Source organism: Triticum urartu, chromosome 7A (assembly GCF_056163025.1).
Source record: "Triticum urartu cultivar PI428250 chromosome 7A, HENAU_Tu73, whole genome shotgun sequence".
NCBI classification, from domain to species: domain Eukaryota; kingdom Viridiplantae; phylum Streptophyta; class Magnoliopsida; order Poales; family Poaceae; genus Triticum; species Triticum urartu.
In genome coordinates, this window is record NC_141879.1 from 113,023,794 (window position 1) to 113,095,882 (window position 72,089).

General features: G+C 44.8%; 2 protein-coding genes and 1 pseudogene across 9 annotated transcripts; all 3 read left to right on the top strand.

Annotated features, from left to right (window-relative positions):
• The first annotated feature begins 27,161 nt into the window (after positions 1 to 27,161).
• On the top strand, positions 27,162 to 28,480 carry LOC147958394 (uncharacterized). The gene has a single exon (XM_087536997.1). The coding sequence runs from the start codon at positions 27,162 to 27,164 to the stop codon at positions 28,374 to 28,376; it is 1,215 nt and encodes a 404-aa protein (XP_087393123.1). The 3' UTR covers positions 28,377 to 28,480.
• A 2,545-nt stretch (positions 28,481 to 31,025) lies between these two features.
• On the top strand, positions 31,026 to 31,903 carry LOC147958395 (uncharacterized; annotated as a pseudogene).
• Positions 31,904 to 33,340: 1,437 nt separating this feature from the next.
• On the top strand, positions 33,341 to 50,139 carry LOC147958396 (small ribosomal subunit protein mS47-like). Of its 8 annotated transcripts, XM_087535755.1 has the most exons (11): positions 33,341 to 34,106; positions 34,249 to 34,371; positions 34,485 to 34,557; positions 38,021 to 38,120; positions 38,538 to 38,569; positions 38,651 to 38,734; positions 39,424 to 39,492; positions 48,725 to 48,931; positions 49,035 to 49,154; positions 49,814 to 49,871; positions 49,958 to 50,139. In XM_087535755.1, exons 2-8 carry the CDS (start codon positions 34,364 to 34,366, stop codon positions 48,770 to 48,772), a joined length of 414 nt encoding a protein of 137 aa, XP_087391881.1. In that variant the 5' UTR covers positions 33,341 to 34,106; positions 34,249 to 34,363; the 3' UTR covers positions 48,773 to 48,931; positions 49,035 to 49,154; positions 49,814 to 49,871; positions 49,958 to 50,139. The 8 variants fall into 8 exon arrangements, 6 of the variants coding, with proteins under 6 accessions (XP_087391881.1, XP_087391882.1, XP_087391880.1 ...); XM_087535756.1 differs by lacking the exons at positions 48,725 to 48,931; positions 49,035 to 49,154; positions 49,814 to 49,871; positions 49,958 to 50,139 and adding exons at positions 44,046 to 44,312; positions 44,396 to 45,316; XM_087535754.1 differs by lacking the exons at positions 48,725 to 48,931; positions 49,035 to 49,154; positions 49,814 to 49,871; positions 49,958 to 50,139 and adding exons at positions 44,046 to 44,312; positions 44,396 to 45,316 and having other exon boundaries at positions 34,249 to 34,347; positions 39,424 to 39,515.
• The last annotated feature ends 21,950 nt before the right edge of the window (positions 50,140 to 72,089 follow it).

The following is a 72,089-nucleotide window of genomic DNA, read 5'->3' on the forward strand; positions in this document are numbered from 1 at the left end:
GTTGCGACCGCAATGCTGTTCTTGAAGGACCTTACCTTAGAGCAAAAAAAAGGGAATAGAAGTTAGGAAGACTACTGACGTAGGGCGGCGGGTGAGCTCAACCTCGAACCAAACAAGCAACGGATTGAGCAACTAGCGCGAAAGCCGTTGCGCGTTAGCGCATCCGTTTTCTTGCTCCATCGTTATTAGTTTCTATTCTCTCCCTGCACGAACCTCGGTCCAATCAATTTGTTTGGAATTGGGGTTAGGACCGGTTAGAACTCCCATTTCCCGATCGGAGGTTTGAGCTGCTATGGCAAGCTTTTTTTCCGAATAGTGGGTATGGGGAACCCACCGTACCAACACGATTGGCTGGTGTTGCTGATACCGGACCCGTTATAACCCCGATTGGAAGGGCAGGCCAGTCTGAGGCTCTGGGGATGCGAGGCCATTGAAAGTGAGTATCCCATATTCTATGATGGAGATAGAGCATTAATTGCAGTTTTCACCCCACCTTAACGACCGAGCGAGGGATGAAATCTTTCGACGACTAGGGAGGCGTCACCCGAGGCCGATTCCAGTGGATCACTATAGAATCTTCTAGAAGCAGGTTCTCCGGGCACTATGGTAGGACGTGGATCGATCATGACGAGAATGGACTTCTCCGTCATGTAATGGTTTAGAAGAGTCACGGTCCTGTTCCCCGCCGGGCTTTTTCCCTTCTTGACTAGACGAAGGAGATATTCATTCCATTCAGGCAGGTGAGGAAGGGCGGCGTCGGCTTGACCCTGTCTTCTCTCTTGGTCGGGTCGGAGGCTAAGTTTCTCATTCAGTGGTGAGGTGTTCATAGAAAGCAAGGCCTCGCCCAACGAGTGGCGGATTTGGTTTGGATGGGGTCTCGCTTGGACGCTGGAGTGACTCTTTGTTGCATGTTGAGGAAAGTTCTAGCTCAAATTTCTAATGCTATGTTATTATTGTTGAGAGAACTTGCACTAATGAAAGTATGAACCCTAGGCCTTGTTTCAACGCATTGCAATACCGTTTGTGCTCATTTTTATCATTAGTTACCTTGCTGTTTTATATTTTCAAATTACAAAAACCTTTATCTACCATCCATATACCACTTGTATCACCATCTCTTCGCTGAACTAGTGCACCTATACAATTTACCATTGTATTGGGTGTGTTAGGGACACAAGAGACTCTTTGTTATTTGGTTTCAGGGTTGCTTGAGAGAGACCATCTTCACCCTATGCCTCCTATGGATTGATAAACCTTAGGTCATTCAATTGAGGGAAATTTGCTACTGTCCTACAAACCTCTACACTTGGAGGCCCAACAACGTGTACAAGAAGAAGGTTGTGTAGTAGACATCAAGATCTTTTTTGGCGCCGTTGCCGGGGAGGTTAGCGCTTGAAGGTATATCTTTAGATCTTGCAATCGAATCTTTTTTTTCTTGTTTTAGCACTAGTTTAGTTTATAAAAGAAAACTACAAAAAATGGAATTGAGTTTCCCTCATATGCTTCATCTTTTTAATATCTTTCATGAGTATGACGGAAAGGAAAATTGTGCCAAATTGTTAGAGCAAGAGTGCATTAAAATGTTTGGCACTAAATCTTTGAATGATGAGCATGATTGCAATGTTGTTAGTATGAATTCCTTGAATATCCATGATGCTAATGATATGCAAAGCCACAAGCTTGGGGAAGCTATGTTTGATGAAGATGATATTTTTAGTCCCCCAAGTTTTGATGAGCAAATTTATTGTGATGAAAGCATGCCTCCTATTTATGATGATTATATTGATGAAAGTGGATTTGGAGAAGTCATGACTTTATTTTGTGATGAATCCACTATTTCGGAAGAGGTTCCAATTGATTATGAGAACAAAGTTGCTATCTATGATGATTATTGTGATGACGTGTATGCTATAAATAACAATTATATCCATGAAACTTGTCATCATGATTTTAGTTTTCAATTGGATTATGCCTCAAATGATAATTATTTTGTTGAGTTTGCTCCCACTATTATTCATGAGAAGAATTTTGCTTGTGTGGAGAGTAATAAATTTTCTATGCTTGTAGATCATGAAAAGAATGCTTTATGTGATGGTTATATTCTTGAATTCATTCATGATACTACTGAAAATTATTATGAGGGAGGAATATATGCTTGTAGGGATTGCAATGATATCAAGTTCCCTCTCTATGTGCATAAAATTTTCAAGTTATGCTTGTTTTACCTTCCTATGCAAGTTGATTGTTGTTCCCACAAGTTGTTTGCTCACAAAATCCCTATGCATAGGAAGTGGGTTAGGCTTAAATGTGCTAAGTCATATTCTTCATGATTCTCTCTTCATGTTTCAATTCTTATCTTTTATGTTAGCATCATTAAAATCATCATGCCTAGCTAGGGGCATTAAACGATAGCGCTTGTTGGGAGGCAACCCAACTTTATTATTGTTCCTTGCTTTTTGTTCCTGTTTAGTAATAAATAATTTATATAGCCTCTGTTATGATTGAATTTTTATGTTTCAATTAGTGTTTGTGCCAAGTAGAACCGTTGGGAGGACTTGGGGAAAGTCTTGTTGATCTTGCTGTAAAAAACAGAAACTTTAGCGCTCATGAGAATTGCTGCCATTTTTTATTGGAGAGTACTATTTAGTTAATTCTTTTTTCAGATGATTAATAGATAAATTACTCACGTCCCGAAATTTATTTTAGAATTTTTGGGGTTCCAGAAGTTTGCATTAGTTACAGATTACTACAGGCTGTTCTGTTTTTGACAGATTCTGTTTTTCGTGTGTTGTTTACTTATTTTAATGAATCTATGGCTAGTAAAAGATTTTATAAACCATATAGAAGTTGGAATACAGTAGGTTTAACACCAATATAAATAAATAATTAGTTCATTACAGTACCTTGAAGTGGTGTTTTGTTTTCTTTCGCTAACGGAGCTTACGAGTTTTCTGTTAAGTTTTGTGTTGTGAAGTTTTAAAGTTTTGGGTAAAGATTCGATGGATTATGGAATAAGGAGTGGCAAGAGCCTAATCTTGGGGATGCCCAAGGCACCCGAAGGAAATATTCAAGGACAACCAAGAGCCTAAGCTTGGGGATGCCCCGGAAGGCATCCCCTCTTCCGTCTTCGTTCATCGGTAAGTTTACTTGGAGCTATATTTTTATTTACCACATGATATATGTGTTTTTCTTGGAGCTTCATTTTATTTTATTTAGTTTTGCTTGCTGCTTGAATAAAATAACAATATCTGAAACTCTTAAATGTTAGAGATTCTTCATATAGTTGCATAATTATTCGACTACTCATTGATCTTCACTTACATCTTTCGGAGTAGTTTGTTGTTGCTCTAGTGCTTCACTCATATCTTTTTAAAGCACGGTGGTGGTTTTATTTTATAGAAATAGATGAACTCTCATGCCTCACTTATATTATTTTTAGAGTCCTAAACAGCATGGTAATTTGCTTTGGTTATGAAGTTAGTCCTAATATGATGGGCATCCAAGAGGGATATAATAAAAACTTTCATATAAAGTGCATTGAATACTATGAGAAGTTTGATACTTGATGATTGTTTTGAGATATGAAGATGGTGATATTAGAGTCATGCTAGTTGAGTAGTTGTGAATTTGAGAAATACTTGTGTTAGAGTTTATGATTCCCGTAGCATGCACGTATGGTGAACCGTTATGTGACGAAATCGGAGCATGATTTATTTATTGATTGTCTTCCTTATGAGTGGCGGTCGGGGACGAGCGATGGTCTTTTCCTACCAATCTATCCCCCTAGGAGCATGCACGTAGTACTTTGTTTCAATAACCAATAGATTTTTGCAACAAGTATGTGAGTTTTTTATGACTAATGTTGAGTCCATGGATTATACGCATCTCACCCTTTCACCATTTCTAGCCTCTCTTGTACCGCGCAACTTTCGCCGGTACCATAAACCCACCATTTACCATCCTCAAAACAGGCACCATACCTACCTATTATGGCATTTCCATAGCTATTCCGAGATATATTGCCATGCAACTTTCCACTGTTCCGTTATTATGACATGCTTCATCATTGTCATATTGCTTTGCATGATCTTGTAGTTGACATCGTAATTGTGGCAAAGCCACCGTTCATAATTCTTCCATACATGTCACTCTTGATACATTGCACATCCTGGTAGACCGCCGGAGGCATTCATATAGAGTCATATCTTGTTCTAAGTATCGAGTTGTAATTCTTGAGTTGTAAGTAAATAAAAGTGTGATGATCATCATTATTAGAGCATTGTCCCCGTGAGGAAAGGATGATGGAGACTATGATTCCCCCACAAGTCGGGATGAGACTCCGGACGAAAAAAAAAGAAAGGCCAAAAAAAGGAGAAGGCCCAAAAAAACAAAAAAATGAGAGAAAAAGAGAGAAGGGACAATGCTACTATCCTTTTACCACACTTGTGCTTCAAAGTAGCACCATGATCTTCATGATGGAGAGTCTCCTATGATATCACTTTCATATACTAAGTGGGAATTTTTCATTATAGAATTTGGCTTGTATATTCCAATGATGGGATTCCTCAAAATGCCCTAGGTCTTCGTGAGCAAGCGAGTTGGATGCACACCCACTTAGTTCCTTTTGTTGAGCTTTCATATACTTATAGCTCTAGTGCATCCATTGCATGGCAATCTCTACTCACTCACATTAATATCTATTAATGGGCATCTCCATAGCCCGTTGATACGCCTATTTGATGTGAGACCATCTTCTCCCCTTTTGTCTTCTCCACAACCACCCTTCTATTCCACATATAGTGATATATCCATGGCTCATGCTCATATATTACGTAAAGGTTGAAAAATTTGAGAACATCAAAAGTATGAAACAATTGCTTGGCTTGTCATCGGGGTTGTGCATGATTTAAATACGTTTTGTGGTGAAGATGGAGCATAGCCAGAATGTATGATTCTGTAGGGATAGCTTTCTTTGGCCATGTTATTTTGAGAAGACAAGATTACTTTGTTAGTATGCTTGAAGTATTATTATTTTTAGGTCAATATTAAACTTTTGTCTTGAATCTTATGCATCTAAATATTCTGGTCACAATAAAGAAAATTACATGGATAAATATGTTAGGTAGCATTCCACATCAAAAATTCTGTTTTTATCATTTACCTACTCGAGGACGAGCAGGAATTAAGCTTGGCGATGCTGATACGTCTCCAACGTATATATAATTTTTGATTGTTCCATGCTATTATATTATCTGTTTTGGATGTTTATGGGCTTTATTATACATTTTTATATTATTTTTGGGACTAACCTATTAACCTAGAGCCCGGTGCCAGTTTCTGTTTTTTCCTTGTTTTAGAGTATCGCAGAAAAAAAAAATTTGAGAGAGTCTAATTGACCTGAAACTTCACGGAACATATTTTTGGACCAGAAGAAGTCCCGGGAGTATCGGAGATGGACCAGGAGAGTCCCGGGCTGCCCATGAGGGTGGGGGCGCGCCCACCCTAAAAACTTTGGGGAGCACAATAGATCGGGAGTTCCGCCGCCAAAAGCCTCCGTGGCCACTGAAAAACCAATCTAGACCCGTTTCGGCACCCTGCCGGAGGGGGAATCCCTCTCCGGTGGCCACTTCATCATCCCGGCGCTCTTCATGACAATGAGGGAGTAGTTCTCCCTCGGGGCTGAGGGTATGTACCAGTAGCTATATGTTTGATCTCTCTCTCTCCCTTGTTCTTGAGGTGATATGATCTTGATGTATCGCGAGCTTTGCTATTATAGTTGGATCTTATGATGTTTCTCCCCCTCTACTCTCTTGTAATGGATTGAGTTTTCCCTTTGAAGTTATCTTATCGGATTGAGTCTTTAAGGATTTGAGAACACTTGATGTATGTCTTGCGTGGGATACCCGTGGTGGCAATGGGGTATTCTATTGATCCACTTGATGTATGTTTTGGTGATCAACTTGCAGGTTCCGCCCATGAACCTATGCATATGGGTTGGCACAAATTTTTGTCTTGACTCTCCGGTAGAATCTTTGGGGCACTCTTTGAAGTTCTTTGTGTTTGTTGAATAGATGAATCTGAGATTGTGTGATGCATATCGTATAATCATACCCACGGATATTTGAGGTGACATTGGAGTATCTAGGCGACATTAGGGTTTTGATTGAGTTGTGTCTTAAGGTATTATTCTAGTAGGAACTCTATGATATATTGAACGGAAAGAATACCTTCGTGTTATTTTACTACAGACTCTTGAATAGATCGATCAGAAAGGATAACTTTGAGGTGGTTTCGTACCCTACCATAATCTCTTCGTTTGTTCTCCTCTATTAGTGACTTTCGAGTGACTCTTTGTTCCATGTGGAGGAAAGTTATATGACCCAATTATGTTATTATTGTTGAGAGAACTTGCACTAGTGAAAGTATGAACCCTAGGCCTTGTTTGAACGCATTGCAATACCGTTTGTGCTCACTTTTATCATAGTTACCTTGCTGTTTTTATATTTTCATATTACAAAAACCTTTATCTACCATCCATATACCACTTGTATCACCATCTCTTCGCCGAACTAGTGCACCTATACAATTTACCATTGTATTGGGTGTGTTGGGGACACAAGAGACTCTTTGTTATTTGGTTGCAGGGTTGCTTGAGAGAGACCATCTTCATCCTATGCCTCCTATGGATTGATAAACCTTAGGTCATCACTTGAGCGAAATTTTCTACTGTCCTACAAACCTCTGCACTTGGAGGCCCAACAACGTCTACAAGAAGAAGGTTGTGTAGTAGACATCAGTTGTGCATGATTTACATATTTTGTGTCATGAAGATAGAGCATAGCCAGACTATATGATTTTGTAGGGATAACTTTCTTTGGCCATGTTATTTTGAGAAGACATAATTCCTTTGTTAGTATGCTTGAAGTATTATTGTTTTTATGTCAATATTAAACTTTTTTTTGAATCTTATGGATCTGAATATTCTTGCCACAATAAAGAAAATTACATTGAAAAATATGTTAGGTAGCATTCCACATCAAAAATTCTATTTTTATCATTTACCTACTCGAGGACTGGCAGGAATTAAGCTTGGGGATGCTTGATACGTCTCCAACGTATCTATAATTTTTGCTTGTTCCATGCTATCATATTATCCATCTAGGATGTTTTATATGCTATGTTATATGATTTTTGGGACTAACCTATTAACATAGAAAAGGAATACCAAACGGAGTCCAATTGACGTGCCAATTTTTGGTGATTTTTTATGGACCAAAAGAAGCCCCCGAGGTAAAAGAGTTGGGCCAGAAGAGTCCCGGGCCGTCCACGAGGGTGGGGGCGCACCCTACCCCCCGGTCGTACCGCCCTATCTCGTGGACGACTCGGGCACCTCCCTGACTTGTTCCCGACGCCAAAAATTCCTATAAATACTGAAACCTCCAGAAAATAACCTAGATCGAGAGTTCCGCCACCGTAAGCCTCCGTAGCCACCTAAAACCAATCTAGACCTGTTCCGGCACCCTGCCGGAGGGGGGATCCTTCTCTGGTGGCCGTCTTCATCATCCCAACGCTCTCCATGATGAGGAGGGAGTAGTTCACCCTCGGGGCTGAGGGTATGTACCAGTAGTTATGTGTTTGCTCTCTCTCTCTCTCTCTCTCCCTCTCGTGTTCTTGATTCGGCATGATCTTGATGTATCGCCAGCTTTGCTATTATAGTTGGATCTTATGATGTTTCTCCCCCTCTACTCTCTTGTAATGGATTGAGTTTTCCGTTTTGAAGTTATTTTTTCGGATTGAGTCTTTAAGGATTTGAGAACACTTGATGTATGTCTTGCATGTGCTTATCTATGCTGACAATGGGATATTCACGTGATCCACTTGATGTATGCTTTGATGATCAACTTGCGAGTTCCGTGACCTCGTGAAGTTATGCATAGGGGTTGGCACACGTTATCATCTTGACTCTCCGGTGGAAACTTTGGGGCACTCTTTGAAGTTCTTTGTGTTGGTTGAATAGATGAATATGAGATTGTGTGATGCATATCGTATAATCATACCCACGGATACTTGAGGTGACATTGGAGTATCTAGGTGACATTAGAGTTTTGGTTGATTTGTGTCTTAAGGTGTTATTCTAGTACGAACTCTAGGATAGATTGAACGTAAAGAATAGCTTCATGTTATTTTACTACAGACTCTTGAATAGATCACTACTAGGAAAAGGGCTATTGATGGCGCACTAGTTTTGCCTACTAATGGCGCATCACTGGTGCGCCATTAGTATCACGCCACTAGTATTTTTTACTAATGGCGCACCACTTGTGTGCCATTAGTATAGGCCACGGTGCGCCATTAGTATAGGCCACTGGTGCGCCATTAGTATAGGCCACTGGTGTGCCATTAGTATTTTTGAATTTTGAAGGCGGGAAAATAGTAGTGGTGCACCGTCTAACCCCCAGCGTGCACCATTGCTATTTTTGAATTTTGAATTTGGATCTGGATCGTGATTTTTTTGCCCATTTTTGGTCGTTTTTTGGCACGATATTATTTCAAATTTTGTTCATGTTTTTGGATCTTGTACGTTCTTTTGCCATGTTCTTTTACCAGAGAGGAGTTCACTGGAGAGGAGGAGGAGGAGGTCACCGGAGAGGCGCTCACCCAGATCGCCGGAGAGGAGGAGGAGGAGTTCGTCGGAGAGGAGGAGGAGGTCGCCGGAGAGGAGGAGGAGGAGGTCGCCAGAGAGGAGTTCACCGGAGCATGGAAGAGGAGGAAGGAGAAACCATGAGGGGATGGGAGGAGAGGATGGAGTAGGAGCTCACCGGAGAGGAGGGAGGAGAAACCGTGAGGGGAGGGAAGGGGAGGAGAGGAGGGAGGAGGAGGTTGCCGGAGAGGAGGAGGAGGAGGTCACCGGAGAGGAGGAGGAGGAGGTCGCCGGAGAGGAAGAGGAGGAGGTCGCTGGAGAGGAGGAGGGTAGTATGGTGGAGGAGAGAAGGGAAGATGGAGTGGAGGAGAGGATGAGATGGAGTGGAGGAGAGGTGGAGTGGAGGAGAAAAATGAAGGAGGAGAGGACCACGCCCAGCCATATATATGGCATAGTAATGGAGCACCGTGGGCAGGTGCGCCATTACTAACTTTTTTTTATTTTTTTGATTTATTTTGAATTTTGAAGGCGGGAAGATACTAATGGCGCACCACGGGCAGGTGCGCCATTAGTAACTTTTTTTTTATTTTTTTGACTTATTTTGAATTTTCAAGGCGGGAAGATAGTAATGGCGCACCATGGGTAGGTGCGCCATTAGTAAGTTTGATTTTTTTGAATTTTTTTGCCTCTCCAGATCTTAAAAGCCCCGTATCTTTTTTTCTGTTAGGTTTTTGAGGATTTTGAAAAAAATTTGAATATTTTCGGATGTAACTTTTCGAGTAGATGATTTTTCATATAAACAACTTTTTCATCCGAGTTCGTACGCAAAAGTTATGCCCATTTTACAAATTCTCGAGAGATTTCGCAAATAAAGTCGAAATTCATATTTGTAAATTTTCACAACAACTAGACTACATATCACATGGGAAACTTATTTTCTTTTATTTTTTTGACATTTCCATCATTTTTGTTTATTTTTTTAAAAACTGAAAAGGCGGTCCACAGGGGGGGTGCATTCGGTGCAAGTGGTGGCCAAGTTACTAATTGCGCACCGTGGGGGTGGTGCGCCATTACTAGTTCAACTAGTAATGGCACACCACTCCCACGGTGCGCCATTAGTAGTTTTGAAAAAAAATTAAAAAAAACTTTTTTACTAATGGCGCACCGTGGGAGTGGTGCGCCATTACTAATTCAACTAGTAATGGCGCACCACTCCCACGGTGCGCCATTAGTAGTTTTGATGAAATTTTTAAAAAAAATTACTAATGGCGCACCGTGGATGTGGTGCGCCATTAGTATTTGCACACTAATGGCGCACCAACACATGGTGCGCCATTAGTATATAGTAATGACGCACCACATGTCTGGTGCGCCATTAGTGTCAATTCCATCTATAGCCCTTTTCCTAGTAGTGGATCGATCAGTAAGGATAACTTTGAGGTGGTTTCGTACCCTACAATAATCTCTTCGTTTGTTCTCCGCTATTAGTGACTTTGGAGTGACTCTTTGTTGCATGTTGAGGGATAGTTATATGATCGAATTATGTTATTATTATTGAGAGAACTGGCACTAGTGAAACTATGAACCCGAGGCCTTGTTTCAACGCATTGCAATACCGTTTTCGCTCACTTTTATCATTAGTTACCTTGCTGTTTTTATATTTTCAGATTACAAAAACATATATCTACCATCCATATTGCACTTGTATCACCATCTCCTCGCCGAACTAGTGCACCTATACAACTTACCATTGTATTGGGTGTGTTGGGGACACAAGAGACTCTTTGGTATTTGGTTGCAGGGTTGTTTGAGAGAGACCATCTTCATCCTACGCCTCCCACGGATTGATAAAGCTTAGGTCATCCACTTGAGGGAAATTTTCTATTGTCCTACAAACCTCTGCACTTGGAGGCCCAACAACGTCTACAAGAAGAAGGTTGTGTAGTAGACATCAATGAGAAGGAGGATAGGCAAGATCTCAAGCTTGGGGATGTCCAAGGCACCCCAAGTAAATATTCAAGAAGACTCAAGCCTCTAAGCTTGGCGATGCCCCGGAAGGCATCCCATCTTTCTTCAACAAGTATCGGTATGTTTTCGTCTTCGTTTCGTTCACGTGATATCTGTAAATCTTGGAGCGTCTTTTGTGTTTAGTTTTCATTTTTATTTTATGCACCATGCTGGTATAAGATAGTCCATGGTTGATTTATAGAATGCTCATTGCACATCACTTATATCTTTTGAGTGTGGCTTTTATAGAATGCTTCATGTGCTTCACTTATATCATTTGAAGTTTGGATTGCCTGTTTCTCTTCACATAGAAAACCATGTTTGTGGAATGCTCTTTTGCTTCACTTATATTTGTTAGGCATGGTCTTTTGTAGAAAGAATTAAACTCTCATGCTTCGCTTATATCTATTTAGAGAGTGAACAGGAATTAGTCAGTTGCATGGTTATTCATAAAATCCTACATAAAACTTATGGATCACTGTATATGATATGTTTGATTCCTAGCAATAGTTTGGCAATATAGAGATGGTAATATGTGGGAGGTACTGGTAAATGGTTGTGTTTAGTAAGAATATTGGTTTTAAGGTTTGTGATTCCCGAAGCATGCACGTATAGTCTCGTTATGCTATGAAGTTGGAGCATGATTTATTATTGATTGTCTTCCTTATGGGTGGCAGTCGGGGACGATTGATGGTATTTTCTTACCAATCTATCCGCCTAGGGGCATGCGTAGCAGAACTTTGCTTCGAGGGCTAATAAACTTTTGCAATAAGTATATGAGTTCTTTTGTGGGTCCATGGATTAGACGCACTCTTATCTTTTCGCAATTTGCTAGCCTCTACGGTACCGTGCATTGCCCTTTATCACCTCGAGACATGGTGCAAACTTCGCCGGTGCATCCAAACCCCGTGATATGACACTCTCTATCGCACATAAGCCTTATTATATCTTCCTCAAAACAGCCACCATACCTACCTATTATGGCCTTTCCATAGCCATTCTGAGATATATTGCCATGCAACTTCCACCGCTTCCATTTTGATGACTTGAGCATTCATTGTCATATTGCTTTGCATGATCATATAGCTGACATAGTAGTTGTGGCTCAGCCACCGTTCAACATTTTTTATACATGTTATGCTAGATCATTGCACATCCTGGTACACTGCTAGAGGCATTCATATAGAGTCATATTTTGTTATAGGTATCGAGTCGTAATATTGAGTTGTAAGTAAATAGAAGTGTGATGATAATCAATTTTCATTACTAGAGCATTGCCCTAGTGAGGAAAGGATGATGGAAACTATGATTCCCCCAGCAGTCGGGATGAGACTCCGGACAATGAGAGAAAAAAAGAAAAGAAAAAAAGAAAGCAAAAAAAAGCAAAAAAGAAAAAGAAAAAAGAAAAGGAAAAAGAGAGAAGGGGCATGCTAGTTCTACACTTGTGCTTTGTGCTTCAAAGTAGCACCATGTTTTCCATATAGAGAGTCTCATATGTTGTCACTTTGATAAACTAGTGGGAATTTTTCATAATAGAGTTAGATGCACACCCACTTAGTTTTCATGATGAGCTTTCATACACTTATAGCTCTCAGTGCATTTGTTGCATGGAAATTCCAACTCCTCGCATTGATATGATTTGATGGGCATCTCCATAGCCCGTTGGTTAGCCGCGTTGATGTGGGACTTTCTTACTTTTTTGTCTTCTCTATATTTACCCCTATCATTATACTCTATTCCACCCATAGTGCTATATCCATGGCTTGTGCTCATGTATTGTGTGCGAGTTGAAAAAGATGAAGCGCGTTAAAAAGTATGAACCAATTGCTCGGCTTGTCATCGGGGTTGTGCATGATAAATACTTTGTGTTAAGAAGACAGAGCATACCAAGACTATATGATTTTGTAGGGATAGCTTTCTTTAGCGTTGATATTTTGAAAGACATGCATGATTGTTTGTTGGGATGCCTCAGTATTAATGTCTTTATGTCAAATTATTGTCTGTTGCTTTGAATCACTTATGTCTTAATATTCATGCCATGATTAGACATATGATCAAGTTTATGCTAGGTAGCATTCCACATCAAAAATCATCTTTTTTATCATTTACCTACTCAAGGACGAGGAGGAATTAAGCTTGGGGATGCTGATACGTCTCCGTTGTATCAATAATTTTTTATTGTTTCATGCCAATATTATACAACTTTCACATATTTCTGGCAACATTTAATATGATTTATTGGACTAACCTATTGATCCAGTGCCCAATGTCAGTTCTTGTTTGTTACACATTTTTTGTTTTCCAAAAATCCATATCAAACGACGTCCAAACGCGATAAAAATTTATGGAGAATTATTTTGGAATATATGTGATTTTTGGGACTTGGAATCAACGCAACCAGGGCATGCCGGGCACCCCCTGGTGCGCCCAGGTGTCTTATGCCCTCCTCATAAGTCAGTTGTGGCCCTTCTTCGTGCGAAAAAAAATAATTTATGGAAAAAAATCATGTAAAAATTTCAGCACAATCGGAGTTACGGATCTCCGGGAATTTAAGAAACGGTGAAGGGTCAGATCTGGGGAACGCGAAACAGAAAAGAACAGAGAGGGAGATCCAATCTCGAAGGGGCTCCCGCCCCTCCGCTACCATGGTGTCTATGGACCAGAGGGGAACTCTCCTCCCATCTAGGAGGAGGCCAAGGAAGAAGAATAAGGAGGGGGGCTCTCCCCCCCTCTCTCCTGGTGGCGCCGGAGTGCCGCCGGGGCAAGGACCGTGACGATGATCTACATCAACAATCTTGCTACCGTCAACACCAATTCCTCCACCTCTATGCAGCGGTGTAACACCTCTTCTCCCCACTGTAATCTCTACTTAAACATGGTTCTCAACTCCATATATTATTTCCCAATGATATGTGGTTATGCTATGATGTTTGAGTAGATCCGTTTTGTCCTGTGGGTTAATCATGATCTTGGTTGGTATGATTGTATATTTTATCTATGTGTTGTCCTAGTGTCCTCTGTGTCGCGCAAACGGAGGGCCCCCCGTTGTAGGGTGTTGCAATATGTTCATGGTTTGCTTATTGTCGGTGTTGTGGGAGTGACAGCAGCTTAAACACGGATAAGTTGGTTATGGCATATGGGAGTAAAGAGGACTTGATACTTAATGCTATGGTTGGGTTTGGCGATCTTAATGATCTTTAGTAGTTGCATATGCTTGGTCCAATCATAAGTGCATATGATCCAAGTGGAGAAAGTATGTTAATTAGCTCATGCGTCTCCCTCATATAAAATTACAAGAATGATTTCCGGTACTTGTTATCGATTGCCTAGGGACAAATGAATTTCTTATTGACAAATGCTATCCACTTTTATTACCTTGCAATTTATTCATAGTTTTATTCTCACAAAGTATCGTAGTTTTATTCTTGCAAAATTGTTTCATACTTGTTTTAGGTAAAGTAAACGTCAAGTGTGTGTAGGGTTGTATTGGTGGTCGATAGAACTTCAGGGAATATTTGTTCTGCCTTTCGCACCTCTTTGGGTTTGACACGTTTATTTATAGAAAAAGGCTACAAGCGATCCCCTATACTTGTGGGTTATCAATGCCTCTGAGTGAATCAAGTTCACCGCTTCTCACTCATGTTATTCGTCACCTCTTTTACACTAGTTGACAAAAAGGGGGAGAATTACATCGAGTTTTGATAGATTTGCTCTTTTGCGTTCCATTGGTTTTGTTTCGCGTGTATTTTGAAAACTTATGCCTTAAAGACTATCTGTTCTATGTTGTAAAACTTTTGTACTGTAATGTTAATAACCCCGCCTACTGCACTATCTCTCTTGAAGCATTTGTTTTGCTGGTGGAATTATTATTAGAAGTTATGAATGATTGCACTACAATCCAGATGGATTATATATTATCAATGCGAATCATTATCTTGAATGATTGAAATTTCCTCCATATACTTCAGTAAATTGCAGGAGAATTTTATTTTAGATCTATATCCCTACATACATCTAGGGGGGTATACTGCATCATCGAGCCAAGTAACGCTAATTCACTCTTGTTCAAATTACTTTTCACTTATCTATCTTCACTTCGATTATCTGTTTGTCAACAACCGTCCAAAAAGGGGGAGATTGTTGGTGCAATGATAGGCTCATTATGTTTTGGAGTTTGTTGACATAAACAATATGGGATTTATGTGTTTGCTAATGCACATAGAGTAATAGGTCCCTAAGATATCAAGGAGTTTGATGCAAACGATGAAGATAATCTCCCCGCGCTGGAGCGAAGGTTATCACCGAAGATTATGATAACAAGAGTGACCCCTCAAAAATTTCTGAAGTGAAGCAATTAGTTCAGTGTATGTCCAAGGAATGCATTCGAGGAGATTGAAGACGAAGTGAAGACATAGCATTTGTTTCATTGTTCTTCTTTTGTTTATTGAGTCATAGGACCACCGTATTATTAAGAGGGGTGTAGCATTCGAAACTTGGATTCTCTGATGCTATGAAAGTTGCGAGAGAAATCTCTTTTTGTTCCGAGCAAATGCTTGCCGGCAAGAGACTGTGATCTTCTTCGCTATGACAGTTTTGTCTCAGACTGAGGAGTTAACATTACTTGTTCCTCAAGTTATGTTACCGTTGTGAAACGTGTCAGTTGGCCATTGGCTGGGCAACATGTCCAAAATGGTCATTTCCCATCCAAGTGTTGGGTTTCGTAGTAATTTCAAAATTTTCCTACGCACACGCAAGATCATGTGATGCATAGCAACGAGAGGGGAGAGTGTTGTCTACGTACCCAACGCAGACCGACTGCGGAAACGCTGACACAACGTAGAGGAAGTAGTCGTACGTCTTCACGATCCAACGGATCAAGCACCGAAACTACGGCACCTCCGAGTTCGAGCACACGTTCAGCTCGATGACGATCCCCGGACTCCGATCCAGCAAAGTGTCGGGGAAGAGTTCCTTCAGCACGATGGCGTGGTGACGATCTTGATGTACTACAGCAGCAGGGCTTCGCCTAAACTCCGCTACAGTATTATCGAGGACTATGGTGGCTGGGGGCACCGCACACGGCTAAGGAATAGATCACGTGGATCAACTTGTGTGTTTCTGGGGTGCCTCTGCCTCAGTATATAAAGTAGCCAAGGGGGAGGGGGGCGCCGGCCAGGAGGAGGGCGCAGGAGGAGTCCTACTCCTCCCGGGAGTAGGACTCCCCCCCCCCCCAAATCCTAGTTGGACTAGGATTCCCCAAGGGGGAAAGAGGAAGAGGGGGGCCGGCCACCTTCTCCTAGTCCTAATAGGACTAGGGGAGGGGGGAGGTGCGCAGCCACCTTGGGCTGCCCCTTTCTCCTTTCCACTAAAGCCCATTAAGGCCCATATGGCTCCCGGGGGGTTCCGGTAACCTCCCGGTACTCCGGTAAAATCCCGATTTCACCCGGAACACTTCCGATATCCAAACATAGGCTTCCAATATAGCAATCTTTACGTCTCGACCATTTCGAGACTCCTCGTCATGTCCAAGATCACATCCGGGACTCCGAACAACCTTCGGTACATCAAAATGCATAAACTCATAATATAACTGTCATCGTAACCTTAAGCGTGCGGACCCTACGGGTTCGAGAACAATGTAGACATGACCGAGACACGTCTCCGGTCAATAACCAATAGTGGGACCTGGATGCCCATATTGGCTCCTACATATTCTACGAAGATCTTTATCGGTCAGACCCCATAACAACATACGTTGTTCCCTTTGTCATCGGTATGTTACTTGCCCGAGATTCGATCGTCGGTATCCAATACCTAGTTCAATCTCGTTACCGGCAAGTCTCTTTACTCATTTCGTAATACATCATCTCACAACTAACATCTTAGTTACAATGCTTGCAAGGCTTATGTGATGTGTATTACCGAGAGGGCCCAGAGATACCTCTCCGACAATCGGAGTGACAAAACCTAATCTCGAAATACGCCAACCCAACATGTACCTTTGGAGACACCTGTAGTATTCCTTTATAATCACCCAGTTACATTGTGACGTTTGGTAGTACCCAAAGTGTTCCTCCGGTAAACGGGAGTTGCATAATCTCATAGTTATAGGAACATGTATAAGTCATGAAGAAAGCAATAGCAACATACTAAACGATTGGGTGCTAAGCTAATGGAATGGGTCATGTCAATCAGATCATTCAACTAATGATGTGACCTCGTTAATCAAATAACAACTCTTTGTTCATGGTTAGGAAACATAACCATCTTTGATTAACGAGCTAGTCAAGTAGAGGCATACTAGTGACACTCTGTTTGTCTATGTATTCACACATGTATTATGTTTCCAGTTAATACAATTCTAGCATGAATACTAAACATTTATCATGATATAAGGAAATAAATAATAACTTTATTATTGCCTCTAGGGCATATTTCCTTCAGTCTCCCACTTGCACTAGAGTCAATAATCTAGATTATACTGTAATGATTCTAACACCCATGGAGCTTTGGTGCTGATCATGTTTTGCTCGTGGAAGAGGCTTAGTCAACGGGTCTGCAACATTCAGATCCGTATGTATCTTGCAAATCTCTATGTCTCCTACCTGGACTAGATCCCGGATGGAATTGAAGCATCTCTTGATGTGCTTGGTCCTTTTGTGAAATCTGGATTCCTTTGCCAAGGCAATTGCACCAGTATTGTCACAAAAGATTTTCATTGGTCCCGATGCACTAGGTATGACACCTAGATCGGATATGAACTCCTTCATCCAGACTCTTTCGTTTGCTGCTTCCGAAGCAGCTATGTACTCCGCTTCACATGTAGATCCCGCTACGACGCTTTGTTTAGAACTGCACCAACTGACAGCTCCACCGTTTAATGTAAACACGTATCCGGTTTGCGATTTAGAATCGTCCGGATCAGTGTCAAAGCTTGCATCAACGTAACCTTTTACGGTGAGCTCTTTGTCACTTCCATATACGAGAAACATATCCTTAGTCCTTTTCAGGTATTTCAGGATGTTCTTGACCGCTGTCCAGTGATCCACTCCTAGATTACTGTGGTACCTCCCTGCTAAACTTATAGCAAGGCACACATCAGGTCTGGTACACAGCATTGCATACATGATAGAGCCTATGGCTGAAGCATAGGGAACATCTTTCAATTTCTCTCTATCTTCTGCAGTGGTCGGGCATTGAGTCTGACTCAACTTCACACCTTGTAACACAGGCAAGAACCCTTTCTTTGCTTGATCCATTTTGAACTTCTTCAAAATCTTGTCAAGGTATGTGTTTTGTGAAAGTCCAATTAAGCGTCTTGATCTATCTCTATAGATCTTAATGCCTAATATGTAAGCAGCTTCACCGAGGTCTTTCATTGAAAAACTCTTATTCAAGTATCCCTTTACGCTATCCAGAAATTCTATATCATTTCCAATCAGCAATATGTCATCCACATATAAATATCAGAAATGCTACAGAGCTCCCACTCACTTTCTTGTAAATACAGGCTTCTCTGAAAGTCTGTATAAAACCAAATGCTTTGATCACACTATCAAAACATTTATTCCAACTCCGAGAGGCTTGCACCAGTCCATAAATGGATCGCTGGAGCTTGCACACTTTGTTAGCTCCCTTTGGATCGACAAAACCTTCCGGCTGTATCATATACAACTCTTCTTCCAGAAATCCATTCAGGAATGTAGTTTTGACATCCATCTACCAAATTTCATAATCATAAAATGCGGCAATTGCTAACATGATTCGGACAGACTTAAGCATCGCTACGGGTGAGAAGGTCTCATCGTAGTCAACCTCTTGAACTTGTCGAAAACCTTTTGCGACAAGTCGAGCTTTGTAGACAGTAACATTACCATCAGCGTCAGTCTTCTTCTTGAAGATCCATTTATTCTCAATCGCTTGCCGATCATCGGGCAAGTCAACCAAAGTCCATACTTTGTTCTCATACATGGATCCCATCTCAGATTTCATGGCTTCAAGCCACTTTGCGGAATCTGGGATCACCATCGCTTCTTCATAGTTCGTAGGTTCATCATGATCTAGTAGCATGACTTCCAGAATAGGATTACCGTACCACTCTGGTGCGGATCTCGCTCTGGTCGATCTACGAGGTTCAGTAGTATCTTGACCTGAAGTTTCATGATCAACATCATTAGCTTCCTCACTAATTGGTATAGATGTCGCAGAAACAGTTTTCTGTGATGTACTATTTTCCAATAAGGGAGCAGGTACAGTTACCTCGTCAAGTTCTACTTTCCTCCCACACACTTCTTTCGAGAGAAACTCCTTCTCTAGAAAGGATCCATTCTTAGCAACGAATGTCTTGCCTTCGGATCTGTGATAGAAGGTGTACCCAACAGTCTCCTTTGGGTATCCTATGAAGACACATTTCTCCGATTTGGGTTCGAGCTTATCAGGTTGAAGCTTTTTCACATAAGCATCGCAGCCCCAAACTTTAAGAAACAACAACTTTGGTTTCTTGCCAAACCATAGTTCATAAGGCGTCGTCTCAACGGATTTTGATGGTGCCCTATTTAATGTGAATGCGGCCGTCTCTAAAGCATAACCCCAAAACGATAGCAAATCAGTAAGAGACATCATAGATCACACCATATCTAGTAAAGTACGATTACGACGTTCAGACACACCATTACGCTGTGGTGTTCCGGGTGGCGTGAGTTGCGAAACTATTCCACAATTTTTCAAATGTACACCAAACTCGTAACTCAAATATTCTCCTCCACGATCAGATCGTAGAAACTTTATTTTCTTGTTACGATGATTTTCTACTTCACTCTAAAATTCTTTGAACTTTTCAAATGTTTCAGACTTATGTTTCATTAAGTAGATATATCCATATCTGCTTAAGTCATCTGTGAAGGTGAGAAAATAACGATATCCTCCACGAGCCTGAATATTCATCGGACCACATACATCGGTATGTATGATTTCCAACAAATCTGTTGCTCTCTCCATAGTACCGGAGAACGGTGTTTTGGTCATCTTGCCCTCCTTCTTATCTGCCAAATACTTGGGGCAGTTCCGCTTACAGTGACCAGTCTGCTTGCAGTAGAAGCACTCAGTTTCAGGCTTAGGTCCAGACTTGGGTTTCTTCTCCTGAGCAGTAACTTGTTTGCCGTTCTTCTTGAAGTTCCCCTTCTTCTTCCCTTTGCCCTTTTTCTTGAAACTAGTGGCCTTGTTAACCATCAACACTTGATGCTCCTTCTTAATTTCTACCTCCGCAGCTTTTAGCATCGCGAAGAGCTTGGGAATAGTCTTGTTCATCACTTGCATATTATAGTTCATCACAAAGCTCTTGTAGCTTGGTGGTAGTGATTGGAGAATTCTGTCAATGACGCAATCATCTGGAAGATTAACTCCCATCTGAATCAAGTGATTATTATACCCAGACATTTTGAGTATATGCTCACTGACAGAACTGTTCTCCTCCATCTTGCAGCTATAGAACTTATTGGAGACTTCATATCTCTCAATCCGGGCATTTGCTTGAAATATCAACTTCAACTCCTGGAACATCTCATATGCTCCATGACGTTCAAAACGTCGTTGAAGTCCCGATTCTAAGCCGTAAAGCATGGCACACTGAACTATCAAGTAGTCATCAGCTTTGCTCTACCAGACGTTCATAACATCTGGTGTTGCTCCAGCAGCAGGCCTGGCACCCAGCGGTGCTTCCAGGACGTAATTCTTCTGAGCAGCAATGAGGATAATCCTCAAGTTACGGACCCAGTCCGTGTAATTGCTACCATCATCTTTCAACTTTGCTTTCTCAAGGAACGCATTAAAATTCAACGGAACAACAGCACGAGCCATCTATCTACAATCAACATAAATAAGCAAGATACTATCAGGTACTAAGTTCATGATAAGTTTAAGTTCAATTAATCAAATTACTTAAGAACTCCCACTTAGATAGACATCCCTCTAATCTTCTAAGTGATTACGTGATCCAAATCAACTAAACCATAACCGATCATCACGTGAGATGGAGTAGTTTTCAATGGTAAACATCCTTATGTTGATCATATCTACTATATGATTCACGCTCGACCTTTCGGTCTCCGTGTTCCGAGGCCATATCTGCATATGCTAGGCTCGTCAAGTTTAACCTGAGTATTCTGCGTGTGCAAAACTGGCTTGCACCCGTTGTAGATGGACGTAGAGCTTATCACACCCGATCATCACGTGGTGTCTGGGCACGACGAACTTTGGCAACGGTGCATACTCAGGGAGAACACATCTTGATAATTTAGTGAGAGATCATCTTATAATGCTACCGTCAATCAAAGCAAGATAAGATGCATAAAAGGATAAACATCACATGCAATCAATATAAGTGATATGATATGGCCATCATCTTGTGCTTGTGATCTCCATCTTCGAAGCACTGTCATGATCACCATCGTCACCGGCACGACACCTTGGTCTCCATCGCAGCATCGTTGTCGTCTCGCCAATCTTATGCTTCCACGACTATCACTACCGCTTAGTAATAAAGTAAAGCATTACATGGCGATTTCATTGCATACAATAAAGCGACAACCATATGGCTCCTGCCAGTTGCCGATAACTCGGTTACAAAACATGATCATCTCATACAATAAAATTCAGCATCATGCCTTGACCATATCACATCACAACATGCCCTGCAAAAACAAGTTAGACGTCCTCTACTTTGTTGTTGCAAGTTTTACGTGGCTGCTACGGGATAAAGTAAGAACCAATCTCACCTACGCATCAAAACCACAATGATAGTTTGTCAAATAGACTCCGTTTTAACCTTCGCAAGGACCGGGCGTAGCCATACTTGGTTCAACTAAAGTTGGAGAGACAGTCGCCCGCAAGCCACCTGTATGCAAAGCACGTCGGGGGAACCGGTCTCGCGTAAGCGTACGCGTAAGGTTGGTCCGGGTTGTCTCGTCCAACAATACCGCCGAACCAAAGTATGACATGCTGGTAGGCAGTATGACTTATATCGCCCACAACTCACTTGTGTTCTACTCGTGCATATAACATCAACATAAATAACCTAGGCTCTGATACCACTGTTGGGTTTCGTAGTAATTTCAAAATTTTCCTACGCACACGCAAGATCATGTGATGCATAGCAATGAGAGGGGAGAGTGTTGTCTACGTACCCAACGCAGACCGACTGCGGAAGCGCTGACACAACGTAGAGGAAGTAGTCGTACGTCTTCACGATCTAACCGATCAAGGACCGAAACTACGGCACCTCCGAGTTCGAGCACACGTTCAGCTCGATGACGATCCCCGGACTCCGATCCAGCAAAGTGTCGGGGAAGAGTTCCGTCAGCATGACGGCGTGGTGACGATCTTGATGTACTACCACAGCAGGGCTTCGCCTAAACTCCGCTACAGTATTATCGAGGACTATGGTGGCTGGGGGCACCGCACACGGCTAAGGAATAGATCACGTGGATCAACTTGTGTGTTTCTGGGGTGCCTCTGCCTCAGTATATAAAGGAGCCAAGGGGGAGGGGGGCGCCGGCCAGGAGGAGGGCGCAGGAGGAGTCCTACTCCTCCCGGGAGTAGGACTCCCCCCCCCAATCCTAGTTGGACTAGGATTCCCCGAGGGGGAAAGAGGAAGAGGGGGGCCGGCCACCTTCTCCTAGTCCTAATAGGACTAGGGGAGGGGGGAGGTGCGCAGCCACCTTGGGCTGCCCCTTTCTCATTTCCACTAAAGCCCATTAAGGCCCATATGGCTCCCGGGGGGTTCCGGTAACCTCCCAGTACTCCGGTAAAATCCCGATTTCACCCGGAACACTTCCGATGTCCAAACATAGGCTTCCAATATATCAATATTTATGTCTCGACCATTTCGAGACTCCTCGTCATGTCCATGATCACATCCGGGACTCCGAATAACCTTCGGTACATCAAAATGCATAAACTCATAATATAACTATCATCGTAACCTTAAGCGTGCGGACCCTACGGGTTCGAGAACAATGTAGACATGACCGAGACACGTCTCCGGTCAATAACCAATAGCGGGACCTAGATGCCCATATTGGCTCCTACATATTCTATGAATATCTTTATCGGTCAGACCCCATAACAACATACGTTGTTCCCTTTGTCATCGGTATGTTAATTGCCCGAGATTCGATCGTCGGTATCCAATACCTAGTTCAATCTCGTTACCGGCAAGTCTCTTTACTCGTTCCGTAATACATCATCTCACAACTAACATCTTAGTTACAATGCTTGCAAGGCTTATGTGATGTGTATTACCGAGAGGGCCCAGAGATACCTCTCCGACAATCGGAGTGACAAAACCTAATCTCGAAATACGCCAACCCAACATGTACCTTTGGAGACACCTGTAGTATTCCTTTATAATCACCCAGTTACGTTGTGACGTTTGGTAGTACCCAAAGTGTTCCTCCGGTAAACGGGAGTTGCATAATCTCATAGTTATAGGAACAGTATAAGTCATGAAGAAAGCAATAGCAACATACTAAACAATCGGGTGCTAAGCTAATGGAATGGGTCATGTCAATCAGATCATTCAACTAATGATGTGACCTCGTTAATCAAATAACAACTCTTTGTTCATGGTTAGGAAACATAACCATCTTTGATTAACGAGCTAGTCAAGTAGAGGCATACTAGTGACACTCTGTTTGTCTATGTATTCACACATGTATTATGTTTCCGGTTAATACAATTCTAGCATGAATACTAAACATTTATCATGATATAAGGAAATAAATAATAACTTTATTATTGCCTCTAGGGCATATTTCCTTCACCAAGAAGGATGCAGCTATTAATAGCCTCCCCACACCGGCTTTGTCTGGTGGCTCTCCATTTGATTCTGAGAATATTGTTGAGCAACCCCCTCTCTGAGCAATTTGAGTTTAAAATCCACTGAGAGAAAAAACCCTAGAGCCGAAGAATTAGATAGTGGTTCAGCATCACTCGAATCTAAGTCTAGTATGCTCCTCCTATTACTCTTGAGAGCTGCAAACTCTCTAGACGGTTAGGTGTCATATTCTTCAGAGACCAAGAGTGATTGTGGTTTTTGAAGAAGAAGTCTGTAAAGGTTCAGAGATCACCTCAAGTATCTACCATGAGTAATCGACATTGGTTGACGAACCAATTGTCGAGGATAATAGGGTGAAGAGAGTTTATCTTCTGTGTTAAGTCACAGCCCCCAACCAGGCGTAGTCCTTGTGCAGAAGGATGAACTTGTCGAACAAATACACTGTCGCCATCGAGCACCGCTGGTTATCTCTGTTACCCATGTTTTCATTTGATATGTTCTCCTTCATATGATATGTCTCGATGCATGTTTAGTTTCCATTCAGTTACTAGTTTTAGCTCTTTGTTGTTTGTTTTTCATTCGCTCCGCTACTGGGTTATGAGAGTTTTGAATTCTCCGAAGAATATTTAAGAACTCCATTTCACACCCCCTCTGGTAGACATACTTCATTCCTACAGAACCTTGTACCTCCATAGATTGATACCTTGGTTTTTCAATGAGGGAAAAGTCTTGCCACTAGCTACAGACTCCTGCCCTTGGGAGCCTAACTAGTTGTTAGGCTATACACCTAGCAGCAAGCAACGCACACCGCTCAGTATATTGATCTTCCATCTAAACTAGCAATTGTATGGAGTAATGAATCATGGAGCAATATATATCTATAAAAAGTCCATGCAACATGTATAATCTGATTAAAAAGTAAGTATTTATCACATAGCAAGAAGATTCTATATAATATTACATTATATGGATCACAAGCATGTTAGGAAATTCATGTGATCTTTGTGAGACATTGGAGATAAGATGCTACATAGTTACGGCTACTAACTAGTTTTCTAGGAGATGAACTACTCACACCTCATCAAGGGAGCATGAGAGACCATTGGTTCATGAAGATGGTGAGAAGTTTCCCCTCCACCAGAGTACCAAAATAGAGTTGCAGATGAATTTCGCCTCGAATCAAAGTGGTGGTGGAAAAAAATTGTAGATAATTTGAGCGAGGGTTTTTACACAATATATAGATAGGGGCATGAGACTCAAGAGGAAGGACTCCTATGGAGCCCATGCATCGCTAGGCATGCCCTAGCCCTATGTCACATGAACCCCATAGACCCCTACCTACATATTTTGGAACATGCCCTCTCCACCAAATAAATTACCTCTAAATTTGTTTGAGTTCTAGAAGGTTCTAGTACCTAGAGACAGAAAGACATGTAACTCGTCTCTTTGATAAATTATTAATAGATTAGTGAACAAAAAATAAAAAATTCTTACTCCCATAAGAAAATGACATGGAAACTTCAAAATTACATATATATATATATATATATATATATATATATATATGTTTAGGATGTAGCAGAGACCCTCCCGAGGCACACCCGTCCCCCCCCTTTGCATGGATTTATCATGGGAGTTATTATTTACATGATGTTTACTTAATTTTATGAATTTTGAAAGATGCCTGAAATCATAGTCACACAAAAGGGAAACCTACCTTCTGGCTTTAGTAGTAACTTAGTACAAAATATAAATATGAAGCAAAAATGGAATTTGATTTTAAAATGAATCAATGTGTCTAGGGTGTATTGGTTTAGAAATGAAGGTGGATGGAATTTAAGGGGTGAATCCAATTCTAGGAGCAAGATAGATGATCTGGAGCGATGGGAGGCAAGGTCGTTAGAAGATGGAAAAGTGGATAGTTGATACTTTTTACAGGGCGCCTCACGTGTGCATGGGTGTTCCACACGAGAACGCCATAACTTACCAATGTGTGGGGTCAATGATGCCAATTGGCAGGAGCAACCATAGTTCTCTATTCGAAGGGAGCATAGGGATTGAAGGGAAAGGCATAGTAACATGACTTTCTTATGTACTTGTATAGGAAAAAAATTATATGAGACCAGGTCTCACAGGCTAGCAGGTGAGACCCACCTTGATGGATGACACGTGGCATTCACAAATCCTAAAGTATCTAATCTCCCCCCCCCCCCCGATTTCAAGTGGGGGTGGGGTAGATGCTTTGTGATTTGTAAATGTCACATGTCATCCATCCATGAGGGTGGGTCTCACATGCTAGTCCGTGAAACCTGGTCTCATATAATTCTTTTCCACTTGTATATATTAGTTTCTCCCAATATCTCATAATCCTTCCATCCAGGGATTTGGTGCAGAATTCCAAATGTCCATTTTCTGAATATTTAGGGCGGGTTTTTAAAGCATACACATAACTCATGTCTCGCATGCCCCTTCACCCTGATCAACTTTCGAAAATTTAGCACTTTGTGTTGCACGTGTGTTTAGTCTCAAGCATGAATGAAGGATATTACTCATATGGATGTCTGGAAATGCAAGACATCATGGATTATTAGCAATTATTGTGCATGTAGTGCAAAATATGGACGAGAGAAATTGATTCCAGACAAGGCATGACAAGGTGGGCCATGTTATTAAGAATTAATAGAGAGGGAGGAGAGTAGCATATATAGGCGCTACATCTTCTAAAAAAATAATAGTTGCTACATGCAAGATTTTCAAGGGTCCAAAATAAATTTGAGCTATGAAATTGAGCAAGTTAGTAGGCTAATTTTGTAACCCCAATATGAGCCAGCTTTCGCGCTAGAACCTTGGCACGGGGTACTTTAAAATTCGAACCTATAAACTCAGCTGGAGGGAGTAGCTTATTTTCTAGTGAAGGCGCAAAAGTCCATTCTTTCACAACATATTATGGATTAAATGACTACTACTAGAGAAAACAACTACTAGTAGAGATTTTGGATGTAACAAGTTTGCTCGTTGAATTATTTAAATGTAATGTAATTGTTGGAATGCATTTAATAATCAAAAGCATTTTACCACAATGGTGGTATCCATAGAAATAAAACTTAGTAGGATTTAACTCGTCATTAATTTACAATGCTAATGGGTGAGGATGTGTATGTAATCAGACATCAATGATTTATTGGTTCTAATCTTCTAATTTGTTTGGAAGTTTTTGAATGGTTCTAAATAAGGATATAGATACACACATATAGTAACATACCCGTCGATTCAAAAGAATGATATTAATGTACTCATATATGGATATTTGACTATAAATCAATTCTATACAAAACTAGCATTTTTATAAATTTGTAATATGTTAATGCCTACTATAGATTTACATGATCTAGTCTACTCAAACATTAATGGATATATATCAATTGCTACTAAATTTGGATGTATGGATTAGGATGAAATTTTATTATCATTCATATTATGCAAAAGTATCATGATCACAAATATTTCTCATACACCATTCTATTAATGCCTCTGACAAGTAGACCGAACATGGGCATAGGAAGATGGAACTTTTGTATTATTAGTAAAACTCTCTTTTGGAGAATGGAAGGGTCCTTGGGGCGTTCACAACCATTCCCTTCTATATAAGAGGGGGCACATCTCCACATATCTCCCACCAATATGTCGTTAGTCAACAGCTTTAGCAAATCTCATGCATTTTGTAGATCCTTGTGGTTCCTATTTCTAGTAGTAAGTTTCTTTGTCGCTATAGGAGTTACTATGCCAAAGAAGGATAGGCGCTCAGCTATCACATACATCAATGATGACAAAGAGCGTGATTTCACGTTCTCCAAGCGACGTGGCGGTTTGTTTAAGGTCGCTGCTGACCTCTCTGCCGTGACCAGCGCTAGGGTTGCTATCGTCGTAGAGAAGGAAAATGAGAAGATGCATTCCTTTGGGACGCCATCTGCTGACCCCATTGTTGATGCTTTCCTAGCAGGTGCACCACTGGCAATTCCACTTGCCGATGAGGCAACGACTACTAGGATTGCACAACTACAAAGTGAGGTGGCTCGGCTAGATATGCATTGCATGACAGAGTTTAAGGAAAACCAACTCTCCATCAAGCATATGAAACAAATCCTGGAGCAACACCCAGGTACGGTGGCAAACCTTATCTTCTCGAAGGAAGAAGAACTCGGTCTTGAAGATCTAAAAAATCTATCCAATGAAATCTATCGTGTCCATGAGGAAATTGGACACCGGTTGCCACCATTGCATTATGGCCACAAGGCCATGACTAGTGGTGCAAGCATGATACAAAATATGCTACCATCAAGTGGTCCACCATCGAATCACATGAAGATTGTCCCTTCATCAGTGCACTCACCGTGGGCTCACCATCTGCCACAACACCAGATGCCTTCGTCTCCACTACCACCACCACCACCAGGGCAGATTGTGGCACCACAGTTTCCTCGGGTACCATCAATGTTCCACCCTGCACCATCTTCTTCAGTGCCACAGATTGCTTCCCAGCTACAAACCACATCTAATCAGGCACTTGAGCTACCTCCCCCACTAGATATAAGCGTCAACGACTATGTATGTTCTTCCGACCCAGTGAGCCCACAACAGAACAATGCAAACCCTAACTCAACAACTGGGTATAATTTGGTGGCCTCTCCACGTTTGGTCAACTCTGGCGGCAATGATTTAACCATCAATGACCCATTTGGGTATGAATCATGGGGTTATGGCCTATCGGATCAACCATTCTACAATGGATTTCTAGAGATGGGTGCTTACATGGGCTATAATGGTGTCGATGTAGGACAATCTTCTGTGGGAAATGGTGGATGGGTTGATGCGCCACCGGAATCTTCTTCTAGCTAGACGCTAGTTATCATTGCCATTTTAGTTCTATATTGAAATCAAAGTTAGTTACATTTCCATTTGGAAATTTGTAATCATATGGACAATTTACTGAGTCCGCTCGAGGCAATAATTTACATGTTCAATGTTCGAGATGTTGGACCATGAAGATTTTTTTTATCTATGCGTCACATTGTGTTTTCATTATAGTCAAAAATTTGATTTTTCTTGTTGACATGTTCTGCATCTTACAGACAAAGGAATATAAACACGGGTTTAGAATTTCTAGGTATTATGTGTTGCATAGTGTTTTCATTATTGTGAAATATTTTTATTTTCTCGGTCAATGTTATGCATGTTAAAGATGAATGATGTGAACATGGATTTAGAATAATGGCCATGTTAGTATATTGTGATTTAACCATTAGTAACTCAATAGAAAATAGGAGTTATGCTTATTAAATAAACCAAAAAATGGTCCAAATTCCTGCTACGATCAATTCCTCGATGGTATAAGACCATCGACAACAATAACAATTCGATATGAGATCTATAATACCTAAATAGTTCATCCCACTACCATATTTCTCTTGACATGCAACCTATCCACATAATAAACATCCCACAAAAAAAAATCCCACAAAAGCCATGTCTAAAAAAACAAAGAAATCATGCGATAAAAATTGTATTTAGTATGCAGCCATCCCTGGTTCGTTTGATTTTCTGATTATATAACCTCCTATTCTGATTCGAGCCATCACTTCCAAAATCAAGCTTCGATGTGGGGCACTCATTACTAGGACCATGCAAGATGGAGCTCGATGTTGCATGCCAGCACCACCACACATCGCCTAGACGGCCTGGCGGCCCGCCGGCAACGCTTCCCTGGTGCCCGCTTCATCTTCTCCTGGCCATGGCGCCGTGCCTCGATGGCGTCGCCGCACACCCGGAATGTTTCACCGACATAATGTAAGCATTTGCTTATTGTTAAGTAGCTGACAAAATTATAAATCTCTGTTGGAATTTAGACCACGAAGTTTCTTGGTGCTCCGTGCTCTAGCTAGTTGCCTAATGATGTCGCATCGGTAGGGACACTTAGGATATCAGACTTATACCGTGGCGATTATAAGATAGGGTTGGGGCATTGACACGAGGGGAAACCCCCATGAACACTCACTGGTAGGAGATTGTTGAGCGGAGCTGGAGAGCGGTGTATATTGTGACGAGGTCGGTGGGAACGAGGATAATTGGAATTATTAAGGAGAAAGCAGAATTAGGGAGAATTAGGGTCAGGGTAGTCAAAAAGAAGAAAATATAGTGGGACTTCCGATAGAGATTCAATGCCTAGAGGGGAGGTGTGGTTGCGAGATCTCAGCCGCAAGGTAATTCCAGTATGTATCTATAGTTCTGTACCGTTTTGCAACAAAGTATTTCTTCCAATGAAATGATGGATTCAACAGAAAAAATCAATGTAGTGATAGACAAATCTTCTGTATATTCTTCAAAAGTAAGGTATAAAAGAAGCCAGCAAAAGAACATGAAAAATGGGCCATGCTCCCAATCTCATACGAGGCGCTCTAACCGGACAGTGAACATTAACATGGGAACCAAGTATCCTTTATGTAGAAAAGGGAATGAAACCAATAATGTTCACTGTCTATAGCTAGGAATTCAGAACCCGCAAGAAAACATTATTTAGCTAGGAATTCAGCACGACATTGACAATTTGACATAAATGTAAAAAATGTTTTTGTACCCACAAATTAGCACTTCGAAATTGACACGGTTCTTGCGTGATTCACATTTCATAATCTAGAGACGACATGATGCTCACCATCACCAGCACCATCATCATCATCGTCATCATCCAAATCACTCATTCTAAGCACTCTGTAAAGCTGCAAGGGCGAACACACAGACAAATGTTTGTCCAAGCTATTTCAAATATTCTCAGAAAAGAACACCGTTTTGGATAATTTATCGTTGCATTGTAATTGCAAGGGCCCATGAAATATCGTTACTGTAGCAATGAACAAATAATACATCGGATAAATGATAGGTTTGTTTGGAAAATAAGCCACGGTCATAGTCTAGGCATGGCCTGAGTTGTGTCTGGGCTTAGTCCGACCTGTGTCTAGGCGTAGTTCGTGGCGTCGGGTGCGTGCGTGTGTGGTGTTTGGGTGCACGGGTGTGTCCCGGTGCATGTACCCCGTATGTATAGCTATAGGGCTAGGTCCGTTGGTGTTTCCGCAGGGCGCGCGTGAAGATCATACGGGCTTGGTGCGACTCGTTCGCATACGTGCGGGGCGAGGACACGGCCAGAGTGGGCCGATCGGGGCGCGCGGTGGGCAGGGGGCGTGGGGATCATGCTCCTGCGTTGGCCCAGATATTTAAGCCCTGCGGGGATCGTTGTAACGAGCAGGCTGTGTGGCTCAAGTACGTGCTTGAGGAGAAACAACCATTGCGGCGGCGGCAGCGTTCGTGCGCCGGGAACCATCACCGCGTCCACTCTGTGATCGTGTCCTCCTCTACCTTCTTCTTCTTCTTCTTCTTCTTCTTCGTTGGTTCGTGCCACAACAAGTGAGGGAGAGCAGAGAGAGAAGGCTACGGCGAGCCAGAGAGATAGCTGCGGCAACAACAATTGGTATCAGAGCTTCGGTTGCGAGGTGATCGCCGGCGGCCGTGACGCTCGTTCCACATGGCGGCGGTGCGGGCAGGATGTCGTTGCAGCTGCCGGCGCTGACAATGACGAACTACACCTCCTGGGCGATCAAGGCGGAGGCTATCCTTGACGTCCAGGGCTGTGGTGTGCTGTGGCTCCGGCGGAGGGCGTGGCGGTCGACGCCGGGAAGAGCAAGATAGCGCGAGCGGCGATGCTGGGTGTGCTGTCAGAGGACCTAATGATGCAGGTGGCGACGAAGCCAACCACGAAGGAGGTATGGAACTCCCTCAAGGTTCACTTCGTCGGCGCCGATCGAGTGCGGGCGGCGCGGCTCGCGACTCTCTGCGGTGAGTTCGCTCGCCTGCGAATGGAGGACGACGACGACCTCGGCGTGTACACGGGCAAGGTGAACGACATGCCGGCGAGGTATGCGCAGCTCGGGTTCACACTGGACGAGGCCGCCGTGGTGAAGAAGCTGCTTGACACCATGCTAGACCGGCTATACGCCGCGGTCGCCGGCATCGAATAGTTCTGCAACATGGAGGAGATGGCATTCGAGGAGTCCGTCGGTCGTCTGAAGGCTTTTGAGGAGAAGTCCAGGCGTCGCGTGCAGGCCGGCGGCGAGCACGCGGGCAAGCAGCTCATGATGACGGCTACTCAGTGGGCGGCGCGGTGGCGACAACAGGGAGGGCGCGGCTTCTGCGACCATGACGACGACGGAGTAGCGAGCACGGCAACGGGCAGCGGAGGGAAGCGGCGAGGGCGGTGCTACAACTGCAGAGAGTGCGGGCATTTCCGGCGAAAGTGCCCAAAACTGCGGAAGGCGCATGCGGCGGAGCAAGCCCTTCTGGCTGACGCCAACATCGAGTACGACAGGATCCTCTGAGCCGTGGCTTAGGGAGTGTGTGTTGGGCCAATAAGCCACGGTCATAGTCTAGGCATGGTCTGAGTTGTGTCTGGGCTTAGTCCAACCTGTGTCTAGGCTTAGTCCGTGGCGTCGGGTGTGTGTGTGTGTGTAGTGTTTAGGTGCACGGGCGTGTCCCGCTCCGTGTACACCGTACGTATAGCCGTAGGGCTAGGTCGTTGGTGTTTCCGTAGGGCGCGCGTGGAGATCGTGCGGTCTTGGTGCGACTCGTTCGCGTACGTGCGCGGCGAGGACGTGGCCAGAGCGGGCCGATCGGGGCGTGCGGGTGGGCAGGGGTGTGGGGGTCATGCTCCTGCGTTGGCCCAGATATTTAAGCCCTGCGGGGATCGTTGTAACGAGCAGGCTGTGTGGCTCGAGCACGTGCTTGAGGAGAAACAGCCGTTGCGGTGACGGCGCAGTTCGTGCGCCGGGAACTATCACTGTGTCCACTCTGTGATCGTGTCTTCCTCTACCTTCTTCTTCTTTGTTGGTTTGTGCACATCAATTGAGGAAGAGCAGAGAGAGAGGGCTACGGCGAGCCAGAGAGCGAGCTGCGGCAACAACAAGGCTATACCTCGATACGTGAACTTACATATCCGCTGATACCAAAGCTCAAGTTACACTAGAACACCCCTTTAGCATAATTTCAAGATAAGATTTGATCTGTACTTTGAGAAATAAAAAGGTACCAAGACCAGGTAAAAAACAATAGGTTATAGGATTCCAAATAAAGGAGGATCGGTACTGTGAGTAAATACAAAATTGAACCAAAGATAACTCTCAAATAAAACGGAAAAGAAGAGAAGTCTCGGGGATCCAACCCTAGGTTTGACACATTTTTTTATGTCTAATAAAAACAGATTATTCTTTTAGTGGGATACGGTGTTTAAGTTAAGAGCTAATAAAAACAGATTATTCTCTGTGATCTGGCAGTCAAGGGACTGCTTTGTATCAAAATGTTAACACACCAGATGTTAAGTGACTATTTATCTGTTTTTTCCAAGTTTATGTATGTATCTGTTAACGACGCGCAAATTTCTGTACTTATGGTGATATTAACTCTTACGTCAATAGCAGACGCTTATGATGACTTCGTCAATTAATTTTTAAACTCGCCAACTTGATATGTCAAAGGTGTTCATAAAGATAGAATATGTGTTCGTTCGTCGAAATGAGTGTATGTGTATGTATGTGTCTGCGTACTGCGTTTAAAACCAAAACCGACCATGACAAGCAAGTGTTCTGGTTCAATAATTCGACCAATCCACTGCAGATCGATGCTGAAGAATCGTTGCTACTCGATCGACCGACTAATTTTCTAATCCATCAAATGGCTGCCGTCTGCTGGTGTGTTTCCTTCGCTACGAAGCCGGCTGCCGGCTGCCGACTAATTTGCTTCTAATCCATCAAATTATGTCTTTGGGCGTGTTTCCTTCGCTACGAAGCCAGCATGCCAAGGTCCTCGTTACGACGCCTCCTTTCTCTTCAAACACGCCATGTCCTCCTCTCCTCTTCTCTCACAGCCAGATCCTCTCTCCCTCGCGTTGTCTCCTACGATTTTGCCTCTCAACAACGAATCCAGATTCATACAGATTGATCCTTAGAGGCCACGCTGGGAGGCACCAGCTGGAGGAGGAGAGGTCGTGACCGACGGAGGAGGAGAGGCCGCGGCGGTGGATGAAAGTTTGTGATGCGTAGCGGCGAAGTGGACGCCGGCGCCGACTCCTGCACCTTCGGCTCGCCTTCCACGCCTTGCCACCGCACCATCGGCTCCTCCCTCTCGGCCTCCTCTTTCCCCACGTCCCTCTTTGTTGTACACGGCGGCAGGAGGGTCGCATCTATGAGTAGCTTCTTTGATTGATTCATGTGATTGTGTTTTCTTAGTTCATTTTGCGTTAATCCATTGCTCGTCCCCTGTTCGTTGTTATGCTGCATCGTTGTATGGCTGTGTATCCATCTTGTATTGCTGGTCTGATTTTCCCCTTTTACCAACTCTCATTAAATCCTCCAACTATTGTACTTGATACTTTTAGTTCCTTGAACCGATCGAAATGATTTCAGTGGTAAAGTAGGTATGTGGCACTTCAAGTTTGAGGAAGTAGCGATTCGAGACAACGGGAGGAGAGAGGATGATGGGCTTTCAAATGTTTGTATGGTCCCGTGATGCGTCTCCTCTGCACTTCAGGTATGCCTTTTTGTGCATCTGGTATGTGTATACGGCAGCTTTCGTATGCTCATAATTTGTTTACTGCAGTTTACTATCATTGTTAGTATACATCGAATTTATTCGTTTGACATATTGTTGTGTGTTGTGCGTGTGCATGCAGTATTAATGGAACCAATCCTGCTGGAGATCGCGTTGTTGCGCCTAAACGTTTCAGCTAGGCGGTGTAGTCCAGTCTCTATTCGTACTGCTATGTTCCAGTGTGCGTGCATACTTTCATGAATTTGTGAGGATCATGAAACTAAATGTTTTATGTATAAGTAATTCCTTTTTGCTTGTGGTGTCATTTTTTGTGGTAATTTATTTTAGATTTTCTTTGTTTCATGGCTATTTTCGTAGGGGCACAAGTGACTTCTGGCAAAAGATTGTGAACAAAGCTATGCAAGAATTATTATTTTTGGTCCTATGGAAGGTATGATTCTTGTGCAAAGCACAACTAGACTTCTTAATTCCCAGGTCAAGAATCATCTTCCTTCAACAAGATTCAATTTGTATGCATTTCTTTAGTTCATCCATATCCTGGCGAGCTCGCTCTATGGCCAGCCTCCTCGGTACAGGCTTTGATTTTTCACTTGGTTGTCGCTTAATGCATTTTTCTTTTACTTGCTTCCTGCTTAAAATTGAAAGCCGCCTTCTGGAGCATATCCACTCAATATTGATATAAACAAGCCAACAATTGTTGCGTGACAAGCTTGAAATCCAAAGCCGCCCTCTAGAGCATATAAATTGTTGGCCAATTCGACCGCAGAGGAGGCAAACGAGGGATCTTGCCCCGCACGGCGAGGAGGGGAGGAGGATGTCGTCCACCGCATGGTGCATCCACCCGGTACTGTTGAACTACGATGGGGCCGCCGGACGAGGACAGTGAGGTTGGTGTTGGCAACTGCAGCAAGAGGCTGTCGGATACATCATCGGCGTTGTTCTTCCGCTCGAGGCAGTCGTCATCCACGTGCTCCTCCGAAAGTTCCTCCTCACCACCACTGGTGGATGCCAGTGTGGCCAGCCTTCCCACCACGCGCACTTAGAGCATCTCCAGCTGTTGCCCCCCCCCCCCCCCCAGGACGCATAAAAATCGCCCCCTGGGGGCGAGCCGGCGATACAATCGGCGCTGGGGCGGTTTTGCGCCCAGTCATCGCCCCCAGCTCGCCCTTAGGCGCCAAAATTGGCCCACTTTGCAGCCCCATTTCGGCGAATAAAGGGCCCATACGGGGGAGATTAGGCCCATATTCGGCATGGTTCACCGTGTCTCGGCGTTCAATTATCAACACAATTTTTTCTTACCACATATTTCATCACAGAAAAATCAAATACTTCAACAAAATAGTACAACAACAAATAGTTCAATAGAAATTATATAGTTCAACAAATAAAAACTCATATTTCATCACACGGCGTCCCCCTTGAGCCTCCATAGGTGCTCAATCAGATCTTTCTGCAGTTGATGATGCACCTGTGGGTCTCGGATCTCTTGACGCATACTGGATAGGCAGTCCAAGTTGCCGGTAGCTGGTGATCAACTTCGGCTAGAGGACCCTGCCTGTAGTATGGTTCAGTGTCAAACACTGGGTCTTCTTGCTCGCTCTCGATGATCATGTTGTGCAAGATGACACAGCAAGTCATAATCTCCCACATTTGATCTTTGGACCACGTCTGAGCGGGGTACCGGACAACAGCAAATCGAGATTGGAGCACACCAAATGCCCGCTCGACATCCTTTCTGCACGCCTCCTGAATCTTTGCAAACCAGGCGTTCTTGCCTCCTGGCACAGGGTTTGAGATGGTCTTCACAAATGTCGACCATCTCGGATAGATGCCATCAGCTAGATAGTACCCCTTGTTGTAGTGCCGCCCATTGATCTCGAAGTTCATCGGAGAAGAATGACCTTCAACAAGCTTGGCAAAGACAGGAGAGCACTGCAGCACGTTGATGTCATTGTGAGTTCCTGGCATACCAAAGAAGGAGTGCCAAATCCAGAGGTCCTGTGTGACCACCGCCTCAAGCACCACACTGCAACCGCCTTTGACGCCTTTGTACATCCCCTGCCAAGCAAATGGGCAACTCTTCCATTTTCAATGCATGCAGTTGATGCTTCCAAGCATCCCAGGAAATCCTCTTACTGCATTTTGTGCTAGGATCCGAGCAGTGTCTTCCGCATTGGGTGTTCTCAAGTATTGTGGTCCAAACACTGCCACCACTGCGCGACAGAACTTGTGGAAACACTCTATGCTGGTGGACTCGACCATGCGCCCATAGTCGTCGAGTGAATCACCGGGAGCACCATATGCAAGCATCCTTATCGCTGTCGTGCAATTCTGGATGGAGGTGAATCCAAGAGCGCCGGTGCAATCCATCATGCACTTGAAGTAGTTGTCGAACTCCCGGATGGAATTCACAATCCCGAGGAAGAGCTTTCGGCTCATCCGATTACGACGCCGAAATGTTTTCTCGCCGTGAAGTGGAGCATCGGCGAAGTAGTCGGAGTAGAGCATGCAGTAGCCTTCGAGACGATGCCGGTTCTTTGCTTTCACCCGCTCAGGCGACGAGCCACCTCGCCGCGGCTTTTCATTGCTCGCCAGCAGCTGGGTGAGGGCGGCGAGCACCATGAGATGCTTTTCTTCCTGGACGTCGGTCTCGGCTTCCTTCTCCAGCAGCGCGGCGAGCGCTTCCTCGTCATCCGAGTCCATCGCCGAGGCAGGCAAATCGCCGAACACCTTGCGCCCGGTAGGCGTGTACCCGCCGTTAAACTACTCCTCCACGGCCGGGAACGGCGGTCGGAAACGCCCAGCTGCTGTTGGAGGGGCTGCCGCGGCGAAGCGCTGCTATTTTTCCGGCGGGGAATGGCTATCTAGCGGTGAAGGGCGGCGGGCGGCGCCGGGATATAGCTAGTGGTGGCCGAGGGCGCGGGGGGTGGGAGGCGAGTCGGGGAAGAAAACCTTGATTTTTCCCCTGACGGCGTGGGCCAGCCACGCTTTTCCGTTGCGCCGGAGCCCCCAACTGCTCTCCAGTGCGCCGGGTTCGGCTTGTGACCGCCGGGCGGAAAAAAGGGCCGAGCCGGCGATTTTCGGCGTCCTAAGGGCGCGACTGAGCCGTTTTTTTCGCGCCGGCGGCAAAAAAATGGCCTCGGGGAGCCTGTTGAGAGCGCGGCTGGAGATGCTCTTACTCCCTTGCTCCCGTTGGCGCCCTCTCCCTTACCCTATTTCTCTTCCCTGGCCCCCTCTCTCTCTCTCTGTGTGTGCTGTACACAAAGAGAGCCGTGGTGTCAGCACAACAAAGTACAAAATTGAAGGCCAAATAGGCAGATTTGTCCAATTCTCAGACTAGATTTAATGAATGAAGCTGCTTCATTAGACCAGCAATTATGGATATGGATCCATCCTCGTGTGCTGGATGAAGGGGTCTAATTATAAGCAAGTATAGAGAAGAGCACATGACGTTGTTTTCTTCGTAATTTAATCTTACAAAAGTACATCGTTGGTGATAGGCAATCTGGTGATATTATGCCTTATATTATATCTATGACAGCTTTGCACCATTTGTTTCTTGGGATTTTTTCCATTTTTGTTATTAATGTGTTGTAGGTCGTTGAAAGTAACTTAAACTTTTTAGGTAAAATAAATATGAGTAGTTTATTTTTCTTCAGCAATTACTGTTGCTACTGTTTGCTCAGTTTGAACATTTGTAAGTATTGGCTTTGCATAATGATTGATACAGGCGGCCTTGTCCAGGCTATTTGCCAACACGGTGACTTAGAGCTCACATATATGGTGTCGCTTACAGACCTTTAAAATAGTATAGTGGATTGATTGTGGTGCTACTATTTTTTATTTTTTTTTGGAGTCATGATGTTTACTGACTCTTGTTTGGTTAATGTCAGGGAGCAAACTGGGACACAGAAGATTTTGTTGCATTGTTATCCTTTTCTAACTCGACCACACTTGGTTCAGTTCACTTCTCATCAAAGCCACAATCTTTAGGTATATAGACATTACAGTATTCTTTCAGTTCAAGCTATGCTATTGTGTACGTTTCCGAATCCTGATCAGTTATGATGTGTTCCTTAACTTCAGATGCCCATCTCCTACCAGTGTACAATGGTACTAATTACTTAAAGCGTCAGTGATATTAATTACCTAAAGCTGATTACTTCAACATTTTTTTCCTTTGACTTATCTCATCTTTATTTGTCCAACTTTTATTCACACATTAGCATTTACTCCCTCCATTCCAAAATAACTGGTTTGAACTAAAACCACGACACTTATTTTGGATCGTAGGGCATAGCATTTATATTTATTATTACTGAAGGCATTTTATTAACTTCATTGTATGTTCTCTGAAATCAAATGTCTGGAAATATGTTGCTGATTTTTTCCGTACTGAATTTTTGTTAGACTATATCATTGCAACTTATAGCAAATCACAGGTGAGTTGCATCCAAATCCATTCTCCATGTAATAGTTCTTGACACTGTTGCACACTTAAATGCTACAGCATTCAATTGTAGGTTTCTCTACTTACTGGAATTTTCATGGGCGGACGTCCTTGTGTTTCTATACATGAAAGATTTTGGGTTGCCACAGAGAACACGGTATATTCTATGAATCATACTCAAATGGCCTTTTGCTTCCCATGTTGCTTATATAGATTTATAATTTAATTGGGGTTGTAGAGGTGCACAAAATGTTTATTTATCACCAGGTAGCTTAAAATCTGCTTGTTTGGAGTTCTCACACATGTTGTCCAGTTTTTGACTGTGTAATGATGGCATGTTATCTTCTTAGAGTCACTCTTTAAAAAAAAAATCCTCTCCTTATTTGGAGATGAGGTTGCCAACCCTACATTTGTGCCACAAATAGACACTTACCCCATTGTGCCAATGTGCTCAATGAAAAGTGTTTCTTCATTTTGAAGCTTACCCATACTCTATCGCATCTACATCACAACCCCTTCCGTTATACCTCATGAACTAAAATATGGATACATCCTAATAATTTTAGTACTATGCGTAGCCGTTGTACATTATACAGGCCATGCTGAATCCAAAGATATTGTAATCCCCTTTAGGAAATAAATAATTTTGGTACAGCATTTAAAAACGATCCAATCAGTCATGCGTTAAATCTTATATTTACTAATTGGAGGCACTAATAGAGGCTCCATGTTAATCCTTCAATCTTGAAATAAGAGCCATTAGATGTTGTTAAAAAGCAAATATAAGCCGTTAGATGTCTAATTGCTTCCATTGGGAGTCTTGAACAATCTATCTTCTGTTTTTAGAAAGAAAAAAGGAGTCCTGAGCGGTCCCGTAAACGGCGGCCTCGGCCTCAGAATTGCTCGCGGTGCACTGTAAGTGGTCGTGCAAATTCACAGTATGGTCTCTTTTCTCCCCTTCCGTTCCTTTGTGTTACCTCCATTGGCATGTATAAATTGCTAACTACATGTATAGGATCGATATCTACAGTATATGATACAAAAGAATTACGTGCAATATTATCGATATGTTTAATTTTTAGTCTTACAAGAATTAGGGTATATTATACGGTCCTCTCAATTTTCATCGTATTTTCTCCACCTATGCTCATGCGCCATACTAGCCATTAGCCTCTTCTCAAAGCAAGATTACTAACAGGTTTTACATACGGCCGAACGCACACACCCAGATCCATCCATCAATCAAGGCTATATAACACATATTCGCCATTGCCGCACCATGTTGCACCTCACTCAGTCAGCGAGCCTATCGGGTGGTAGGTGCGACATATGCTAACGGGTGGCTTATCATTGTGGGAACCAGTAAGACGTCGCCGCTGCCTGGAAACGGGATGAGGCGAAGACATGCACGCCGGCGAATCATACCCAGCTTTGGGGCTCTCCGTGGAGATAACACCCCTACTGCTGCTCTGCGGGGTTTCCGCATGATCACTAGATGAACAAGTAGCTACACGATGCTCCTTGAGCTGTTTTGTGAGGAGAAGAAGTAGAGCACGGCTAGCCCTCCTCCCCTCTTTATGTGGTGTCTAGAACTAGCTTGGATCAACCCTTTGCATGGGTGTCCCGGGGGGTTTATATAGGCCTACCCCCCGGGGTACAATGGTATTCCGGCTGGGCATGGGGCCCAGCCGTCTGTGACTACACTCGCCGGCTTCTGCGTCGGCTGCTGGGGCCCGCCGGCTGGTGGGTCTCGCCGGCTGCCGACTCTGGTCGACAGGCAGGCCCCACTGTCCAGGGCCTTGTCGGTGGCTGGTTACTGTTGCTCAATCCTGGTGACGAGGGCTTCACCGAGGTGGGCGTGGCTATAGTGCTGCCGTCCGGCGGGTGATCGTTGTAGCCTCACCGCATCTTGTCTCCTTAATGGGGCGTCTCCTTCGAGGGAGGTGGCAAGCCGGCTTTGTCTTGGGCCGACTAGGGGAGGCCTGGCCGCCTTCGGGTCTCTCTCTGCCCGAAGGGGCCCATCGCCCGTGGGCCACACTGGCAGCCCGTCATGGATGACATCAGGGTCAACGTGGCAACAGTGCCGCGCCGGACGGGTCATGGCCACCCGTACGGCGCACTGTGCCAGGCGTGCTCCGGGATTCGGGGGTGGCAGGCTTTACTCTAGCCACGCCCCGTCACATCGCCGTTATGTGGATACAGACTTCGAGGGTACGATCTTGACCGCTTTGTGGGAGCCGGCTTCTTGGAGTCAGCCTTCTCGCGGCCGGCTTCTTGGAGCCGGCTCTCCCGCGGCTTTCTTCATGAGGGCTAAAGTCGGGTCGCCTTCCGATAGCCGGCCTGGGAGACAGCCGGCAAGGGGAAGGCGGCCCCACGTCTTGGATTCTTGAGGGCCGGATCGGCTCGTAATTTTTTCAGAAGGGCCAGGGGGAGCCGGCTAGGCTACCCGTGGACATTTACTCCGACAATAGTCCCCGAAGCTGATCGAGCTTCGAGGCTGACAAAGGGACGAGAAGCTTGGTCAGCTTCCTATCCTGAGGGGCCGGTTTGCTTGTGCGCGCCGCCTTCGGAAAGCCCTGTTTCTCGTAGGCGGGAACGCGGGTCGGCCTGCGAGCTGACCGCACACCATCCCGTGGGCCACGTGGCAAGGAAATCCTGCCAGCGCACGCGCGCGACGGGACGCCGCCGCAGGCCCGAGCCCGCCACTCCTAGGCCTCGGCCCGAGCGCGGATCTTCCGCGGCCCACGCGGACCGCTCGCCTTCCCGCTCCGGTTTTATTACGCCATCAGGGCGCAATAATCGCGGGACGTGGGGGAGTGGGCGAAGTAGATCCCCACGTTCCCCCACGCCACGCCTCCTCGGCTCCGCCGCGCAGGTCTATAAGTAGGGGGGAGGGGGAGCGGCAGAGGCTCGCACGCTCTCCCTTGCTCCGTCCCTTCTTGCCTTCCTTCTTCTTCTTTCCGTCGCCGCAACAACCCATTGCCGCGCCGTTTCGCCGTCGGACCTCTCGGCTCCTTCGGTTCCGCCGTAGCGGGGTCGTGCGCGTCTCCGCCGCCGCATCGTCTTGCTCCTCGCCGCGTCGCTCCCATGGCGCTGTCGAGCTCGTGGGATGGCTCCAACGTCCACGAGGACCACGTCGAGTTCCTCCGCCGGACACGGCGCCTGCCGAGCGAGTACTTCGTGCGGGTTCGTCAAGCGCCGGCGAGGGAGATTTCGCCGGCACCAGAGGAGGGCGAGCGGGTGATCTTCCGCTCGCACTGCCTGCGCGGCTTCGGCCTCCCGGCGAGCAGATTCCTTCGAGCCTTCCTTGAATTCTACCACCTGTGCCCAACGCGGTGATGCTGCTGTCGGCTTTCGTCACCCTGTGCGAGGGCTTTCTTGGGTTCTCCCCACGCTCGAGCTCTGGGGGGAATTCTTCCAGAGCAAGCTCGGCACCGTCGTCACGGGCGTGCCCGCCCCCTGCGGAGCTTTCATTGCCATGAGGCGGACGGGCGAGAACAATCCGTTCCCGCCCATCCCGCTGATCCAGTCGGTGAAGCTCTGGCAGAAGTCCTACTTTTACGTGAAGAACGTCGCCTCGCAAGGCGACTACGTCAACCTGCCGGCTTACGTAGCCGGCCCGCCGGCTGGGAGGCAACCTTCGTGGAGCTACCGGGCCAGGTCGCTGTCTCAGGCCGGGAACGCAGCCGTCTCCCGGCTCCGGGTGATGATCCAGTCGGAGGGCCTGACTGGAGCCGACTTGGTGGCCGCCTTCGTGGAGCGCCGGGTACTTCCGCTCCAAGGCCGCCCTCACATGATTTGCCAGATGAGCGGCCGCTTCGACCCGTGCCGGCTGAGCACCAGGGAGATGCCTCATGCAGAGGTGTCTTACATGGTGAACTACATCTCCAACTGCAAGCTCGCCGAGGATTGGCGATACGGCAAGGAGTCGTATTCTCGCGCCAACCCTCCGCCTGCCGTAAGTTTTTCTTCTTTTCTTCCTTTTTGTAGCCGGCCTCGTGATAGCCGACCTTTGATCAGTTGGTTTGCCCTTAGCAGAACCCTCTTCTTCCGCCGACGGCCGGGGCCGCAGGGGTAGAGCGCCAGCTCCTCCCCGACCGCACGGTGGACGACGCCGATGACCCGGACCTGGGAGCGGCCGCCATGGAAGACGCCATCGTGGGGGAAGGCGACGAGGCAGGAGGCGCGGGGCCCGGAGCCGGCTTCGAGGACTGGCTGGACGACGACGAGGTCGAAGCCGCCCCGCACCGCCAGCCGGCACTTGATCATTAAGGCGCGGGCCCGTCTGCCACGCCGGCTACCCGTGGCGGCGCGCAGAAGCGTCGGGCCGCGTCGACCTTCTTCGGTAGCCGGCCTAAAAAATCCAAGGCTTCCACGGTGGCGACCAAGCGGGATGAGGCGGCCGTGAAGGCGGCCCGCTTCCGCAAGGCGGTGAAACAGCCGCAGGCGATCTCGGCATAAGTCGTCAAATGTCTTGTATATATATATATATATATATATATATATTTCTTTGTCCTTTTCGATTGAAGCTCTTCTGAACCTTTCTTTGCTCGCCGGGCAAGGCACCGCTTTCCCTTGAGCGAGGTCCTGGCGGCTCCATTGTCGGGCCGACTGAGGGTCCTCTGGCTCCCGTCGCGTGGATCCCCGCGCCGACCTTAGGGAGGCCACGAAGCGGAACACACGGGAGGCGCGGGAGGAGCGGGAGGCGGTGGAGTGAAGGACCGCCCAGGCGGCGAAGGAGCAGGCTGATGCGGCGGCCAAGGCCCGGGCGGAGGCGGCAGCCGCGGAGACGAAGGCGGAGGCCTCGCACAACCAGCCTCCGCTGCTCGTCGTTCCCCTCCCCTCCGCGCCGTGGCCCCCGACATCCCCGTGCCTCCGTAGGAGGAGGTCGACCAAGACCCGCCGGTGGTGGAGAGGAGGGAGGACCACGTGGTCTTCGTGGAGGGGGCGCCGCGGACGGCGCCGACTGGGGCGGGCCAAAGCGGCCAATCAGCCGCGGCGCCAGAGCAGCCGACCGGGGGCGAGCCGGAGGTAGGGGCCGGCCTCGAGGTGCAGCCGGCACTGCGTCGGCACGCAGGGGGAGGCACCTCCGCACCAGAGCCGCACCGAGCTGCGGGCTCCAGCCAGACGGCGGAGGCCCTGGAGGCGGCCAGCGTCAGCACGTCCGAGTGGACTCCCAGTGGGGGGACGGGCGAGCTGAATGCGGCGGCCCAGGAGGTTCGGAACTTTCTTTAAGCCCAAGCCGCCTCGCTGCAGCGATACACCCAAGAGTTCCTCGCGATGCGGGCTGTCATCCGGGTGTGTCTTCTGGCCTTGGTTGTTTTGCTCTTTTGATTTCTTCCGTGGGGGCGCGTCAGTGCACCCACTGGGTGTAGTCCCCGAGATTTGGGCTGACTGTTGAGCAGTCGGGTCGGATCTTCCTTGGCGACGTCTTCCTTATTGATTTTCCTTTGTCTTCATGCTTGCAGGGGCCAATGCCGACTTGAGGGGGCAGCTCAGCGGGGCCCAGGCCGCCCTTCGCGCCAAGGAAGCCGAGTACAACGCCTTGGTCCTGGAGCGTGACCGCCTGGCCAAGAAGTTGGCCGACCAGGAGGAGAGCCAGAAGGCGGCCCTGAAGAAGGCGCAAGACAGCGAGGACGCCCTGAAGGCCGAGTTCGAGACCGAAGCGGCGGGCTGGGCTCAGGCGAAGCAAGCGCTGAGCGAGGGCTTCGGTCGTATCGAGGATCTGATCGACGGTAAGCCGCCTTCCTCACTCTTTGCTTGCCCCTCGCCCCCTGATTTGTGTTCCGATTTGTGCTGCTTTTTGTTCTCTGTGCAGACTACTTTCCCGGCTACTCCGTCTTCGCCACCCAAACCATCGAGGCCCATCGCGAGGCGCGCCGGTAGGCGGGGGCTGAAATCGCGCCGGACGCGAGCCAGACGCTTGAGGAGCAACTCTTGGCGGTCCAAGCCCGGCTGCAGCCGGCTCACCGTATGCTCCGCCGCCTCCAGCGCGCAGGGGCGCAGGTGTTGGCCGCCCTCTGGCCAGGCGAGACGATTCCCCGCACCCCGAGTCGGACTGCCGACTGGCTGGAGGTTGCGGTTGGCCGCTTCAAGGCCTGGAAGGCATAGGCAGCCCGGCTTGGAGCTTGGTGGGCGCTGGAGTTCGTCCGAGCCTAGTATCCGGGGCTGAACCTGGACCAGCTGCGCACCTGGCGGCTGGAGGCCGACAAGGAGATGGAGGAGGTGCGGCCGGCTATCGCTCAGCGCGCTTCGATGATCGTCGAGTGCACTGACATCAGCGTCTTCGCTCCTGAAATTAATGACGACGGCGTTGCCCAGCCGGAGGAGTGGTTCGGGCTGGACCCGGCAGCGGGTGAGGACTCGGCGGAGGAGATTGCCTCCAGCGATGAAGGCGAAGACGATGAAGGAGAGGAGGACGAAGACGTTGAGCCGGCCGGTGAAGCGGCCAGCCGACCGTGCTTCCAGCAACGAGGCGCGTGCTAGCGCGCCCTCTACAGGAGGCGGTGATCATGTCGAGGTTTGCCAGCCGGCACTGCCGTCTCCACCGACCTGCCCGACTCGCCAGTCGCTCCCCTGGCTTAAGCTGCCATCCTTGCTTTTCCTGCTTGTTACCCTTTGAACAATTTTTATTAAACTTGCGCAGTTCCACCCACTAGGGGTGTATTCGGATTATGTTGAATGCTGGCCTTTTGAAGGTCTTTTGTGTAAATATGATCGTGTGCGTGTTTGGTTTCCATTCGTGTATGCTTTTTATCCTTAGGCTGTTTCCTTTGCCGCCTTCCCTTTTTGGGAAGGCAAGTACTCGAGCTTTCTTAGATTGAAGTGAGGCGAATGGAAGCCGGCCGGCCGGCTACTCTGGTAGTCGGTCGGTGGTGGGAGAAAAACCAGCTTTTGTTATATTAGTCCGTTAGTCCCTAGCCGTTTTTCGTGTGGGCGTCCTTTCCTGCCTTTAACTCTTGCCAGCCGGACAGCCGGTTCTCCGAACTACGACTTTTGGCAAGAGAAGGCTTGGGTGCCGGCACACTACTTGTTTGACCGCGGGTAGGACTTTTAATATAACTCTAGGCGGCCAGTCCCCGGGCCGACTAGTCGAACCCGGTGCCGGACGAAAAAAAAGTGAATGTAATGACAAGGTCGTAAGCATGATATTCTTGATTCATAGATAAAAGATGGCAGTCCCCGAGCTCTCCTCGGGGGCCCTATTGTCTCGTACTTAGTACAAAAGTTAGCGTGATACATACTGCATTTCAACTGTAAAATCTTCGGAGGAGGTTGGCGTTCCATGGTCGTTCCGACTCCTTGCCGGAGTCGTCTCTCTTTCGTGCCTTCGGCTTCTGTGCGTCGATCAGGTAGTAGGAGTCGTTGCTTAAAGCTCTGCTGATGACGAAGGGGCCCTCCCAAGGGGCCGAGAGCTTGTGCTGGCCGGCTGTTCGCTGGATCAGCCGGAGCACAAGATCGCCCTCTTGGAAGGATCTTGGCTTGACCTTCCGGCTGTGGTAGCGGTGCAGGCCCTGCTGATAGATGGCGGACTGGCTGAGGGCTAATAGCCGGCCTTCTTCCAGCAGGTCGACGCCGTCTTCTCGTGCTTTCTTGGCCTCCGCCTCCGTGTACATGGTTACCCGAGGCGAGTCGAACTCGATGTCAGTTGGGATGACCGCCTCGGCACCATACACGAGGAAGAAAGGAGTGAAGCCGGTTGACTTGTTTGGGGTAGTGCGCAGACTCCAGAGGACGGCCGGCAGCTCATCGAGCCAACAGCTTCGGGGTTCTCCGTGGAGATAACACCCCTACTGCTGCTCTGCGGGGTTTCCGCATGATCACTAGATGAACAAGTAGCTACACGATGCTCCTTGAGCTGTTTTGTGAGGAGAAGAAGTAGAGCACGGCTAGCCCTCCTCCCCTCTCTATGTGGTGTCTAGAACTAGTTTGGATCAACCCTTTGCATGGGTGTCCCGGGGGGTTTATATAGGCCTACCCCCGGGGTACAATGGTAATCCGGCTGGGCATGGGGCCCAGCCGTCTGTGACTACACTCGTCGGCTTCTGCGCCGGCTGCTGGGGCCCGCCGGCTGCCGGCTCCTTGGTCGACAGACAGGCCCCACTTTCCAGGGCCTTGTCGGTGGCTGGCTACTGTTGCTCAATCCTGGTGACGAGGGCTTCGCCGAGGTGGGCGTGGCTACAGTGCCGCCGTCCGGCGGGTGATCGCTGTAGCCTCACCGCGTCTTGTCTCCTTAATGGGGCGTCTCCTTCGAGGGAGGTGGCTAGCCGGCTGTGGAGAGCCGGCTCTGTCTTGGGCCGACTAGGGGAGGCCTGGCCGCCTTTGGGTGTCTCTCTGCCCGAAGGGGCCCACCGCCCGTGGGCCACACTGGCAGCTCGTCATGGATGACATCAGGGTCAACGTGGCAACAGTGCCGCGCCCGACGGGTCATGGCCACCCGTACGGCGCACTGTGCCAGGCGTGCTCCGGGATTCGGGGTGGCAGGCTTTACTCTAGCCACGCCCCGTCACATCGCCGTTATGTGGATGCAGACTTCGAGGGTACGATCTTGACCGCTTTGTGGGAGCCGGCTTCTTGGAGTCGGCCTTCTCGCGGCCGGCTTCTTGGAGCCGGCTCTCCCGCGGCTTTCTTCATGAGGGCTAAAATCAGGTCGCCTTCCGATAGTCGGTCTGGGAGACAACCAGCAAAGAGAAGCCGGCCCCACGTCTTGGATTCTTGAGGATCAGATCGGCTCGTAATTTTTTCAGAAGGGCCAGAGGGAACCGGTTAGGCTACCCGTGGTCATTTACTCCGACAGAGCCCCTAATGGAAGCAGTTTGGAGCAGCCTTGGAGCTTAGCCTGCAAGTCTGCAACGAGTTAGATCCATCCAAGGAAGTGACCATCAAGTGCTAAGAAAAAGCCTCGGCTGGCAGCAAATGTGTAAGGTGGACATGAAAAGTATTGTTCACTATGTTGCTTATGTAACTTCTCCAATGTCTTCTATCTTTGTGATTATTTTGTTCTGTCCTCGAAAGCTAAAGTATGTGTAGTGCATATTCGATCCAGTGTATAAATGAAAGCCTGGAAACTACTTCTCTTTTTTAAATATCTCCATTCGATTCACTGTCCTGATCTTTCCAATTATCAGAGATTTAGATCATAACTTGCAATAATGCCGAATTCAGATTTTGGTCCATTATGTGCACACTTTAGGTTATAAAGGATTTAATTTGAGCAGTTTAGCTTTGCCTTCATCTATATAAATAGAATAATTCACACGTGAGTTTACTTTCTTCCTTTTAATTAAGATGCATTACGTACAATGGGTAACGTAATTTTGGCGCACATACAAAAAGTGCATTGGTTTACTTTTGTCCTACTACATTGATAGTTGTAGGATTCAGATTGCTCTAGGAAAATCACATTGTTCGACAACCCTGAATGTTCGTTCCAGTTAGCATCTACTGATTAAGGCTCTACTTTGGCATTGTTTTCAGATGGTCTGGCTGGCCCACACAGCTTTTCCAATAAATTTAGACCCAAGTATATAGAGAAATAGATACAACTTTTCATATAATGAGATTTTTTTTCGAAAAGAGGGTTTACCCCAGCCTCTGCATCAGAAAAATGCATACGGCTCATATTATTAAAAAGAAAATCCAGCAACAAAGTCTCCAAGTATCGAAGTGTGAAAATAAACAAAAGCTCATAAGAGCTAAAGCCCAAAGCCGCAACCGGCTGGCAAATAAAATAGGAGCACTACATGCCCATGTTGATATATGTTGCCGAGATAAAGCAAGGCTTGCACAGCTCATGTTGATATATGATAACCACTGTTGGAATACCATTGCACCGAGCATTAAATTCCTATATGGCGCCGAGCATTGAATTTTTATATGGCGTCGAGCATTGAACAGTAGCCCTCCACATCTGAAAATGTGCCCTTACCTTTTTAGTATATTGGAACAATGATTTTGTATGCTTCCAATGGGTTTTGGTCTGATGCAAACATACAAGTACCTGCACACGTTCACAATTTTTGGGCAAATCATTTAACTCGAGATATAATTTTGTATTTGTAGTCGTTGCATGTATTATCTCCTATCTAAGTTGTTCAAATAAACACGTATCCACCTCTCTTATGATACCATTGCTCTATCCTAACAGGAAAGGCAATTGCCTCACAAAATTCTCATGTTGAGGAGCTATATATAAATAGGTACATGCACGATGTCATTTTGTGTTTGAAGAGTAATGGACTCACTGTGGGAGCCATGCTATCTGATGCTATGTCTAGCATGTCTTTTTTTTTTGCGGGAATATGTCTAGCATCTCTGACTACGCCTTCTACATGTTTGCTCAGGTTATTATCTGGTGTGTCCTTAACTTTGGTCTTTTTCATTTTCCTACATTTATCATATTATTTTGTTGCCATTTTAATAAAATTTCCCTTTTTGGATTATGAAACTGCATTCAGGTTTAGCTCTCTGCTCCTAATTAAAACGGCTGCCTTGAAGTATAAAAATTTCAGGCTTGAGTGTACTGAAAGATTATATGGACATTGTTTTATCAATTGATGCGACCACATGTACTTCAGGTAACTTTGTAATTCATTGCCTATTCCTATCTAGGTATGGTGTACCCTTTTCTTAGAAGATGGTTCATAATTTGGATGCACTGCTAGCTTATAACAAGTGAAATGCTTCGTCAACTTCTTATTATGATACGCTGGCTGCAAATAAACTATGTTTGGTCTGCTTTGCATACCATTTTACAACTCTCTACTATTTACATTATCAACAAACTTCATTTATTTTACTACCTAATTAGTTTAAGTAACTAAATGAACAACTAACTTAAGGCTCTTGCAATACATTGGAAACTGTGCAAGATTTCACATAAAAGCCGTGATAGTGAAATCCTTTGTCAATATATTTATAACACTTTGCAACACAAGATGCGAATGCATTTTCCCTATGATATCTTTGTGTGTACATGTCTCTATTTTTTGTTATGTGACTTAGAATTGGTCCAAAGTCACATTTCTTTCATTAATTTAGTCATGGATTTTCTTATCTGCTTCCGTGAATAAGAAAAATCTACAAAAATGCTCTACCGAGATTTTAGACATTCCATATGGTAAGAAAAGGTCTAATATTTTTAATACAAATATTTTATCTATGATTTCCATATGGTATGATTTAGATAGATACTTGTGTAATTTTCTTACTTTTATTATTGTTTGTTATTATATAGAGCGATGGTTTTGGTATCCGCCTCCGTCGGCCCTCGTCCTGTCTATGATTCGGATGTGGTATAGATTATCTTTTATAACTATTTGGTTCATTTATTGTTTATGACAATTATGCCAACCAACGTGACATAGATTTTTTTATCTAGGAGGTATGTGAACTGGAAATTCCAACCGACCCTATTGTCAAGAGGTTAAATTTAGTTGAAGAAGAAAACAATTACTTGAAGGAAAAATTAAAAAAATTGAGGAGGAGAAGATGATATTGGAGTTGCATGTTGCGGATGTCGTCGATGATCACAATTAAGATGGATACAATGCGCTTGAAGATTAGAAAATATGCCAATCATACCGAGGCTTGGTATCATTGTGTCGTTGGATCAATTGTTACCTTGGTTGCGATTATGATTGCATTTGTTGTTTCATTGAAATGTTTCATTGAAATGTTTCACATTGTTACCTTGGTTTAATTAGATGCTATAGAGAGCTATACACTACTAGGGAAAACCTTATACACAGAATCTTAGCAGCAGCGCGGCACAAAAAGAAGCACTACTTCTAATTAGCAGTAGCGCGGGTTTTTAACCCTCGCTACTACTAAGTTGATAGTAGTAGCGCGGGTTTTTAACCCTCGCTACTACTAAGCGGTCTCTACCGTGCCCCCCCACACATGCCATAGTAGTAGCGAGGGGTATAAACCCGCGCTACTACTAATTTGATAGTAGTAGCGCGGTTTTATACCCCTCGCTACTACTAAGTACGAGGTAGGTGAAGTCGCCATATCCTCGGCCGAATCCCCATCTCCTCCCCCGAATCCCTCCTCTCTTCCACCACTCTCTCCTCTCACTTTTCATACGCTCTCACATGGACCTCTTCCCATGCACCCATCCTCCTCCATGGCGCTGAAAGAGGCCGCCGCCTCGCGCCACCGGCGTCTAGGAGCTCGCCGGTCTTCCACCGACGTCTAGGAGGCCGCCGCCCCGCGCCACCACACTGGAGCACCTCGCCACCGGTGACTAGCTCCGCTGATCCATACATCACCTTCCTCTCTCCCTCGGTTTTCCTTTTCTCTCTCTCCCTCTGGTTTGACTCACCCTCCCATGTCCATGCCAGCGCATGTCGTCGCCATGGATGACCCGGAGCTATCTGGCATGGTCGGGAAGAGGATCCCCACACCGCGGCCTGGCTCTGCCATAGAAACGGGCCGTCTCCAATAGCCACTGCTGGATCTGGTCTTCCGCTGTCCGTTCATGCCTCCGGCGACGCCAATCATCGCTAGATCTTACCATTGCTGCCATTGACAGCACGCACGGGATCGAGATTTTTTTTGTTTTTGAAAGTAATAGCAGTAGCGCGGGGTATAAGACCCGCTACAACTAATTAGCAGTAGCGCTGTTTGCAACGCACGCTACAGCTAACCATGTATAGCAGTAGCGTGTGTCAACACGCCTACTGCTACAAGTTAGCTGTGGCGCCGTATCAGTAGAGCGGGCACCCGCGCTACTGATACACCCAAAACCCGCGCTGCTGCTAGGCTTTTCCCTAGTAGTGATATGTTGTTTAATGAGAACTATGTATGTACTTTGGTTTTAATGTGATGATGAACTTCTATTAATTCGGTCACTTATCTATTCATGATGTTCTGTAATGGTTTTTGACACACTTAATTATATATACTGCACACAGATGAACCGTCAATGGATGTACGGTAACAGACGCACCTCCGAGTACATTGCGGGCCTGCATAATTTTCTCGCAGTGGCCGAGGCGAACAAGCAGAATGGTTTTATGTGTTTTCCATGCCCTAGCTGTGGGAATACGGGGTCTTACTCTGACTCGAAAACCCTTCACACCCACCTGCTTTATAAGGGTTTCATGCCACACTATAATGTTTGGACCAAGCACGGAGGAAGAGGGGTTATGATGGAAGACATCGAAGAAGAAGAAGATGATGATGAAAACTATGCTCCCCCTAAATACGATGATGTTGCAACAGGGGAAGCTGAAGATCAAGAGGAACCAGACGATGTGCCCGATGATGATCTCCGTCGGGTCATTGTTGATGCAAAGAGACAGTGGAAAGTGAAAAGGAGAAGCTGAAGTTCGATCGCGTGTTAGAGGATCACAAAAAAGGATTGTACCCCTATTGCGAAGATGGCAACACAAAGCTCGGTACCGTACAGGAATTGTTGCAGTGGAAGGCATATAATGGTGTGCCTGAAAAAGTATTTGAGAAGCTACTGAAAATATTGAAGAAGAAGCTTCCAAAGGATAATGAATTTCCCGACAGTACGTATGCAACAAAGAAGGTTGTATGCCCTCTAGGATTGGAGGTGCAGAAGATACATGCATGCCCTAATGACTGTATCCTCTACCGCAATGCGTACGAGGATTTGAACGCATGCCTGGTATGAGGTGCATTGCGGTATAAGATCATAGGAGATGACCCTGGTGATGTTGATGGTGAGCGTCCCAGGAAGAGATTTCCTGCCAAGGTGGTGTGGTATGCTCCTATATACCATGGTTGAAATGTCTATTCAGAAACAAAGAGCATGCCAAGTTTATGTGATGGCACAGAGAGGACCGTAAGTAAGATGGGAAGGTAAGAGCACCCGCTGATGGGTCGCAGTGGAGAAAAAGCGAGAGAAAGTACTGGAAGGAGTTTGCAGGTGACGCAAGGAGCGTATGGTTTGGTTTAAGCGCGAATGACATTAATCGTTTTGGGGAGCAGAGCAGCAATCACAACACCTGGCCCATGACTGTATGTATCTCTATAACCTTCCTCCTTGGATGTGCATGAAATGGAAGTTCATTATGATGCCAGTTCTCATCCAAGGCCCTAAGCAACCCAACAACGACATTGATGTGTACCTAAGGCCATTAGTTGAAGAACTTTTATAGTTGTGGAATGGAAACGGTGTACGTGTGTGGGATGAGCACAAACAGGAGGAATTTTAATCTGCATGTGTTGCTGTTTGTAACCATCAATGATTGGCCTGCTCTCAGTAACTTTTCAGGACATACAAACAAGGGATACCACACATGCACGCATTGGTTAGATGACACCGAAAGTATATACCTGGACAAATGCAGGAAGAATGTGTACTTGAGGCATCACCGATTTCTTCCGACCAACCATCAATGTGGAAAGAAAGCCAAGCATTTCAAAGGCGAGGCAGATCACCGAAAGTATATACGTATTTGCTATGGTCAATGATTTATACATAATCTTTGGAAAGAGTCCCAGTGGACTATTTGTTCTGAATGACGCGGAGGGACGTGCACCCATGTGGAAGAAGAAATCTATATTTTGGGACCTACCCTACTGGAAAGACCTAGAGGTCCGCTCTTGAATCGACGTGATGCACGTGATGAAGAATCTTTGTGTGAACCTGCTAGGCTTCTTGGGCGTGTATGGGAAGACAAAAGATACACCGGAGGCACGGGAGGACCAGCAACGTGTGCACGAAAAAGATGGCATGCCTCCAAAGCAGTATGAAGGTCCTGCCAGCTACGCTCTTACCAAAGAAGAGAAGGAACTCTTCTTTGGATGCCTGCTCAGTATGAAGGTCCTGTATGGATTCTCGTCAAATATAAAGGGAATAATAAATATGGCAGATAAAAAGTTCCAGAACCTAAAGTCTCATGACTGCCACGTGATTATGACGCAACTGCTTCCGGTTGCATTGAGGGGGCTTCTACCGGAAAATGTTCGATTAGCCATTGTGAAGCTATTTGCATTCCTCAATGCAATCTCTGAGAAGGTGATCGATCCAGAAATCCTACCATTGTTAAGGTGTGGTGTGGCGCAATGTCTTGTCAGTTTCGAGCTGGTGTTCCCACCATCCTTCTTCAATATCATGACGCACGCCCTAGTTCATCTAGTCGACGAGATTGTCATTCTGGGCCCTGTATTTCTACACAATATGTTCCCCTTTGAGAGGTTCATGGGAGTGCTAAAGAAATATGTTCGTAACCGCGCTAGGCCAGAAGGAAGCATCTCCATGGGTCATCAAACATAGGATGCCATTGGGTTTTGTGTTGACTTCATTCTTGACCTTAAGAAGATTGGTCTCCCTCAATCGCGGTATGAGGGGAGACTGACTGGAAAAGGCACGCTAGGAGGGGACTCAATAATATGTAGGGACGTGTATTCTTGGTCTGAAGCACACTACACAGTTCTACAGAACTCTACCTTGGTGACCCCGTATGTCGATGAACACAAGAACATTCTGCGCTCCAAACACCCAGAGCAGTGTCACGACTGGATTACATGTGAACACATCAGGAATTTCGGCAGTTGGTTGCAAACACGTGTCAGGGGTGACAACACTATTTCTTATGAGCTGTACTCATTGTCCAGGGTACCATCTTCCACTGTATTGACTAATAAAGGGTACGAGATAAATGGGAATACATTTTACACGATCGCCCAAGATCAAAAGAGCACCAACCAAAACAACGGTGTCCGCTTTGATGCAGCAACCAAGAGGGGAAATGACACATATTATGGTTACATGGTGGACATATGGGAACTTGACAACGGACATGATTTTAAGGTCCCTTTGTTTCAGTGCAAATGGGTCAATCTGTCAGGAGGCGGGGTATAGGTAGACCCATAGTACGGAATGACAACAGTGGATCTGAACAATCTTGGGTACATAGACGAACCATTCGTCCTAGCAATGATGTGGCGCAGGTTTTCTATGTGAAGGACATGTCTACCAAACCGAGAAAAAGAAATATAAGGAAGTGAATACATCATATGATGAGCCAAAGCGCCACATAGTTCTTTCGGGAAAAAGAGACATTGTGGGATTGGAGGGCAAGACAGACATGTCTAAAGATTATGAAAAGTTCCATGAAATTCCTCCCTTCAAAGTCAAGGCTGACCCAAACACCCTGTTAAACGATGAAGAATATCCATGGTTACGGCACAATAAGCAAAGGACACAAGCGAAGAAAAAGTGAAGACTTTCTCTCCAGAACTATTATGATGATGCCTTTGATCTAGAATATCACTGCAGTTACATGTGAAGAAATGAAATGCCTTGTGTAGACGAGTTTTCGTATGAAACCCTGATACTTGGAAAGAGATTGTACGTTTTGTACACGAAGTGCATCTCGTTTTTGCCGTAACCCTCTCAACTTTTTAGCACATGCTAGGTGGGTGAAATGATGATACCCTGACAATTTTCAACTTCTTTAGAGTTCATTTGTAGTGCTTTTCAATTTCAGTGTCATTTAGCTTACAAAATCAGTAAATGCATGAAAAATACCAGATGAAGTCAGAAAGGGTTGAAAATTGATGATGTGGCTTTGAATAGTTCATTTTGAACACACACAAAGTCTGGAGTTCAAATAAGTTCAAAAAAAATGAAATCCATTTGTAACAGATGAGTTTTCGTCTGAAACCCTGATACTTCGAAAGAAATTGTCCATATTGTACATGAAGTGCATCTAGTTTTTCACGTAACCCTCTCAAGTTTTTAGCACATGCTATGTGGGTGAAATGATGATACCATGCCAACTTTCAACCTTTTCAGAGTTCATTTGTAGTGCTTTTCAATTTAAGGGCCAGTTAGCTTAAAAAATTCAGTAAATGCATGAAAAATACCAGATGAGGTCAGAAAGGATAGAAAATTGATGATGTGGCTTTGAATTGTTCATTTTGAGCACACAAAAAGTCTGGAGTTCAAATAAGTTCAAAAATGAAATGCCTTTTGTAACAAATGAGTTTTCGTCCGAAACCCTGATATTTCGAAAGAGATTGTCCGTTTTGTACACAAAGTGCATCCAGTTTTTGCCGTAACCTTCTCAACTTTTTAGCACATACTATGTGGGTGAAATGATGATACCATGCCAACTTTCAACCTTTTCACAGTTCATTTGTAGTGCTTTTCAAATTAAGGGTCATTTAGCTCATGAACTAATAGCAAAAAGAATGAACTAATAGCAAAACGAATGGACTAAAAATAATCAATTAAAATATTCTGTTATGATCAACTAAAACAAAACTATAATATTCTTCAATAGCACAAAGAATCAACTAAACGCTTTTATAAAACTCCAATAGCAAAAGGAGTCAACTAAAAAGTATTTATAAACCTCTAGTATTATTAAAACTAAAATTATATAAAATTTATGCAACTAAAATTTTCAAAGTATTTTCTGTTCAAAACATTAAAAGCAAAAAAGAATTTTCATAAAGAATTTTTTGTTTGAAACTTTAATAGAAAAAAGAATTACCATACAGATTTTTTGTTAGAAACTAAAATAACAAAATCTGTTTTTGAATATAATGATAAAACACAGTAATATTAAATAGCAGGAAAAAGAATCACTCCAAAATCTATTTTTATAGTAAAGTTGATCACAAACTAGTGATTCACACAAATTTCAAAGAATTCAAATTTGAACTATTCAAATTTGAAAACTAATGGCACTAACAGAATTCAAATTTAAACTATTCAAATTTGAAAAGTAATGGCACTATTCAAATTTCAAAGACTTCAAATAAATAATGCGAAAAACAAAACAAAAAACTATGTTAGCGTTCCAATCATAAGTGCATATGATCCAAGTATAGAAAGTATGTTAGCTTATGCCTCTCCCTCATGTAAAATTGCAAGAATGATTACCGATCTTGTTATCGATTGCCTAGGGAGAAATGACTTTCTTGTTGACAAAAGCTATCACTTTTATTACCTTGCAATTTATTCATAGTTTTATTCTCGCAAAGTACTCGTAGTTTTATTCTTGCAAAATAGTTTCATACTTGTTTTAGGTAAAGCAAACGTCAAGTGTGCGTAGAGTTGTAGCGGTGGTCGACAGAACTTGAGGGAATATCTTCAAAAACCATCTTTAACACTGAAGACAATGACTTCATCACCGACGCCGATGCTAATGACAAGGACAACTCCGCTCCCACCTACTGCTTCATGGCACGCGGTGCCAAGGTAAACTCACGCACTACTCACTATCAAACATCCAGTGAAGATGACTCTGATTGTGGTTCCAAACCCAGCTACAAAACACTTGCTAAAATTGCAACTAAACAACAGAAAGCTATGGAACATATTCAAAAACTGTTAGACAAAAGTGATGACCTCTTAGATGCTGAAATGACTCGATCTCAGTCCTTAATTGAAGACATAAAAAAATCTTCATGTTAAGTATGAGGAACTTGAAAGTCGTCATGAAACGCTCTCAACAACTCATGAAAAGCTTTCCTATGATTATCTTCAAAGGAAGCAAGATCTTGAGAAATTGAGAGCGGCTCATGAAGATCTTCAAAAGGAAAACGAGACACTTTGCGCCAAACAGATCAGTTCCGCTCAGGAAGGATTTGAACCACCATGTCTTAAATGCATTGAGCATGACAACACTACTTCTGTTGCTGGATGTTCTACTGCTGCTACAGTTGCAATATCTTCAACTGTTGATGTGGTAACTAACCCCTCTGCTGAGGATGCCACTGCTATTGCTGATGAAAATGCTAGGTTGAAGACATTGCTTGAAACAGGGATGTACAAAAGTCTGAAAGGGCATCAGACACTATGTGATGTCCTGAAAAGGCAGATCCTGAACCGAAACCCTAGGAAAGAGGGTGTTGGGTTCGAAAGGAAAATGATTGCTGATGGCTCTTACTTGAAACCTGAGCAGTACCCCAAAACCACATGGGTTGCTGCAAAGGAACCTTCAGTGGATCCATCCACCCTATCTGGCTTCACTTGTGCTAATACCATTGTTATTGATGAATCCTTTGATGCAAACTATAAATTGTTTAAGAATGAGAATGGTGAAGTGTTTGCCAGGTATATTGGTACTAACTGCAGGAATGGGCCACCTATGAAGAAAGTCTGGGTGCCGAAAAAGTGTCTGGAAAATCTTCTTGTGTATGTCGTCATGACACCACAAGTGAGGAAGACAAACCCCAGACCACAGGCTTCATAAGGTCCAAAGGCTTCATACAGACAGAGGACTCACCTGAGTCGCACTAACGCAAATGTTTTGTAGGGAAACCATACTCAGGCCTATGGATATGAGCGCGTTTCATCAAACCGCCATGTTCATAAGACTAAGAACTACTCTGCTTATTCTTATGAGTACTATTGTCCACCTGCAAGACTATTTGCTAGGGCTCCAAAGCCAAAGTTCTCAGATGCTGCACTTAGACTCATTGATTCGAAGCCACCCTTGAAGATGTGGGTTGCTAAGAAAGCTTAACTCTCTTTTGCAGGGAAGGGTCTCCAGCCGAAAATCAAACGCGTCTGAAGCTATTGCTGGGGACCTTATACATCTTGTAGGGCGCAAGATCAAATGCCCAAATGGTCTTATTATGTATTTTGTTCCTGAGTCGCTTGCTACTTGCCCTATCAGTCCTAACCTCGATCTAAGCTTTCATGATCCACTTGCTCGTCAAATGTCTATGCTTCACAATTCTCTTCGTGAAGCCTATCCCCCTAATTGCACTGTAGGGTATGACACCAGCTGCTTCAGAATGGATTATTGACAGTGGATGTACTAATCACATGACTGGCAAGCGAAGTCTTCTCATGGACTCAACCTTACGTCCATCTGACAAGAGTCACATCACATTTGTTGATACTGGTAAAAGCAAGGTATTGGGTCTAGGTAGAGTTGCAATCTTAAGGGATCAGCACATGGATAAAGTGATGTTTGTTGAATCCCTTGGTTTCAACTTAATGTCTGTCTCAATGCTTTGTGATTTGAATATGATTGTGATGTTTGGAAAATATCGTTGCCTTGTTCTAATGGAATCTGTCAAGTCTCTAGTATTTGAAGGGTATCGGAAAGATGATTTGTACATGGTAGATTTCTCAGCAGGACCACAACTCGCCGTATGTCTTCTTGCAAAAGCTTCAGAATGCTGGCTCTGGCATCGGAGGCTAGGGCATGCTGGCATGAGGAACTTGCATACTCTTGCAAAGAAGAAGCACGTCATAGGCATCGAGGGCGTCAAGTTCAAGAAGGATCACTTATGCAGTGCCTGTGAAGCAAGAAAGATGACGAGGGCCAAGCATCCCTCGAAGACAATCATGACAATGACTCAACCGTTCGAACTTCTACACATGGACCTCTTCGGTCCCACTCACTACTCAACTCTTACTACTACTGCTTGTATCTATGGCTTCGTCATTGTTGATGATTATTCAGGATATACATGGGGGAATATAATCCTCTACAAGACTGAAGTGCAGGATGTCTTCAGACGCTTCGCCAATCGAGCCATGAACAACTATGGCGTCAAGATCAAGCACATCAGAAGTGACAATGGCACTGAATTCAAGAACACCGGCCTCGACACTTATCTTGATACTTTGGGCATCACTCATGAGTTCTCAGCTCCGTACACGCTGCAGCAGAATGGCATCGTGGAACGCAAGAACAGAACACTCATTAAGATGACCCGGACGATGCTCGATGAATACAAGACTCCAAGAAAGTTCTGGCCTGAAGCCATTGATACTGCATGCCATGTCATCAACCGTGTTTATCTTCACAAGCTTCTGAACAAAACATCCTATGAGCTCCTCACTGGTAAGAAGCCAAATGTTAGTTACTTCAGAGTATTTGGTGCCAGGTGCTGGATCAAGGATCCACATCACACTTCAAAATTTGCACCGAAAGCACATGAAGGTTTTATTCTTGGTTATGGAAAGGATTCGCACTCCTACAGAGTCTTCAACCTATTTCACTATAAAGTGGTTGAAACTGTGGATGTGCGGTTCGATGAGACTAACGGCTCGCAAAGAGAGCACCTGTCAAATGTGCTAGATGTAGTTCCATCCAGTGAATCCATCAAGCTTATGGGAACTGGAGAAATCATACCGTCTGAAGCACAGCCTGAAGAGGAACTTATCATCTCTGCACCTGATCAACCTGAAGACAATCCTTCAAATGATGACAATGATCAGCAAGAGCAAAATCTTCGTCCTGTTCATCCTCGTGTTGCAAATGAAGTACAAATTGAGAAAATAATTGATAGCATCAATGCACCTGGTCCACTCACTCGTTCAAGGGAAACACAACTAGCAAATTTCTGTGGACACTTTGCATTTGTCTCAATATCTGAACCCAAGAAAGTTGATGAAGCCTTCATGGAACCTGAATGGATTCAAGCTATGCAAGAAGAGCTTCAACAGTTTGAGCTGAATAATGTATGGGAACCGGTCAAGCGTCCTGATCCTCGTAAACACAATATCATAGGCACTAAATGGATATATCGCAACAAGCAAGATGAGCATGGTCAAGTTGTCAGAAACAAGGCTCGTATCGTTGCTCAAGGATACACTCAAGTTGAAGGAATTGACTTCGATGAAACATTTGCTCCTGTGGCTAGGCTTGAAGCCATACACATACTGCTAGCCTATGCAAATCATCATAACATCCTTTTTTATCAAATGGATGTGAAGAGTGCTTTTCTCAACGGCAAGATTGAAGAAGAGGTGTATGTTGCACAACCGCCTGGCTTTGAAGATCCAAAACATCCTGACATGGTTTACAAGATCAACAAGGCACTGTATGGCCTCAAACAAGCCCCTCGTGCTTGGTATGACACACTCAAGGACTTCCTGAAGAGCAAAGGCTTCAAACCTAGTTCCCTGGATCCCACGCTCTTCACGAAGACATATGATGGTGAACTGTTTGTGTACCAAATATATGTGGATGACATTATCTTCGGCTGCACTAATCAGAAATACAGTGATGATTTTGGATACATGATGCAAGAGCAATATCAGATGTCCATGATGGGTGAGCTGAAGTTCTTCCTTGGTCTTCAAATACGACAGCAACGCAACGGCATCTTCATATCTCAAGAGAAATACCTCAAGGATTGCCTGAAGAAGTTTGGAATGCAAGACTGCAAAGGTTACACGACGCCAATGCCTACCAAGAGTCATCTAGATTCTGACGCCAATGTTAAAGAGTTTGATCAAAAGGTATACCGCTCCATGATTGGTTCATTGCTTTACTTATGTGCATCTAGGTCAGATATCATACTTAGTGTCTGCATGTGTGCTCGATTCCAAGCGGCACCAAAGGAATCGCATCACTTAGCTGTGAAGCAAATTCTTTGATATTTGGCTCACACCCCAACACTAGGATTACGGTATCCAAAGGGCTCAGAGTTTGATCTAGTTGGATTCTCGGATGCTGATTATGCTAGTGACAAGGTGGATCGCAAGTCTACATCAGGCACATGTCACTTTCTGAGACGATCACTTGTGTGTTGGTCTTCAAAGAAGCAGAACTATGTATCTCTCTCCACTGCTGAATCTAAATATATTGCTGCTGGATCTTGCTGCGCTCAGCTTCTATGGATGAAGCAAACACTCAAAGACTATGGCATTTATCTGAAGCAAGTGCCACTCTATTGCGACAATGAAAGCGCCATCAAGATCGCCAACAACCCAGTTCAACACTCGAAGACAAAGCACATTCAGATCCGTCATCACTTTCTCAGAGATCATGTCATGAAGGAAGATATTGATATCATTCACGTCAGCACTGAAGAGCAACTGGCAGATATCTTCACAAAGCCATTGGATGAGAAAAGGTTTTGCAAGTTGCGGTGTGAGCTAAATATCTTGGAATCCTCAAATGTCCTGTGATCATGCACACATCCTAACACTTATGCATGTTGATGACTTAGATGTGCAAACACACGAAGTAACGTATATCTTCAACAAATGAAGACTTACACTCTAAGTGTGAATACATTAACACGGAGTTTGACTTCGGAGCGCCACGATAATTGTGCGCCGTGTCTGGGTCTAATATTTCCTATACGGTGGGTAACGCCACCACCAAACTTTTGTTTGGATACTTTCTGTTGGCGTTACATTTGCAAAGTCTTCGCATTTTGTTTGTCTTCAATGTTAACATGGCTTCATGTTTATCTTCAATATACTGATTTGGTTTCTGTCCTCTACGGCATTCACTTATAGATATGTCTTCTAGTTGAATCTTTTGAACTAAGTGAATGTGATCGGACCCTAACCTTTCTATGCTCCCATCTTAAGTCTATCTATCCAAATCATATGCATTCTATTGAAACTGTCGAATGTCTTTGTTGCGTCCTTGTCAGCAGAAGATACGAGACAAACATTAAATCTGTTTTAAATGCTCAATCCTTTTTACCTGAAACCCGGAGAAGCGGGAACGACCACCCGACAATCCAGGCGTGCATGGGAATGTGGAACAACCTCCAATGTGTTACATGATTGCCATGTGTCCTTCAGATGTGAACCGCCAAGGGCACCTGTGTAATAACACTATGCCGCCCCTATCCCTATAAATACACGCATCACCCCAGTCATTATCTCTTCTTCCACTCTCGCACAAACCCTAGCACCACCGCTAGCCCTTGACGACGCCGGCGACGATGCACTTAGCTGTCGCGACCTCATCGATGCCATCCTCACGTCGGCCGCAGACATCGTCTTCTCCGCTGTCGCCATAGGTGTCCTCCGTCGCCAAGTTAGGGCACGGAAGATCGAACTGCTCGGCCTCCTCTCCCACTCCATCTAGCAGTTCCTCGTGTGGTAAATAAAAACTCTTTTTACAGTCCTTTTGATCCGATGGATTCATCCTTTTCAACCACAAGTGGTTTCTGTTGCTACAAAGATGGATCTATCCTGTTCTGCATCTCATAGCATGCCTAGTATGTTCACTTATGCTTCACAATGTAGTTAGATTCCTCACTTGTACTTATTTGTGGATTCGTACAAATCTGGAACCAACTCACTACATATGAGTGAATGTCTTCGCACTGTGAGGTCAATGTCTTCTAAACTGATTTATCTTCAAAATCTTCTAAGAATGCATATGACCTCTTCCCCTTCCCTCGCATCTCTAATGCTGTCACAGATACATGTCCATGGGAGAATCCCTTGGTTCTCATAGTCTGCATTCATTTGCAGAGTTCTTACAGCGTCACATAAATTCTCCTGAAGCCAGTTCCTGTCTGACCAGTAGACGGAAGACTTCGACAGTGTTGAAGCCTTTCAGTCTAAACTTCATGACAACTCAAAAATCAGTCAGGAAGGGCGGCAGACAACACCGTGGAAACACTGCTAAGGACCTGCCACCGGATCTCTATGAGTTATACAAGTCAGATCCAGAAGAAACCTATGGAGAACGCAAGAACCGAATCCAATGGATTCGAAGACATTGGGCACAGGAATGGTTCAAGTACAGATTCGTCACCCAGGAGTATGCTGAGAAGAATGCCTTAAAGGGCCCCTGAGGAGATATAATATACAAAGGTCTTCATCCCAAGTCGAGGTCCGAAGCTATTGCTCAAGGCTTCTAGCCCTGCATGATTTGTGGACCTCAGCCTGCTAATGCCGACCCATCCTCTCTGTTATGGTGTCGTGAAGATAATCTATTCAAGCGCAACTATCAGGCTGCAAAGAACTCGACCAAGGAGAACAAGAAGTCTTTGGGATTAGACTTCAACCCAGGCCCCTCTGCACCACGAGCTGACGGCACACGCGAAGCTGAACCTAATCTTATTGGGCCCTTCTACAACTTAGAATGTCTCATCACTCACATTCAGGTTCAAGGGGCAGCCGTGGACCACTCTGCAGATGACTCTGATTCTGATGAAGCGTGTGCACCTTCGAAGCATGTGAAGCAATAGAAACCAAAGGCTTCAAAGCCCTCTTTTGCACCAAAGGTCTCACGGGCGAAGCCTCTAGCCACTGCACCTCCTGAAGTCAGTGTGCAGTCTGAAGATCTCTCACGCATCTCCAAGTCTGACAAGATGAAAAAGCCCATGCAACCCACTGGTCAAGCACTGACTCCAGCTGCTGTTTTGAGAAACGAGAATGACGCCATTGATCTGTCCAGCGACGACGATCTTGGTGATGACGCTCCGGAGCAATTGATAAAGAGCAAGAAAGAGGCGGAAATCTTCAATGATCTTCCTTTCTTTGATGTGGAGATCCTGTACAAGTTTATTGATGAGTGGTTTGACAGCCTAGATGTCAGTTTTGATGATCTTCAGCTTCCAATTGGCCTCAGCGTCTCCTTCCACGGAGCCATTGCTCCTGAGCTGGCTCTTGCTCAGAAAATTGTTGAGCTGAAGCATAAGATCGATTATGAAAAGGCTCAGTTCAAGAAGCACATGGCCAAGCTCAATGTTGAAGACATTCAAACCTTCAAGGTCATGATGCATGAGCTCAAGGAGGCATTCCACAAGAAACGAGAAGAAGTAAAAGGTTCTCGTGAGCGCATGAAGAATTTTGCTGCCAAATGTGTTCAAGGCTACAATGAAGCTGAAAAGCGCAAGGCTTTGGGGCGACCAGGCATCGACCCCAGAATGGCTGCCAAGAAGAAGAAGAAGCCAGCTGTGGCAGAATCGGAAGCATCAAGGCAGGAAGAACCTCGCATTGTCTTCCCAGCCAGTATGACAGGCTCGAAGCCTAAGGTCCCCACAGTGGCTTCAGAATTCAAGAAAACTAGAGCAGTTGAAGTCGAAGCCAAAAAGCGCAAGACCAAAGCCACCACTGATGATGCTCCCCAACCAAGAAAAGAAAAACAAAGAAGAGAGACCAGGCTGCTTCCACAGAGCCCCTTTTTGTCTAGCCAATTTCTTTTGCTCGTCCTTCCTCTGCACATCGAGAACGTCGTTTGGTAGTTCATGAGCCTGCTTTCACAGAGGCTCCTAAAGCTGAAGAGAATCCAGCTGTTGACCCCACCACAGCTGAAGACATTGGTCCTCACGACAATGTTGAAGATGATGAAGTCCTTCCTCAGATCGAGCACAATTGGATATCATCGCCTATTCTCACGAACAGCGAACTCATCAGCATTGGTCGTCCATTGATGCCAATTGCTCAAGATGACTCATGGGCTGATCACCCTCAAGAATCCCCTCGTGCTGAAGAAACACCAGTCACTCCCCCACCACAGGTCACGACTCCGGTGATTGACAGTGAAGACTTTGAGGCCCAACCAACTCCATCTCCACAGGCGACGCCAGCATTTCGCAGGCTTCGCAAAGGACCTAGGCCACATGTCACATTGTCAAGTGTTCCCAAAGGAGAAGAGCGCCAATTCGTCTCACGCAAGTCTTTCCTGAAGCCTCTCCTATTGTGAACATCCCTGAATCTAAAGCCAAAGCGGCTGGAGATATTCCGGCTGCATCAGCCGATGATGAAGAAGAACCACGTGATGAAGAAAGAGTTGCTACACCCTCGTCCAACCCCTGAAGTTGTTTTCAAGGAGAACGTGTCTGACCCTCCAACTCCTGAAGTGGAGGTTACCAATATTGAGGCAGCCACCAACATCAACACTAAAGCCAATGACGTTGTCATGGCTGAAGCTAATGTGGTGCCTAAAGCTAATGTGGTGCCAGATGACACTGCACCTGAAGCCAATGCAGACCAGAAGCAAATCCGCTGTCTGAAGCTAATGCCTCTGCTCCTGTACCTCCTCCAAGGCCACACACCATCGAGCAAGCATATGATCGTGGATAGCTTGTTACCGTCCGCTGGCCAATCCTGGTTCCTCCGCCTGCTCCCGGGACCTCAGTTTGCCTATCATGTGGAGCACAGGCCTCAGGTCCAGAAGCCAAAGCCAAGGCTACCACGGTTTCTAGGTAATGCAACTTCACCAGGATCATTTAATCTGAATGGATTCAAGGCACACAACACATTCTTCAACAGTGCGAAGAACCCCTACACAAGGCCAAGAATCTCTTCGGACCGATTCTGGAGTTATCAGCAGCGAAGCTATTATTCATGCATCTTGTACAATCAGGGACGCATCTTCCCTCACATGCATCTTGACTGTGAAGCCACTGCTGGACTGCCATGCCTTGAAGAAGCCCTTGACTGCTTCCGTGATGCGGGTCTGCTTAATTTTGTGACTCCAAAGGAACACTGGAATGAAGAACTTCTGCTTCAATTCTATGCTACCCTCCACATTCGTGGATACAACAGGGATCCGAAGACTTGGATCCTTGAGTGGATCACAGGAGATGTTCATCATGAAGCTAAAGCTCAAGACATCATTGAGCTCACAGCCCTACCCACTCCTGGTGAATACTATGAACCAGGTTGTCAACAACACCAGAATGCTTTGGAGAGCATTTTCTAGAAGCCAAAACCCAACATGAGTCAAATGCTGAGCATGATGAAGCCTTTTCCATGCAACGCTGAATACCCAACCGAATTCTTTGTTGAAGACCTAGAGTATGAGCCCCGCACCGTTTATCATATCATCAGAAAGACTCTATGGCCTATCAAAGGACATTCATCTGCAGCGAAGCTTGAAGGAGCAATGAAGACTTTGGTTTTCTATATCTTCAATGGCATAAGATTCAATGCTCAAGACTTCTTCATCAGGCAGTTGGCTGCATATAGCTTTGACATTTTTGGTCTGAAGTTCTATGCTCCGTGGGTACTGCGCCTTATCAAGCTCCAATCTGCCTTCAACTATCCGCCGTCTGCACGCAATCATCTTGTATTCTTGCCCGAGGTTGATCTGTTGGTTGAAGCTATTTACCCAGAGCCTGCTAAGGATCCAATCTATCTTCACAACGTTGATCGTCAAAGCTTCACCCAGCCCATTGAAGGAGTTCAGGCAGTCTCTCATGTTTATCCCTTGGCTGGTAACACACATGCCCCTCACGTCCAAACTGACGCCACTGGAAGCACTATTGCCCAAAGGCCTCGGAAGCGATCTCGTGTTCTCAATGACCAAGAGCTTCTCGTCGCGCTACATCAGAAACAGGATAAGCATCATGACTGGCTTAAGCGTCAGATGCAAAGCCTCTTGGTGGACGTCAATCGCATTCGCAATCTTGCCACCAAGAATGCCTTTGTTACACATGAAACCTGTCGAAGGTCCTGGAAGAGTTTGACTTTGCTCACTGTTGAAGAAGATCTTCAAGACGATGGCTTCACGGAAAGATTCAAGTTTGACTCCACTCCTCCAAGGAATGCTCACTTGCGTCGGACTCCCTCCCTTGAAGACTCTGACTATTCTTCCTCAGCTGCCATGGTGAATGCCAGAGTTATCAATGATCAAGATGATGCCACTTCACCACCTCCACCTTCAGCGCGTCTCGACACTTCACCAAGTTCTTCTGCACCAACGGACCTCAGCGACGACCATGCTGCTTCGCCTGCACCTCATGGGAACGAGTTGAAGCTCTATGTCTTCAAACCTTTTTGGTCATTACTGACAAAAGAGGGAGAAGCATATGAGTTGATAGTCTTCAAGCGGGTCCATATGGGTGGTTGCTTTACTTTTTGATACTTTTGCCAAGTGCTTACAACTCTCTCTTTTGAAACATTTGGTTCATTTTGAGTTGTAACACTTAAACTTGATGGTCGCCTGCTACCTTTTTCGACACTATGTGATGCGATGATAAATTCCGCATGTGCGACGATAAATTCCGCATGAAGTCATTTTGCAGACGTCCATTTTTCATTATGCATGTCATTATCTTCATTATATCATTTCATGCATGATGAATTGTCTTCATAAGTAGAAGAGGAGCTCCGCAAGTACAACCTTCCATGTGCATTTGCATTCACAAGCAAAATACTTATATGCACATCTTCAGGGGGAGCCTTTCTGCTACTTATGAAGACAATACTTAAATCCTTTGCAATTTCACATATTTCTATCCCCGTTGAAAACTTCAACCAGTTTGTCATCAATCACCAAAAGGGGGAGATTGTAAGTGCATCTAGTGCCACCCCTAGTTGGTTTTGGAGTATTGACGACAAACCTGGTTGAGGGACTAATGTGTTTGTGAGAATTGCAGGATAACACAGGTAGAAGTCCCTCATTGATTCGGTTTTCCTACCGGAGATGACCCCTAAAAATGTATGAAGACATTGAAGTCAAAGGTGGTATGTGAAGACATTCACATTGAAGACTATGACAAGAGAAGACATCGCGTGAAGACTATGGAGCGCGAAGACTTAGTTGTTTCGTCGTTCTTTTTCTTCTGTGTTGAGTCATAGGAACCACCGTACTGTTAAGTGGGGTCCAAGTGAACTAGTCAGAATGACTGAAGTGACGCTTAACAAAAATCCTATGTCTTCGAGCAAAGACAATGAGAGCAAATCTTATCCAAAGCTGGATAAGTCAGCTTTGCTTGTAGCTCAAGTAAAGTTGCCGTGTGTTTGAAATCTGACCGTTGGAACACGTGTCAGTTCCTTAGTGACCCAGGGTCATTTTGGACAAATCAGGTCGGGTTGCCTAGTGGCTATAAATAGCCCACCCCCTACACCATAAATTGGTTGGCTACTCAGAGTTAGTGCATGGCTTTTGTCGTTAGAGAGCAACCCACCTCAAAGCATTTGAGAGATAAATCCTTGCAAGGACAAAGCCCTAAATACCCAGAGCCAAAGAGTGTTAGGCATCACTTATGTCTTCTTGTCTGTGTGATCTGAAGACTTATTACACTTGAGGACTGTGAATCCTCCAGCCGGTTAGGCGTCGCGTTCTGAGCATCCAAGAGTCATTGTGGATCGCCGGTGAACGAAGTCTGTGAAGGTTTGGAAGTCTATCTTGAAGACTTACCAGAGTAATTGGGGGAGGACTGGGTGTCCTTAGCTCAAGGGGAATAAGGTGAAGACACGGTCTCCACGGGCACGCAAGGCCGGACCTCTATTTCTTCACCTACCTCCCCTCCCAAGCTTTGGAAGTCTATCTTGAAGACTTACCAGAGTAATTGGGCGAGGACTGGGTGTCCTTAGCTCAAGGGGAATAAGGTGAAGACGCGGTCTTCTGAGTTGAATCTCAGCCTCCCTAACCAGACGTACAGTTGTCACAGCAACTGGAACTGGTCCAACAAATCATTGTCTTCAACGAGCCACTGGTTCTATCCTTCCCATCTCTTTATTTGCAGATTGGTCCTTGTGAAGTCATTGCCTGTTTACATTATCTATTTGTCTTCACTGTGTGACTGCTTGTTCTGATTGGCTTCATACCATCTTCCATCCTGATCTATACTGCCTAGCTACTATTAGTATTTGTGCTTTCATTTCATTGAATACTTGACTATGGCTTGCTTAGTGTAGTCTACCTTCCGCTGCATGGTAATAGGTTTATTTCTATCGTTTGCCTTCGAAACTTCCATTATTTGAAGACTTCCATAAAAATCACCTATTCACCCCCCTCTAGTCGATCACTAGCACTTCCACTTATGCTAATGGTATATATGATTACTATGATGTGGAACGAATAGAAGAATTTGTTGCTTTTAAGGGTGCTTATGAAATTGAATCTTTGTTTGAAAAGTTTGAAGATTTTGATGATTTAGTTTACAGACCTGAAAATTTTGCTATCAATAATATTGCTATGATAATTACAAATGTAATTACGATACTGATGTATTTGTTGAGAATGTCTCTGCTGTCCAAGAAGAGACTAATATTTTGCAGGAGTCTATGGAAGATGAAATTGATGAAACTGTGAGCTCATTGGATGAAAAAGATGATGAGGAGAGTGAACAACAAAGGGAGGAAGAACAGATTAGCTACACATGCCCACCTTCTTATGAGAGTAACTCTCGAACTCATACATTGTTTAATTTCCCTTCGTGCTTACCAAAGGATGAATGCAATGATAATTGCTATGATCCCTTGGATTCTTTTGAAATATCCCTTTTTGATGAAATTGATGCTTGTGGCCAAGATGCCAATTTGAATTATGCTTATGGAGATGAACTTTCTATTCTTCCTGATGTTAAGAATGAAATTGTTTCTATCGCACCCACACATGATAGTCCTATTATCTTTTTGGATGCTCCCAACTACACTATATCGGAGAAGTTTGCACTTATTAAGGATTATATTGATGGGTTGCCTTTTACCGTTGCACATGATGATTTTGATGAATATAATGTGCATGCGCTTTCTGCTCCTACTTGCAACTATTATGAGATAGGAACTACATCTCCACCTCTTTATGTTTCCAATATGATAAAATTGCAAGAAACTGCTTATGCTATGTATTGGCCTTTACTTGATGTGCATGAATTGTTCTTTTATGACATGCCGATGCATAGGAAGAGAGATAGACTTTGTCATTGCATTATATATGTTGCTTTGTGCTCAGTACTAAATTACTAATCATTGTTAATTAAAATTGGCTTTGATATACCTTGGGATCTGGGTGGATCAATTACTTGAGGAATTTATGCCTAGCTTAATGGTTTTAAAGAAAGCGCTGCCAGGAAGACAACCTGGAAGTTTTAGAGACTCATTTATTTCTATTGAGTTCTTTTATAAAGTTTAAAAACAAAAAATATAGAGAGGAACCTAAAAACGTTTTCAAAAAGAGAAGCGATTGAAAGGTGATGCATTGGAGAAGTGAGGGTCGACCTTGAACACTTGTGTTCATGCTCATGGAAACAATGTAAATTTTTCATGGAAGTTTCTCACAAAAATAATTATCCCCTTGTACAAATTCATTGTATTATAAAAATAATGCGCCAAGATTTGTCTTTAGGATGATTAGATTTCTTGTTGGTATGTACGGTGTAAAAACGGAAACTTTGGCTAGAGCGCATGAATTTTCATTTTTTTACTGGAAGGTCAAACGTTTCTGAAACTTTTTGCACAATATTGCTATACAAATTGTTTATTTCGTTGTAATTTTTCAGAATTTCTGGAGTACCAGAACTATGGTAGATCTTCAGATTACTACGGACTGTCCTGTTTATGACATATTCTGTTTTTTATTCATTGTTTTGCTTGTTTTGATGAAACTATCGATTTTATCGGTGGTATAAGCCATGGAGAAGTTATAATACAGTAGCTACAATGCAAAAACAAAATATGAATTGGTTTGTGATACATCTCCAACGTATGTATAATTTTTTATTGCTCCATGCTATATTTTCTACTGTTTTGGATGTTTATGGGCTTTATTATACAATTTTATATCATTTTTGGGACTAACCTATTAACCCAGAGCCCAGTGCCAGTTTCTGTTTTTCCTTGTTTTAGAGTATCACAGAAAAGGAAAATCAAACGGAGTCCAATTAACCTGAAACTTCACAGAACTTATTTTTGGAAGGAAAGCAACCCGGGAGACTTGGAGTCCACGTCAAGGAAGCTTCGAGGAGGCCACGAGGTAGGGGAGCGCGCCCACCCCCCTGGGCGTGCCCTCCACCCTTGTGGGCCCCTCGTGGCTCCCCTGACGTACTTCTTCTGCCTATATATCTCCATATACCCTAAAACGATCGGGGAGCACAATAGATCGGGAGTTCCGCCGCCAGAAGCCTCCGTAGCCACCGAAAACCAATCTAGACCTGTTCCGGCACCCTGCTGGAGGGGGAATCCCTTTCCGGTGGGCATCTTCATCATCTCGGTGCTCTCCATGACGAGGAGGGAGTAGTTCTCCCTTGGGGCTAAGGGTATGTACCAGTAGCTATGTGTTTGATCTCTCTCTCGTGTTCTTGAGGTGGTACGATCTTGATGTATCGCGAGCTTTGCTATTATAGTTGGATCTTATGATGTTCTCTCCCCCTCTACTCTCATGTAATGGATTGAGTTTCCCCTTTGAAGTTATCTTATCGGATTGAGTCTTTAAAGATTTGAGAACACTTGATGTATGTCTTGCCGTGCGTATCTATGGTGACAATGGGATACCACGTGATTCACTTGATGTATGTTTTGGTGATCAACTTGTGGGTTCCGCCCATGAACCTATGCATAGGGGATGGAACACGTTTTCGTCGTGATTCTCTGGTAGAAACTTTGGGGAACTCTTTGAGGTTCTATGTGTTGGTTGAATAGATGAATCTGAGATTGTGTGATGCATATCGTATAATCATACCCACGGATACTTGAGGTGACATTGGAGTATCTAGGTGACATTAGGGTTTTGGTTGATTTGTGTCTTAGGGTGTTATTCTAGTATGAACTCTAGGGCTGTTTGTGACACTTATAGGAATAGCCCAACGGATTGATTGGAAAGAATAACTTTGAGGTTGTTTCGTGCCCTACCATAATCTCTTCGTTTGTTCTCCGCTATTAGTGACTTTGGAGTGACTCTTTCTTTCATGTTGAGGGATAGTTATGTGATCCAATTATGTTATTATTGTTGAGAGAACTTGCACTAGTGAATGTATGAACCCTAGTCCTTGTTTCCTAGCATTGCAATACCGTTTACGCTCACTTTTACCATTAGTTACCTTGCTGTTTATATATTTTCAGATTACAAAAACCTTTATCTACTATCCATATACCACTTGTATCACCATCTCTTCGCCGAACT

What these genes read in the sequence shown, in the direction of transcription:
- LOC147958394 (XM_087536997.1), top strand. Translation starts at nt 27,162, where the DNA reads ATGTCGTTAGTCAACAGCTTTAGCAAATCTCATGCATTTTGTAGATCC.
- LOC147958396 (XM_087535750.1), top strand. Translation starts at nt 43,326, where the DNA reads ATGCGGCGGCCAAGGCCCGGGCGGAGGCGGCAGCCGCGGAGACGAAGG. An exon ending in CGATGCGGGCTGTCATCCGG is followed by an intron (nt 43,876 to 44,045) that starts GTGTGTCTTCTG and finishes TCATGCTTGCAG; the next exon opens with GGGCCAATGCCGACTTGAGG. An exon ending in TATCGAGGATCTGATCGACG is followed by an intron (nt 44,313 to 48,724) that starts GTAAGCCGCCTT and finishes CTATCCTAACAG; the next exon opens with GAAAGGCAATTGCCTCACAA.